Here is a 72,089-nt window from a genome sequence, read left to right on the forward strand (position 1 = left end):
AGGGCAGGAAAGAGCACAAAGAACAAATAGAACTCTATTAACTGAATTCATGTTTTAATAGTGAAGGATAAGGATTAAGAAAGCACTTACCGTATTTTTCTGTGTATAATGCACACTGTTTAATCCAAATTTGTGAGGGAAAAATAAGGATGCTTATTATACATGGGTAGTGCTAATTCCATATCTATATAATTTTTTTAAATTATTTTATTTATGCTTATGAGTTAAAAGTGTAACTCGAGAAATCAGCAGCGATATCAAGAATACTATAATCAGTTTTATTGAATTTATGACGAACTTGCAATGACAAAGAATTCTTGGCCTTCTATGATGCATAAATATCGTAAATTTGTTACTGGTACATAAAATTTCTTCTACCTTGTATCTGTTCTTGTGTTTTGTTATTTGTTACATAAAATTTCTTGTACCACAATATGTTAAAAAATAAGTGCTAAAATTCCTTTGCAATACTAAAAACAAGTGCCTAAATGTAAACAAATAAAAATATGAATTAAAAAATTCAAACAAAAGATTTTTTTCCCTGAAAGTTTAGGCCAAAAATGTGGGCATGCATTATACATGGCAAAATACGGTATTTTGCCCACATGGTCTGTGGTCTTAATTAACATATATAATGTAGAATGAACCCCACTTGAATCCCAGACTCATTTTTAAAAATTCAAGATTCTAATTGTGTGACTGACTCCAGCTTTTCCTCGCAGTTATTTTATTTGGTAAATTCATTCTTTTTCCTGGCCTCTAAATAGTATCTATGAGCAGGCTCTCCTATGCACGTGTGCAAGACCTCTTACATTTTGTGACAAAATGCTAATTGAATTTATTATAACACGCACCCACTCAAAGTGAAAAAAGGGGATGCAGTAAAAAAAAAAAAAAAAAAACTGGGATCCACAAACAATTTTGTACTTTTTCACAAATAAGTCCTAAGATTTAAGAGTGAACCAAGTTTCGCTGCAAATAATATGTTTATCCAAGCTCAGCTAAACATGTAGCCTACTAGTATCCATCTATGAGAAGAATAAAAACAAAAAGAAGCTAAAATTACACATATTAGAATTGATCCCAAGTTAGTCTAAATATGAAATATATGTGCAAACTTGATAGGTTTAAAAAAAAAATGGGGTCCTTATTTCAGGGATTTTTGTTTGTTTGTTTTAATCTATACTATGTGAGCTCTTGGAGAATATAGATTTGCTGTCCTTTCTTTATAATATGCAAACTGATGTTTTTATTCTGGGGATTTCTCATGAGTTAACAGCCACACTGTCACATATGGTTGCCTTTCCACCTAGTACTATATAGGGTTAAGTGCCTATTGATTTCTGTAACTGGGGTTTATTTTGTTTTGTTTTGTTTTTAGGTCAAATGTATTTTATGTGAAAGGTCAAAGTGTGGTAGTGCAGCTGCAGTCTGGGCAACCCCAGCAGGAGGAAGGTAACAACAAACTTTGTCTATGGAACCAACCATAAACAAAAACTACAATTCGCTTTTGCTGCTTTTCTGCAGAATCTGTATTTGCATTTTAAATTACATTTTGGTATACTCATTTTCATCTTTTCTTTTGGCTTTTAAAGCTGGAACAGAGACTCCTGACAAAAAACCACTATCTAAGATTGGCATTTATTAGGAGAGAAAAAACACATCCACATGATTTTTTTCTAAAATATTCCTTTGAGATTAGTTATTTCAGAAAGTCATGTTGACAGGCAGATGGAGAGAAAGATACAAGATGGTTTCCGAGATTCTAGGAAATCTCAAAGCCTGGATTTCCATTTCAATACTTCAATTCCTTGCGAGTCAGCGAGTTTCTCTAACTCACTGTATTAAAATGTGTAATATAGTGTATTAACTTTGATCTCCTGATACATGCTGACAATTACATAGTTTACCATGCCAATAAGTTTACTGAAATCAAATCAAATCAAACTTCTTGTCTCCTAAACCCCTGTAGAGATGCTCTTTCTATAAATTGATTAAGGCTCCCATGTTCCCTCTCTCCCTGCTTAGCCTAAATACTGGTCATTAGTAACAGCTTCCTCTGTGTGTGATCACTGAGTATTAGATGTAAAGCAAAACAGAAATTCACAGGAATTGAATTGTGAGCTTATTCTCACTTCTTTGAAAGGGACCAATGCCTCCTCATTAAATGATTAACACGTTTGACATTCTCGTGGACTCTTTCGTCAACGACTTTATCGATGGGTAAACCAAAAAAACAACATAAAAAAAAACAACCTTACTTTTCATTTTATTACTAAAGGACAGATGCTGAAAAACTGAAGACTGAGCCAGCTGCCAAGGGGGAATAGAAAAAGAGTACAAATCGAACTGCCAGCTTTCTAAAGGGGATACTAACATGGAAATGTACTACTATGATTGACTCAAGTGAACTTAAAGGTACTGATATTGTGGGATGTTTCTAAGTCTCTACAATCCTAGAGAATTATAATTTTCTATATCTTATTGGTATATCTCATTGGTTTATGTCTGAGTACATCCTGCTCTGCATTTTCCTAGCACTCAGTAGTTTCTTGTCCTGCAATAATGAAACCCCTTATGCTTGAAGCACTATTACATACATTCATTAAAAAAATATATTAAATATAAAAGGCACTAGGGGCACCTTTGTGAAAAACACTGATAAGACCCCCAGTCTCAAGTTTATATTCTAGTTAGCAAGAGATTCAGTAAGTAGGAAATAAATGAACAAAATCATTTCGGATATTACAAGTGCTACGATAAATAAAGAGTGATAATGAGAATGATGTCGGGAGGTAAAGCTAATTTAAATTGAGCAATCTGGAAGGCTGAACGGAAGCTGTGAGACATGAGCTCCATGACAGGAAAGAGACGATGATGAAAAGATTTGGGGTTAGAGTTCAAGCAGACAGTATATATAGCAAGTGCCAAGGTGCTGGCATGGGAAAAAGCTTGACATTCAGAGAAGCTGCTGTGGCCGTTGGGCAGTAAGGAAGAGGTAAAATGGAAGGGGATGAACTCCGAGATAGAGACAAGAACCACACTTTTAGGTCATTAGGAGCTGTGGAGTTATCCATTTCTGTGAAATTAACCCCCAAAACTTAATGGCTTAAAAAAAAAAAAAAAAAAAAGGTTGTATTTTTCTCACACTTTGGAGGTTAGAAATATGGAAACTTCTTCCAGGAAATTTACCTCTGGTCCATTTCCTGAGGTAGGTAAAGTTGGCGCCCCCACTTCCCAAGGGATTTCTTCATTCAATGTCTGGTGCCTCAATGCTCCCTGGCCTTTTTTTTTCTCTACATGGACATTCTAGGGGTTTTCCAACTGGCCTGTTCTTCTCACAAGGTGGCATCATAGTTATCTCATGGTATTTAAGCCTTTTTACATGAAGACCAGCTTCACCCAGACCAAGCCTTGACTAAACCTTTAAGCCTCCTGATAGCCTTTCTTGGAAGTCTCACAGCAGAGTGTCTGCCATTTTTGTTAATCAAACAAGGTAATGAGATCAGCCCAGATTCGAAGGGAGGAGAATCAGACCTCTCCTTTCTAAGGGAAGTGTCAAAGAATTTGTGGGCATAGTAAGTATTCTGCATTTTATTCTGAGTAGAATGGGAAGCCACTGGAGACTTTAAAATATGGAAATGACATGATTTTATTTTTGTTTTTTTAAAGATCATTTTGGTTGCAAGATAGAGAATACACTGCATGTGGACAAAAGAGAAAGGAGGAAGGCCAGTAGAAGCTATTACAGTTGTCTAGATGGTGCATAAAGGAATGGTCGCAGAGGACAAGGAAAAGAGTGAGTAAATATGGCGGACACTGTGAAGGGGTTGAAATTGGATAGGTCGGGGGAGAATAAAAAAGAATCAAGAAGATCCTAAAGATTTCACTGAGGAGCTGGCTTGATGATGGTACTATTTACTATGACAGGAAGAACAAGGTAAAACTGTTTACATGTCTCAAACAATTGTCGCAATAGCTCTTTGAGCCAGCTATGTGGTAGACCTTATAATTCCCAATCTATTATAGGGGTGAGAACAATGGGATTCATAAGGAGAAAAAGAAAAAAGAAATAAAGGAAAGGGGGAGAAGGGAAGGGAATATAGAGAGATTTTCCTAAAACAATTAACTAGATAAGGGGAGAATAGGTCTAGAATTAGTCCAGATATCTAGTCAACCCATATTCCCATTATATAACATAGTTGTCAATAGTATTAACAAGTTTTAAATTATTTACTTATCTTAAAACTACTCAAAGAATAGTTCCCTCTGGGTAAAAGAGAAGCCCTTAGTAATTACAGAATTTAAACAGTAGGATGAATTAAATATTTTCAAGGGTCCCTACATTTAATGTATCTTGATGTTTTTTGTCTGTTATACATCACCTACTACATATAAATTTTTTTCTTAAGTTGAACTGAGAGTCAAAGTGAATAGAGGAAAAGTATAATCTAGTAGAAAGGTTCTGGAGGCTTCATGTATTGTTTCTGACTTCAATATTAAATAAACGTATGAAAATTTCTTAAATTCTGTGCTTCAATTTCCTCCTCATCAAAATATCATTACTTTTAATTATGATTCAATAAAGATGTAATGAGGAAAGTTTTACACACTTCAAAACATGTATATAGTTTATTTTTATTGTGAATTCTTCCCAAAGCAGCATTAAAATTTTAACATATCAGTCTATTACTAAATTAAAAAAATCCAAAATAACCCAAGACATTATGACTCCTTTTGAGTAGAATCTTTTTAGTGCCATTCTTCTAAGCCACATTAATCAGCTTGCAGTACTTAACAGACTTTTGCCAAATCAGGAGTCATGTATGAAAACCCACAACATGGTTAAGAAAACAAGCATTATATAAGAATCTTAGCCACCAAGACAGCCTGAGACCTTTCTTACCACAGCATAACTATTAGTCAGATATTGATATTAATTTTTGCTCCAAAAGATGCATTAGAGCTGATGGTCCAGCTTGGTCTTATTTTTTGGGAAAGACAGTATAATGCTGATTACATTACTAATAAGACTTCCTCAGCCATCATGCAGCCTATGCATACTAGTTTCCGATAACTCTCCCAAAGGTTGTTACAGTGCTTCATGATGATACCATAATGTAAGAGTTACCCAGGAAAATATTAATACCAATTCATTTTCTAGTCACGTGACATTTACCATTTTGAATTTTGCCACATAAATGCAGAATAACTTATCTTTCATTCATTTCTTCTCTTAAATTCTTTAGGTGATATCACTTCATTCCTAGAGTGTGCTTTTTTTCAATGCTGACTATGCCTCTGCCTCCCAGACACCAACACCACTGGGGAAACAAGCGAGGGGACTGTGGGCAAAGTGATATAGTGTCCCATTTATATAAAGGATGTGTCTGTCTCTCACCCAGCATGGCTTTGCACCAGCCTGAAAGAGCATGATGTCACGTCATCATCTGGAGGTAAGTGAGGACATGAGTCGGGGGTGAACAGCCTTTACTATGAGTATTCTGATAAATGCAACTTTAGGTCTCATTTCTGCAATTAAGATGAACTAATCCCCCAATAAAATACCTTGGTGAAAGCCTATGGGACACTTAAATAAGCTAAACATAAAGGAGAGGATGAAATGCAGTCTTTCATTTCTGGTTTCATATTGTCATCAAAACTGTCTAGTATTACTTTTCCAGAGACATATCTAATATGGTAGTGATGAATTACAATGAAACAATTTACATTCCTCTATCTGGAGTGCATACAATCTGAGTTCTGTCGTTTTGTTTTTCCCACCACCACACAAACTTCCACTTCAATGAAAACCAGTGATCTGGTTGTACCTTCCAGATTGCGTGACTCATTCATGATGGTGACGGCAGCTGCTGACGTTCTGGGTCAAGATGAACTGTTTATCTGTAAATCTATTATGATAAGGTTGTCTGCCAGGATTGCATATAGTATAATTATGAAAGGTGTCTGGAAAGATGTCAGAAGGAGTCTGAGAGTTTCAAGGAAGCTGGTTGTTTTCACTCAGTTCCTAACACCCATCCTGTACTATGTGAGGACGAATACTGTATATTGAAATGCATCTGTTGTACAACTGCTGAGTTCAGAGTACTCTAGCAAGGGGTGTGTAATTACACAGATGGTGTGCTTCTCGACCAAAATCACTTGCTGTTCAACGCCACATTCACAGAGAACATGTAAATACTTGGCACAGTTGTGAGAGTTTTCGGAGGTGTTACATTCATTTAGAGAGTTACAGCTTTGGTGGTGACAGCTTCCCATTTGGGGCTAACAGGATTAATTTTTTCTTTCTTATTTTTACCCTTGACATTCCAAAAATTGCCACAATTTCCTGAGCTAACTTGAGCTGGAAAAGAGTTGTGTGTTTTTTTTATTTTCCTTATTACCCCCTTATTTAAAGAGTGTTACTATACCAACAAGAATGCAAGGCAGAGGGACAAAGTGCCCAGGAGAATACTGTCGTCGTGTGCCACCATGTGGTTTTCAGGTCGATATATGTGTACCTCCCCGCACTTCCATAAATACCACCAGCAGCCAATGGTATTTTGATTTTCTTTCACTCCAAACTTACTATAAAAAGCATTACGTTTTTAAATGTATATTTTCTATGAACATTCACTTGTTCACCCACCTCCTTATTATTAATTATTAAATACATTATTAGTTATTAAATACATTAACTGAGGGCTTGCTAAGTATAAAATATACCATAGGTCCCTCTCTAGAATCTGAGCCTCCCTGTCAAAGTAAGAAAATTGGGGAGGGGACTCGGCTGTGAAGAAAAGACAAGGGATGAAGCTTATCTGAAGAACGGAGAGAAGATAAGAAAGACAACAATAAGTGGCATTGGTGTCTATTGATGACTGGGAGAATTGACTGACAGTCAGGATAAGGTGTGACAAGACATAGGTCAAGTTTAGGATATTCTCCACAGACAGCATGGATCTGAGCATACAATTTATGTGGCCTGTCACCCTTATTGTAGATAAAGTCATGGCTGTTTAAAGGAGCAACACAGGGCTAGACACTAGGGAAGGTTAAAAGGACACAGTAGCTCCCCAAAAGGAATGCACAGCCCAGACAAGCATGCATACCAATTAACATAACATACCATTATAATACATAAACAACCAATAATACCGCCATAATACATAAATAACCAAAGACTGGTAGAAGCAACAGAGCAATGGAAATGTAGAAGCGTTTAAGTATGTAGCTCCATGAGTGGGTCACTTCAGGTCATGGAGGAAATAGCATTTATATTGGTCTTACAGAATGAGGAGATGAGCGACTGCCAGAGGAAACGGGGGTAAGAGAGAAGAGCACAAAGTTTCAAATGCTCATCGCTCCTCATTCTGTCACACATAGAATAGTGGCTGGTACAGAACAGCTACTCAACAACATTTACTAAGTGAATGAGTGACTATAAAAGAAGGTTGGATGAAACTTAGTAACCTATGACTCAAATTTCAAGTACTACTTCATACCTGCAGCATCATTCTACAGACTCCATTAAAATGGAAAAAGTAGGAGGCCTTAGCCTGGGCCTCAGAGGAGATGAAGCTTCCACATTGTCAGCAAACTTCAGTCAGGACCCAGAGCAAGAGCGCCTCACTGCTGCTGTTCTCCCAAGGCACTATATTTAGTATAAGTTTAGTGGTTTATTATATAGATTTAGTAGTAGTATTCAAGGTATTTTATATTTAATGGTGGAGTTCTTAACATTAAACACGACATATATTACAGTCTTTAAAAAACATTTTTACATAAAAATAAAATGTGGAAAAGCATAAAAAAATAAAATGGAAAGTGTATAGAAGGACAATTTATAAAACAAACAAAAAACAATCATATGGGAAAGAAAATTGATAAGAGGAAAGTTTAGAAAGCCAAAGGAAAAACAAGGAGAGGAAATAGTGTCAGCCAGGAAAGCAGTTGCCTTAAAATAAAATTAGTTTTTGGGTTTTGCCAGTGCCATTTAAAATTTTTTCTGTTCATATATTTTACATATAACAGAAAAATAAAGCAACAGAAAACACATTCTTCATTCTAACATCTAGAGAGAATAAATTACCCAGGCACAAGCATTACTGACCCCTTGTACATATTCTAAGACATAAAATAAGACATGGGCTAACACTCTTGTGTAATATGCTCTTTTTCTCCTAATGAATATAATGTGGAGAAGGAACTTACCAAAAAGTAAAAAAAAGTATTCAAAATAATTCTCATCTGATTTAGCATAATTTTGGGAAATAGCTAAGAAAATGAAAACTTCTAGAAGTAACTTCTAGTAGTTAGTTCTCCTAGCATATTTTTAAAGACATATTTGTTATTCAATTAACAGTGACTTAAAGCAGAGAGAGAGAGAGAGAGAGAGAGAGGAATGAGAGAGAGAGGACCCCTTACTTAACTCTTAATGGAGGCTGGAGGCAGGAGCCTAGGCAGCAGCTCATAAAGACTCCTTGTCTCTGCTCCCATTACCCACCCACACATAGTGGGTTGTTCTTCAAGGCCCCAAGATGGCTGTCCTAGCTCATTTTCATGTTTACATTGTGTCAGGAAAACATGAGGGATATGAGGCACTAGCTTTATCTGTCCCTTTGATCAGAAAAGAAAAGATTTCCCAAACGTCCCACCCTATTTCACCCAGCAGGCATCCCTGCTTTTATTTGATCAGAATTGGATCATGGGTCTGGGAAATTTGAGAATACAGTTATGAAGACTGACTTTAATCAATGATATGTCATTGCTTGGAGCTGAACACATGGTGGTACCAAACAAATTTAGGGTTCTGTTAGCAAGGAAGGAAAGGACAAAGAAAATAAGGCAACCGACCGGCCCACTATATATAGTAATAAGAATCATGAACTGGTTCAAGAAACTCACCTAACAACTTCACAGGTGTATATCACATACTTCCCACCCTTTCGGGAAGGGTTCACGTCCACCTATAGAAACAATTTGCTTATCTACTAAAATGCACACAGGTCTTTTTGCTCCCTGCCACTTTAGTACATCTGTGCACCTCACACACAGAAGGCAGTACCACACAGCTCTGTTTTCGGTCACAGTATCTCTATTTACTGTTCTGTATGGTGCTTGTAGGGCTTATTTTGCTCTACAGTAGGCAGCCTGTTAGCTGAATATGGCCTGTTGCTTATTTTTGTAGTTTTATTAGAATGCAGATATACTCATTCATTTGCATGTCAACTGTTTTCACACTGATTGGGACAGAGACCATTGGAACTTCACTGCCAAAAATGTTTACTATCTCTCCCTTTATAGAGATAAGTTTGTCAATCCCTGGTCTACAACTCTATGCATTTTTCAGTGGCAAGATCACACCCTGTATTTCTCTTGTATCTACATGAGAACAACCCTACAAACATATGGGATGCTCAACAAATACCTTCCGACTGATGGAAATAAAAATCAAAGGATTGATAGCTGAACACTAATATGGTAAATCTCTGGCACAGTGACACGTAGTTGTTGCTTTTTCAATGTTTGTTGAATCAATACAGAAATTAACTAAGAAATTGACTAATCAAGGTAAAACACCCTAGGACTTATGGTGGGCTCTAGACCCGGACATCCTGTATTCAAATGCTGTGTATCCTCAGCAACAAAATCAACCTCTCTGTGCCTCAGTTTCTTCAGCATAAAATAGAAATAACAGTATTTAAAGACCTGCAAAGTGCTTAAAACAATACCTGGCACATAGTAAGCTCTTAAAAAAATATGTATCAGTAATGTTGTGAAGGAGAGTCCTTTAAAATATAGGGTACTGTTTTACTTTTCCTTTCTCTATGGCATATCTTTGAATCCATTCTGTAAAAAGATATTGACAGGATGAGGAACCATTTCCACCTTTTCCTGGTGACACTATACCAAGTCTGAACCAAAAGGCGATTTGAAACAGATGCTGCAGGAATGTCCAAGGAACTAATTGCTAGTAGCAGGGTCAGAGAACAAACTAGCACACACAGATGGGGTGTGTGGGGGGGCCGAGGGGGACAGAAAGTCACAAGCATGTCAACACAACATGATTGAACCCTGCTTCCACTGATGGGAAGTGCCAGTGCCACAGGCATGAGGTGAAAGACAGGAGAGCGCTTTCATTGAACTGTCAGCTAATGAAGTGGTGAGAAATTAGCAGGCCCTGTGATTTACACGCTAATTCTCCCTAATGCCACCTGGGGACTTCCTGCAGGCAGAGGCGCAGAGAAGTGGAAAACGGTGTCGCCCAGCCAGCAGCCAGCCTGCACAGCTATTCTCTCCTTGCCAAGCAACACGGCAGCCCAGCTTGTTCCCATTCACTATTCAGCAAGTGGTTGGCAGCCTTCCCTCTTAGCATGGGCAAGCCTCAGCTATAAGAGCAAAATGAAGAGAATACAAGGAATGTTTAAAGCCTTCCACATTCTCGCATTTTCTGTATGCAATCTCTCTCTCTCTCTCAAAGTTGACTCAGCAGGCAACCCTCTACCTTTTCCACAACCCTGCTATCTCCCTTTCAACACGAGAATAAGTCAGTGGAAATGGTCGCCGTAATCGGTGCTCTCTGTGAAACAAAACTCAGAAATAAGACTGGTGAGACATAGCATCCAGGAGCGGTTATCACTGAATTCATCATTATCATGTAAAAGAGTTTTGTTTTGTTCCTTGTAAAGCTTAACATGCATTCCTCTGACAGAAAGGCAGCATTGCCCACTAGCCTGCTCCCTAGGTTCTCTTGTTATGAAAGAAGTAACAGTTCTCACCCCAAACACATGCCAGGGGAAAGCAGGAAAGCAGTGTCTTAGTCTGCTGGCATCTTTCAGGCAAGAGGCCAAGTCAGCACTGAGGAAACAGTGTATGATTGTGTAGGGAACTGCCTCCCGTATTATAACGCTATATTTCCATGGACATCCTCTGGACTGTCCAATGAATAATGCTGCATTTCAGCTACCCCTGCTAAGCTAGGGCTGATTTTAAGACCATTACGAAGGGAAAGAATGTTACAGTCTTCTCCGTTTCTCTAGGGTCACAGTGTAATTGTGTGGCGGGAGGAACGGGGCCCTAGAGATGGCGTGACAGTCACTTCTCATTACCTCCCACTTGGTTCATTACATCTGTAGACAGCGATTGCCCATGTGTGGATACTTCCATTACCCAGAAGGATGTAATGTGCTGTAGACCTCGAACGGCTTTCAAAGGGGGAGAAGTCTGTGTATTCCAGGCACATACGTATCTGGCTTCCAGGGCCCATGCCAAAGGAATGGAAAGTGACATAAGGAATAGATTCCCAGCGCTCAATACAGGAGACCCGCCCCATGTGTACTTACACCCAGTAACATATGTATACGTGTGCATCCCACTAACACATAATGCATCACACAAAGGACAAAACCCTTACTTACTCATCTACCAAATTTGACTTTAACAAGCTTTAATGAGACCCACTCATTCAGATATACTGTATATAGGCTGTTCTGGATACCCTCTCTAAACGGACATTCCTCCTACTCTCTCTCTCTCTCTCTCTCTCTCTGATTCTCTCTCTCTCTCTCTCTGTCTCTCTCTCACACACACACACACACACACACACACAATACAAAGGACCTTTTTCATTTTCAAAGGTGAGTCCTGAGAACCATGAAATCCTGATATACTATTTCATACTTTTTCTCAGTGGTATAAAAAGCCCCAATTAGTTTATAAACTCAGAGGAGATAACAAGAGAGAAAACAGAATTGTAGAGAATTACAGATTGTTAGAATCAGAAATGAATCTTAGATATTATCAATAACAGAAATTTTGAGGCTTTTTTTTTTAAGGAAAACTTCTCCCCAAAAGTTAATAAGAGGTACCTAAAAAGAGATACCGATGATGAAATAAAGCTGGGATGCTACATACTATATCCTACTATTGGGAATTCACAATCATGTGAGCTATTAAAGCTTCTGACAATTCCTGTTATATATTTTTAAAAATCTATTTAACTCAGTGTTACCTTAATTTATTAGTTCAAGTAACATTTAAAAACAAACTGCCATCTTATCAACATCCTGTGGAACAATTATACTACATTAGGGGAGATCCTGTTCTGCTGTAGTCCCATCATTTTCCATAGATTTTCTATATATTAGTAATTCTCAAATTTTAGTATGCTTTGCAATCACTAGGGATCCAATCTTCAGAAATTATTCAGTAAACTGGATAAGGCTTAGGAACCTTAACACCTAACAAGTGATCCTAAGGCAGAGGGCTTCATACCCACTTTGGGGAATACCAATTCACACATATTCTCTTTGTCTGAATTCCTCAGGGATTGAACTACACATTGTTAACAAGAGAACTTGACAGTGAATAGGTTGAATGCCTGTAGCTTTGACTCTGAGAGTTGGCCATGTTCATCATGAATTGCAAGAGCTTTTTTAATACGAAAATGAATGTTGGCCTCTGTAAATGCACCAGGACTGATGATCCATGTTTACCTTTACACCTGACTGTAATGGTAGTCTTTTCACTCTCTGAATCACTCCCTCACTTGCTTCACTAATCCAGCTTTATTAATGTATTCATTCACCAATTATTTAGAAAGCATCCTGTGGGTGTTTTCCCACAGGATGCAAGAGGGAGATAGATAACAAAAAACTAAATGTAATAAATAAGGAAACAACAAAGAAAATTAGACTTAGAAGGTGATAAGTGTTATAAAAGAAACAGATGGCTAAGGGAGATCACGGTATGGGTAGGCAGGGGCTGGGGAAAGGGCTGTGACTTTTTAAAGGGCAGTGGGAATATGACTTACTAAAAAGTGACATTTAGGCAAAGTCTTACAGGAAGCAAGGGAAGTGGTCTCTTCTTTATGTAGAGCCAGAGTCCACGCATAAAGAATAGCCAGGGCAAATGGTAGTGGCCTCATGTGGAGAAGGCGTGAAGGGTGTGTGTGGGAGAGGATGGGGAAGGGAGACTAGGAAATGCAGTGGGAGGTAGCAAAGACCAGATCACCTAGGTCCGGGCTCGGACATTTAGTCTGAGGGAAATGAGAAGCCATTGCAGCACTGTGAGCAAAGAAGTGCAATTATCCGACTTACGTTTCTAAAGGCTCTGAATTTATTTGACAGAATTTATTCACCATTGACTGCGTATCTACTGATACACCAGGCATTGTGCTTAGAGCCCAGTATGCAAAGATGAACCGACACCCCTTGTCCTATAAGCGCTCACAGACCCCGGGCCTCTGGAATAGTTTGGTGCTTGTAGGTGTATATGTAAAATCTATTGCCCTTGGCCCTTGCACCACCAGCCCTCTGGCTCAGTGTTTACTTCATGATCTCAGCATCCACATGTGCCCTGTCCTGGGTTAGAGCTGGAAGACCTCAGTCAGATCAGTCAAGGGATTCAGGTGCTCAGTCTAGCCCTGAACACACTGTGTGGCCTTTGCAAGACATTAATCCCCCCTTTTCTTGGCTTTTCCATCTGTTTATACAATTTTCTGCAGAAGTATATTTGTGAGGTCTGATGAGATAACCAGCACCGAGAGCTGTAGAGTATAATGGAAAACTGACAAGTTTAATGTTCTCTCCAATTATCATACTTTGAAATAAATAGAGAGTCGAGTACATGCTCCAGCTAGTTCATTCTGGCAGCACTGCTTCAGCTGAAGACGGTCTACAAGTTGGCAGGCCAGAAGCGAAGAGGAACTTATCTTAGTTCCTGCAGATAAAACCTGCTAGTTATCAACAACTGAAATTCCGAGAGAAGGTCTTCTGGGGAAGAGCCATTTTGCAGCAACAATCTCTGTTTTTACTTGCTTGCCTTCTGCTAACTTCTTTCTGATGAGGAAGGATGTGAAAAATCCCGTTTAATTTCAGCCTCAAATATAATTCTAAACGATCAGACTTGGCTTGCTCACTTCACCTGTCAGTCATCAATACACACTAAAGAGATGAAACTTCCATTTTGAGGAAACGGAAAATAAAACGATAGACCTCAAGGAAAGTCCTTCAGGAAACCAGAATTATTATTATCATGGCTGTGTTTGCCTTCAGTGTGCATATGCAGACTTGATGACTAACAACACTATTGTTACCAAATCCTTATGATGTAACCTCACCGAAATCAGGGAAATACAGGGATTTGGCAGGCCACTGGGTAAAGAGAAATGTAATAAAATGCCATTTCAGACTGCAGTCTGTGCTGAGCTAAGCTATTCCAGATGTTTTTCTTTTGTCTTCATTTAATGGTTTCTCTAAATACAATATCTTAGCATCACTCAAGGCAGCAAAATTTATAACATACTAATTAATAGCAAGATGCTTTGCTAAGCAATTCTGTCTATGAGAATGTAATTATATTTTTAGAGCTTTAATGTTTTGTTTTTTATTTTTTTACCTTTCTTCTGTCAGATTTCACTAGTGGAGGAAGGGAGTATTAGGAACACATAAAATCTTATATGGCTTAGCATGATTAATTTTACTTAAACAATAAGAAATAAGCTATGCTACTTACCCTTAACCATATTGATTTTATATTGATTTTATCAATTATGAGCTTAAAACAAAGCCAAGTTGTACAGAGAGGAAGAAGTACAACTCAGAAAGGAGAAGTATAGGTGTAAAGCTGCTTCTCACCATTACTGATGACTTATTCTTTAAAATTAAAAGGAAAATTAGGTCTTTTTCCCTGTTCAGAAATTCTTGAACTTCATATTATCAGCAAAACATGTTGTTGCACCTGCTCTTCCAACCCCCAGCCCAGATCAGCCCAACTGAAACTTTCTCAGCTCCTGCTTCTAAGCAGCTGAGCATGGGTAAGGAAAAAATCCCCTAACTCAGTCGACTGGCACTATGACAAATTTATGTTCTCCAACATCTGCTGGGGCTTCAGTGGTACTGGCTGTCTTTTTACTTCTCCCCAGTCAGGTCAGTTTCAGTTTCTCCTCATAGCTGTTCCAAACGATCAACATGCTTGACGATCCCCTCATCCTAAGTGGATGTCCTTGTTTGTATATCACAGAAAATACAGAGGTCTTCTCCTTCCCCTGCACCTGCAGCCTCAACCTGGGGAACACCCACCTTTCCCCTCCCTTTTTCCCGCCAGAGAAGAATTATCCCTTGCTACCCTCTAGGTTACCACTTCTGGAGAATAATGAACACCATCTTCTCATACATCTTCTGGGATCTCATTATAACAGCCATTTCCCCTCACACCTCTGTGTCTTTAATCCAGTGCCCTCTGCTGTCTGGCTTCTACCCTTTGCTCTCTGCCCTCTGCTCTCTGGCTTCTACACACATATGCATGCGCACTTAATTCTTTAATCATTTGAGTCTCTCACTCATGCTGCAAATTACCTTGTATAGCAATTATCTATTTACATGACAGTTTTCAACTGGTCTGGCGGTTTTTAATCATTGCTGTGTCACAGATTCCTTTGAGAATATGATTAAAGCAATGGACCTTTTCCCTAGAGACATGGAAAAGGTGTACCCACACATACTCACTCACTCACAGGTTGCACATACAATTCCAGATTGTTCACTGAACCCCATAGGAGTTATCACTGCCCTCCTGAATACTTCCACTTTAACTCCTCTTCCAGGCTCGTGGGATAATTACACTTCCTTACTGACTTTAGATTAGTCAGTGCTTTGGCCAATGAAATGCGAGTGGAAGTGATGTGTGTGGAAGCTTTAAGAGCCTGTACTCTACGTGCCATGCTTTCTCTTTTTCCTCTGCCACCAGAACAGCTGGGTTCCAGAGAGAGACTGCTCCATCAGCACGGTCCTGGCGTGAGGAGGACGCAGAGCACAGCGCCTAGCCAGTCTGCAATGGACATAGTGAGTGAGAAATAAATCTAGTTGTGTAGAGGGGCTAAGACTGGGGATGATTGGTTAGTGTAGCATAAACTAGGCTATCCTGCTCAACAGCAGAGTACGCTCTATTAGATAGGAAATAATCTAAGTCAGAAAGGTCCTTTCTAGGGGAGCTTAAGCTACCCCCTTCCTGTCCCTAAACAACAAGTTCCTTTCGCCTCAGATTTCTACACTTTCAACTCTACCTACAAGACTCTTTCCCTTCTTCTTCCCACGATTCTTCATCCTTCAGAACAGTTTATATGTTACCTCCTCAGAGGGATCCTTTTTGGCCTTGTTCCCACCCCACTCAGGCCCCCATTACTGTCATTCACATCACCCATTTCTGTAGCCCACAGAGCGTGTCACAGCCCATAATGATCTTGTTTATTTTTCGTCTCTTAAGCTCTGAATTTACCATATCTGTATGCTTGCTATCAACAATTGATTCATTTTGAGTCAATTGATTCAACAATTGATTCATAAATAACTAACGTCATGCTGCTTTAGCCCCATATGAATTTAAGGGAATACCTCAAAATAAGGAGTGTTCTCATTTGTTTAATATAATGATAAAAATAGAACCATGAACATTATGAGCAAGTCACACTATTTAAACCGTTCTAAACTGTGTTAATGGAAGAGAAAGCTCTAAGTAAAACTGCGGGGCAAGAGTTCCAACGTTTCGGTGTGCATCAAGAACAAACCACTGCACGTTGGTAGTCACCCAGGAACCATTTAGAGGTCAGCTTGACAATTTGGGTTCTTTTCAGATAGTTGTGGCCAATAGCACTAACAACCTTTGATCCCAACCCAGTAAACAGTAGTTTTTGTAATTCACTGGCATACGTTTCTTGTTTTTTCATTTTGCTTGCCTTCTTTTCTCTTTTACTCAGTATATGCACCAAGCATTCATACTTCACAATGACAGTAAGAATTAGTCCTTAAGTTCCAGAAAGTATGGGGTGGTTAAGTCTTTGTTATGAATCCAGGAATATAGGTATAATACCTTGTCATGAAACAATTAGTTCATATTTGTTCAAAGAATAAATGAATAAATTGCCAAATATTTGTTTAATTTGCCTTTATTATATATATGGTACATTATACAAGGTCTGACAATTAAGTTTGCAAACTTGCCACCATGCACTTACATTGGCAGTACTGTACAAACAGCTCGGTAAGGTTTCATAACGTTGGTGTATCAGTGTCTCACAGCTGTGTTCATGTCGACGTGTGGCAGTGTCTTGCTGAGTGGCGTTCATTATTGTTGTATGTTTTTGTGTGACATCACAAGAATGTTTGAGCTTGAATTAGAGCAATGAACAAACATTAAATTTTTTGCTAATCTTGGCCATAGTGGAAGTGAAATCAGGGACATGTCAGTCCAAGTTTAGGGGGATAATGCTATGAAGAAAACGGCAGTGTACAAATGGATTAATCATTTTTCTGAGGGGAGAGAACACAGCACTGATGAAGAGAAGTCAGGGCGGCCAATAACAAGCAGAACTGATGAAAACGTTGCAAAAACTCATCCGATTGTGCATCAAAATCATCGGCTGACTGTGGGAAGTATAACAGACCAAGTAAACATTGATAGAGAAACAGTTAGGAAAATCTTAACTGAAAATCCTGACATGAGAAAGGTGTGTGCAAAAATGGTCCTGAAGGAGCTCACCAATGAACAAAAAGCAAAGGCGAGTCGAAGTTTGCCAAGACCTTTTGGAGAGGCAAGATGAAGTTTTGGGCCACGTTATCACTAGTGATGAAACATGGGTGTATCAATATGACCCTGAAACAAAGCATCAAAGTGCACAATGGAAGTCAGCCAATTCTCCACGATCAAAAACGTTCTGTCAGTCCAAATCAAGACAAAACAATGTTGCTAAACTTTTTTGATATCAGAAGGATTATTCATTATGAATTTGTACCAACTGGACAAACAGTTAACCAAGTTTACTATTTGGAAGTGCTGAAAAGGCTACATGAAAAAGTTAGACAACCTGAACTTTTCGCCAACAATTCATGGCTCTTGCGTCACAAAAATGCACCACCTCACTCGGGAGTTTTTCATTGGTAAACAAATAACTATATTGGAATACCCTCCCTACTCACCTGATCTGGCCCCCAATGACTTCTTTCTTTACCCGAAGATAAAGGAAATATTGAAAGGAAGATATTTTGATGACATTCAGGACATCAAGGGTAATACGACAACAGCTCTGATGGCCATTCCAGAAAAAGAGTTCCAAAACTGAAGAATGTCAATGCATAGCTTCCCAAGGGGAGTACTTTGAAGGTGACCGTAGTGATATTCAGCAATGAGGTATGTAGCACTTTTCCTAGGATGAGTTCGCAAACTTAACTGTCACAGGTCATATATTCCATAAAAGACAACTATTCTAATTTTAAAAACCAAAGTTTTAGACTTATTGTTTCACCTGCATGCAAAACTAACATGTTTATTGTTTTAAAATTTCAGAAATGTGTGACTTAAAATCAATATGTAATTTTTCTAATGTCATTGTCTTTAAAAAATGTGTTAAACAGTCTTGATATTTGAAAAGAGATTCAGAAGTTGCAATGCTATCATTCCAACATACAATAGATTCTGAAAAATATTCACCTCTTCAGATATTCAATTTCATAAGCAGAAAGTTTGGGGATCTTCTGAACTAGTTGTTAGAATAAGATAAATTTTAGTCTTGATGAAAACAACCAAACAAAATGCTTTAAAATTGCCAAGAAGCTTAGTTTGGAAACAAAAATAAGCTTAGTTTAGGTTTTTTTTCATAAACTGTTTTTTGTTTGTTTGTTCGTTTTCTTTAAATTTCTTATGTAGCAGTGTGCATTGCAAAATAGTATCCCTTAAAATGTTGAGCATATCCACAACCCTATCTTTCATGCAAAGTGTAATTGGTAGGTAATAGCGACATTTTTTTACTTCGATTTTTACAAAAATCCCCATGTGCAAATTAAAAATATCATGGATTTTTCAGGTTGGGTTGGGCTGTTTCTTCTTTCTTTTTAAATTGTTTTCTCTCAATTTACTAATTTTTAAGAAATCATTATCTGCCACTGTTTCAAGAGAATATGGGTAACCACATGGGACTTCATGTCTTTATAATGGGACATGCTTTAAACACGTGTGTGAAAACATTTGCACATATATAAAGAGATATATTTTTTTTATCTTTTTGCACAAAGGCAAGTCATTTCTTAATTTGTCACCACTACAACACAGCCTTCAAAAAAAATGACAAATGCTTCTTTTCTGTTTTACTGGGGCACTTCATCCAAATGCATAAATTCCATAGAAATTGTTGCTATAGAAATGCAAAGGGGATAAATAGTAATGAATTATGCTAGCAAAAACTGCAACTGAAATAGGGCAGTATCAAGGTTTATGTTTAATAATGCTGAAATGCTGACTACATTTATTTTTGACTTTATGTATACTCCAAATTGAATGTTCTGAGTCCCAAACTGGAAGGTTCTTTACTACAAAATATAACACATCTTAATGAAAATATTTTAGCAGGCGTTCCACATTAGAAAATCAGTACATGCCAAAAAAATTTTCCTTTGTACAAAAATAGTAAAATTTAACGAATAATGGATTCAAGTGATGCCAACTGCTTTGTTTTATTTCATGCAAAATTTCTTTATATGAAATAAAAGAAAGTGGGATTTCCTACACAAGATTTGCAGACATCTTGGCTCTCAAGAATAAATGCTTCTTCGAGTTGATTCATGTCTTGTTTATTTTACTAAGGAGCTTATTTTGAAATAGTGCTCGATGACAGAATTTAGAGTTTTTCATGATGTTTATTAAAGAAAAAAAATTCATGAGTTAAATCTCCTAAAAAACATTTGGCTTCTTTAGGTATTATACTTTAAATACCGAATTATTAACAAGGCATCTGGTAAATGTGAAGATAGCTATTAAACTCTTGTAGCCTTTGATCTTGCTAATTAAGTTTTATAAGACGTTAGAGAGAAAACAGTTTTCAGTCATCTTACTTAGACATTAGAGTTTTAGAAAAAAGTTATCTTTGCAGCTTGATACACCCTGTATTCCTTTTTTTCCTTTTTTTTAAAATTAAATTGATTGGGGTAACAATGGTTAGTAAAATTACATAGATTTCAAATGTGCATTTCTATAATACAGCATCTATATCATCAGGGTAAAGGGGGTCAAATACACCCTGTGTTCTAAAACCAAAATTACCCTACTTAAAAAAAAATGTAACCCTGATACACTCATTCATATTATAAAATTTAACTCCTAGTTGCCAATAAAATCAATACAGTCAGTTTAAGAAAAAGTGGGGAAGGAAGGAATAAGGGGGTGGCATCCTCTCTCTGAAAATATTTTAGATAATTAGTAACCTCTCTACACCTTTCTCTCTGGAAATGTTACTCTTTATGATTTATATAAGACTTCTAATTTATCCTGCTTTAGCAACACTATAACCGAAATTATTTCAGGTGTAGTTTGGAATTGTGGAGTAGCATGGGGTGTTGTTTCAGATAGGCAAGATTTCAAAGCCAAGTGCTCACATTTACTGTGGACCTTGGTGAAGATTTAACACCTTCAGTCTCCTTTTTCATCCATAAAATCATAAGGCACTTGTCTTACAATGATCTGAATTTTACATCAATGTTCCATTGAAATTATCTTCATGAAGGTCACCAATATGTTCTTAATTTAAAAATCTAGTAGACATTTAGCTCTTATCATATTCGATCTCTTTGCAATACTTGACTAATCATGCTTGACTAATCAATACTTGACTTTGCAATACTTGACTAATTATGAAGAATTTCATAATTCTTCAAACTGTTTTCTTACTTGGTTTCTGTGGCCTACCCTTTTCTGCCATTTTTCTTATTTTCTGATTGTTCATTATCACTCTCTCTTTTGCAGATTCTAGTCTCTCTGCTATTAAAGGAACTCTGTGCTCTTCTCCCTCCAAATTGTCTTCCCAACAAATTCCATCCACCGCTGCTCCTTCCCATGGCTTCATCCCCCACCTATATACCCTGACAACTGCTCTCTATGTGCCACCTTTCCAGACCCCTGGCTCCAGCATGTAGTCCCCACATTGCTACTGCATTTGGACAACCTCACTGAATTGCTCTATTAGTACCATTCAAACCTTCCACCCCTTTGACCAAGACAGAAATCTAGAGCTCATCCCAGACTCCTTGCTCTCCCATCCCCCCAGTCAATGAAAGCTTATTGAGTCTTCCTTCCTCTACACTGTCTCTTCTTATTCTTTCTGCCACTGCTTTAGTCCAATTCCTTATGTTTAGATCAATGAAATAGCTCCTACATTATTCAGAGTAGTTGAAATGTTGTAACAGAACATTTGTAATAAATGTAGTAACAAAACTCTCAGTGGTTCAGCACAATAAATATATTTTCCTTGCTCCTGTCACAATCCAGTACAAGTTTTGGGCAGGATATGCTCCATTCAGGTAACCAGGCTCCTTCCATGTAGTGGCCACACCACCTCCTAGTGGACTGGAGTCCTCCACCACTCCATTGTGACTAGCAAGCCGGTGAGAGAAGAGAGAGGGTGGAGTTTGGGATATTATTTTGGCTTGGTTTATATACAATGGGAGCAGGGACAGAATAAATGTAATTAAAACTTCCATTCAAAAAGGGGAATGATGGCCGACAAATGGTGTTCACTAGTTCACTGCAATTCTGAAATCCTGCTTGGCGAGTTTTATGAAGTCCCCTACTCTGAGAGCGATTTATTTGATTAAACTTTAATTCTGCTCTCTGGGAATAATTCTGTTGTCCCTTTCCTTGGCCCTTGGCTTTTAGGTGTTCTTACTGTCTATTTATTGTCTTTGGGCACAGCTGAAGTGAATGTTACCAAAAGTTTGCCATTCAAAAGGTGATTTTACAGATCAAATAGTCACAAGTATATTTAGTCTGATATTTTGGAATTCTTGACAATACAAGTTCTTCAAAAACTTGGTAGGCTTCTGTTGTTGTATTTGCTTCCATCTATAATTCTCAGGTCTTTTCTCTCTCTCCCTCCTTCCTCCCCCTTTCTCTCCTTAACTGCAGCTTAAAGGCTGCATTTATTGGATTATTGTTTCTTATTGAAAGGCCACTGATCTTTGCCATAAAACTAAATCATGTTGTCCAACTAAGAAATTTTGCTGGCCCTTTGAGGCTCCATGCGGATTCTGGAAGCCGTTGACTATCCAACCATTTTTCACCCCAAGTCTTTGGCCTCCCCCTATTGTTTTTTATCCAGCTTGAAAACTGGCCAGTTCTTTCTGAGTGCATCTGTTTTTTGAAACACCTTAGCAAAGGAAGCCAATAATAGCTATTACATGCTAACATTCTAATTCTTTTAAAACACTTCCCCCAAAGCAGTGGTTCTCAATGTATGGTCAGCAAAACCCTGGGAACCCCAAAGACCCTTTTAGTGGATCCAAAGGGTCAAAAATACTTTCATAATAATATGAAGAGGTTATTTGCCTTTTTCCCTGTGCTGGAACTTGCAACAATGCTACAAAAACCATACTGGGTAAAACTATTGGCGTTTTAGCACACATCAAGGCAATGTTACTGAACCATGTAATTGTATTGTATCATTGGACATTGTTTCATATTTGCTGCCACGTACTTGTTGTTTGTTTGTTTGTTTTTAAGTCAGTTTGGCTTAAGAATGCCCTTGATGAAACAGTAAATATTATTTACTTTATTAAATCTCAACCCTTGAGTACACATCTTTTAAATATTCGGTGAGACCAAAAGAAAAGAACACATAAAGCACTTCTGCATACCAATATACAATGGCTGCCTGGAGGAAAAGCAATATGCGATTGTCTGAGTTGCAAACTCAACTCATCTCTCTTTTATGGAACGCCGTTTTTATTTGAGAGAACAAGTGATAAACAAAATATGATTATTCAGACTTTGGTATTTGGCAGTCATTTTTTTTTGAAAATAAATGAAGTGAGACTGTCACTTGAAGGAAAGCAACCTGACAGTATTTTTTGCCAATGATAAAATGTGAGCTTTCAAGTGAAATTTAGAATTATGGAAAATTTGCATCCACCACCATGAGCTTGACAGTTTCTGAATTCTTAAAGACTGTTCTGAAGAGTTCAGTGGTGATATTAACAAATATGATTTTTGAAAAATATTATATAATAAAAAGTGTGCTAACAGTATAACTCAATGAAACACTTTTCAAAGTAAACAATATAAGATATTACACGATCACGCTTAGGTAAAAGATCACTTTATAGTGAAAGTAAACCAATGGATTTTAATGTAATGGTATGTGAAAACTTCACTGATATGGTTTCAGATTCCACTCTGCAATCAACTTTTTAAAAAAATTATCACTTGTTGAGTTGTTATGTAGTAGCAAAGAATATCCACAATTCTCTGAAAAGGCTATTCAACTATTCCTTCAAAAGAAGATTGGTCTTCTAACAAGAAATACCTACACATCTGTGTGAGGCCAGATTTTCTTCATGTACTACAATATATCACAACAGAATGAATGAAGAAGCAAATGAGAATCAAGATATCTTCCATTAGGATAGACAGCAAAGAATTTTGCAAAAATGTGAAACAATGTCACTCTTTTTACTAAATTGTTTTGGAAATACAATTATCATAAAATATGTCAGTTATGTTAACATAATGCATTTATGATTATTTTCAGTTCATTAATATTTTTAACTTAGTTTAATTTTAATGGGGTCATTCCTACTCAGTATAACCCATAAACAAAAGCTTTTTGTGACCCTCGGGAGTTTTTAAAAGGCTAAAAGGAGCCCTGAGAAGAAAAAGCTTTTGAATCACTGTCCTAGAGAAGGGATCAGCTAACTATGGACCACAGATAATATCCAGCTGCTTGCCTGTTTTGTAAATCAAGTTTCATTGGAACACAGCCACATCCATTTGCTTACAAATTGTCATGGCTGCTTTCATGCTATAATAGCAGAATCAAATATTTGCAACACTAATGGTATTGCTCCCAAAGCCCAAAATACTTACTATTTGTCCCTTTACAGAAAAGGGGTGATGACCTCTGCCCTAAAACGTTGGTTCTCAAGCCTGGGTGTACATTATAATTACCCGGAAAACTGTGTTAAAATAATATTAATGTCCTTCCTCTCCTCCAAAACATTCAAAGAGCAATTAAGTCAAAATTTCTGGGAGTGGGAACTGAGCATGAACAGTTTTTAAAATTCTGCAACTGATTCTAATATGTAGCCAGGGTTAAGAATCACTGTTCCAAAGCTGTAAGAACTTGGGCATAACTCCTGCCTTCCATGTTAACCCAGCAACAGCTTATTCGAGATGTTTCCCATTCATAACATGGGTCACTACATTTCAAGCCCCTAATGTTGGGGTCCTCACTGCCTACTGGATAAACACTAAATCAATGCCACATTTATTTTGTTATTTCAACAGCACCGCACTGCTACTTAGGTACAAATTTCAATATTAATCGGGATAGGCTATCTCCTGCAACAAACACTTCTCAAATTTCAGAAGCTAACACAATAAAGGTTTATTTCTTATGCAAATCATGGTGCAATGAACTGTTATCGGGGGTCTTTGCTCCACAAAGGAACCCAGCTGCTTCTAGTTAGAGACTGTACCTTCCCTCAGGGTCTCAGAGTACACTGTTAGATCCCTCCACATCAAGCCAGCAGGTAAGGAAAAAAAGATCATGAAAGATGGAGTGGAAGGTGTTTTCTGGGCCAAGACTGGAGACGGCATACAGAAATCCTGTTGGCCAGAACTTAGTCATATTGGTCACAACTAAGTGTAAAGGTACAAAATGTAGCCTACTATTCTGTCTAAAAGGAAGAGCAAAAACGGATTAGTGAACTAGATTTATCCCTGTCACAATCACCTTCCTTACTAGTCTCATATCGAGCACTGTGAAGTACCACCATGCCCCTTGTGGTAACTGAATAAGGGCCTGCTATTCCCCAGAACCTGTGAATATATTATCTTACATGGCAAAAGGGACTTTCACAGATGTGATTAAGGCTAGGGACCCTGACAGGGGGAGATTATCTTGGAATAACCAAGTGGGAGCAATATAATCACATGAGCCCTAAAAAACAGACAACCTCTCTGGACACCGTCGGCCTCCAGAAGCTGGGAAGAACAAGGAAAATTGATTCTCCTCGAATGCCTCTGGAAGGGAAGAAAGCCCTGCCAACACCTTGGTTTTAATCCAGTGAGAATCACGCTGACTGGACTTTTGACACAAAGAACTGTTAAGACAATAAATCTGGGTAGTTTTTCTCCACTAAGTTTGTGGTAATTCATTATAGCAGCAACAGAAAATGAATACACCCTTCTCTTCTGTGTTCTCACTGCTGTCCATGATGTTCCCCAAATTTAAATATTTGCTTGCTCCTTTTCTCAAAAGTCTTTAATGGCTCCTCATTCGTTCACTTAATGAATCCACATTAAGCGACTACAGTGTGTCAGCACTCTCCCTGTCACAGGATTGCTGCATTGAGTGAGGCAGACATGCTTTCCGCTCCAATGAAGCTTAGGGTACAGTGACTATAGGACACAGTCTAAACTCTTCAGCATGTCATTCAACGCCTGCCTGAACTAACTCTGAACAACCCACGAACATCATCTCTTGACATTTTCTCTGCTGGAAGAAGAAAAAGTCTTACACACCTCAAGAGGCCGAATACAATGTACTCATTAAACTTCTTCTAAAATTCCATACTCATCCATGGCCCTTTTTAGGAACATCTCTGGCCACCGTATGAAACTGTTCTGCTCTCCTTACTCTTTGTTCACCCGGAAAATGCCTACTTTTCCCTTCAAAAGAAGAATATCTCAAATACCATTCCAGAAAAATAAGGTCACTCCTTGTAAACTTCTTCCCTCTATTTCTTATTGCAGAGTTTTGACATCCAATTTGGCACTTATTTCACTGAATTGTAACTGCCCCTTTTCCTGCCCTCCTTATGGATTCTAACAGATTCAGAGAGAGGTTCCTAGTACATTTACTTTTAAATAAAGGCTGGGAGTTCTTTCATTCATTCTTTCTCTTCAAATAAGTTCATCAAAACACGTACTTCACCAGAATTTAATTCTGCAGGAATATGGACAGCACCCTAAAAACCTCCAAACTGGAAAAACAAACAAGCTTCTAAACCTCTTTTGCAATATCTTTCCCAGCATGGATCTCCTACCATGTTTCCCCCAAAATAAGACTTAATCAGAAAATAAGCCCTAGCATGATTTTTCAGGATGACATCTCCTGAACATACGCCCTAATGTGTCTTTTGGAGCAAAAATTAATATAAGACTCGGTCTTATTTTCAGGGAAACATGGTGTCTATTTCGAAGAGCATCCTTCCTAGAGAAACACGAGATGGAGAGAAACTCTGAGAATCATACATGATGACAATCAGACTGAATGTGGCTATTACAAAACTAAGATTCTGCTTGTTCTTCTTTTAGTATATTTCTGCAATTTATTAAAAATGTGTGAAGGTGTATAGTGCCTACAATTTCAACAAATACCTGCAACAAATAACACGCCAGTAGATTACGTTTATATGAATAATTTCATTTGAAAGGATTTAGTCCATCTGCCTATAATAACTGGAGGGGAATAAGCAGTCTTTTTATAAACATTTTGAGTGTAGAACATTAAACATGTCGTGGAACTATTCCGGTGCAATTTATTGTTAAGGTTTTCTAGAAAAAGAGAGACACTGGTCTGTTTTATGCATTGACATATTTTCCTAGTACAGTCAACCACTCCATGCAAGAATCACATTCTATTTAATTGAGTGGACAAGCACCTCCCTCATCAATTATTAAATTTCCCTGCATCTGGATATTTTGTGCTCACCACAGTGAACATTAATATATTTTACTCAGTGATATATCTATAATGTATGAATTGTAATCTGCTAAATAATTTATTGTTTAAGGATAATATTTTGATAAATTCTTATTGTCACTATTGCAGAGCCATTCTGCAGTCAAATTTTAATACATTTTCAACCACTTCTTGAACAACAACTATGTTGCATCCACTATGTGTAAGGTGAAGGGAGAGATAAGAAAAGAAACACCTGTAGAATAATTACAAGTCAGTGAATAGAGTAAAAATTTATTCTGACCATAGGGCCATAATTTCAATATATAAATCCAGCTGTCACTACATGAAGTTTTCCTGAACATTTTCACTTATCGTATCTTAACAACTCTCATCCAGAACCTAGCAGACATTGGATTCCTGCTGGCCCCCTGGGTGAGTTTTTCTGCACACTGAATAATAGTAATTACCTATTGTCTTCATCCACATCTCCCAACACATTATCAGTTTTGTCGTGGGCATTGATTCTGTACCAAGGAGTCTAACCTACTAACCACAGGGTACACAGGAACTGAGGAATTGTCTATCCCCCAAGAGGTCAGAAGTGCTGTCTACCTCTAAGTCAATAAGCATTAAAAACCAACCAATGCATTAAGTCTAACACATCACAATGGCTATAGGGACTTTTTTTTTTTTTTTTTGAGCACAGAAATTGCAATGCTGAAGTCACAATTATCCAGCAATTAGGTTTACAGCTGTTGTTACCCTTGCAATAATCAAGTCTACAAAAATGGGCCCACCCTTCTTTCTGCTGAATTTAATCAGGAAGATTTCTAAAGCTTTCATTTTTATGCAGGTTTCTGAAACCAAGGAAACAATTGCATCTGGATGAAGTAATAATGACCAACCTTATGAAGCAGAAAGAACAATAATTTATCCATTTAACATAAGCCTAATTTAAAAAAAAAAAGGGTATTGCCATTCTTTATTTCCAAATGCAATATATTCTGAGTCACCATAATAAAATGGGCTGCCAGAAGAGTGTATAGTTTAGTATATAATGAATGTGAATACCTAATGTTTTAGGAGTGCTTTCAGCTACAGGTAAACACCCTAACTAGAGTGGATTTTTTTTTTTGATTAGGGAATATTTTTGGTTCCCACAGTGAGAAATCAGAGTGAGCAGTACTGGACTGGTTCAGCAAATCAGCCATGTCAAAGACTCTAAGATTTCCTTGACCTTTCCTTCATAATTACAAAAAAAGGCTTCTGCAGCTTCTACAATTTTACCCCTCTCTACTGGGAAGAAGGATGAGATAGTGAGAAGGGTGGTACCAATATCTGGAAATAAATGTTTTGTCAGGAAGATCCCAGAAGATGCTTGTTTGTGTCTCACAGGCCAGAATTTTGTCCCAAAGTCCCTGCTGGCCTAAAGAGAGAGGAAAGGAAAAGCAGCTTCTGACACTGAGAAACTGCCCTCACACGTAGAGCTAGGCCTCTGACGCCGTCAGACCTAGCACAGCACTCCCAGTAGGCCTTGGTGTTCTGCTGCCCATAAACAACCTTCCAAATCCCCACCAGTGTCCATGATGAAGTGAGAAAAAGAAGGCAACTCATGATCTCCTCTAAGCACGGAGACAAGGTACTATGCAAACCAGTATCCTGGTTAATAGGGAGACCTGCTACTCTTTTCCCAATGATAGCTTTGGACTCACTTTATTTTTTCCACCTCATGCATAAGGTTTTTGAAATATCCAATCATAGAATTATCCCCAATTCCCGATAATACCCAATCCAGAGCAAAGCCACTCCGTTAAACCCTCCTTCAAAATCCCGAGTCCAGATCCTATAACAATCTTTTCAGACACCTGCAACGGAAATGTCCCACATCTTCCATGTGTGTGGACTCCTTCTTTGTAACCAGTAACAAATCCAACTTTTTCCATCACAGGTGTGTGCCTGATGGTCTTTAGCTGGGAAGTACTGACACAGGAGATGGGGTCAACCAAACAATGGTATATGTCACATCTCTGTTTCATTCTAGTCAATTTTTAATTAAAATGAAGTCCCTTAATATGTCATGTTTCAAAATCCTTAACTAAAAAAGAAGCCAGCGTCTACAGAACAGAACATCGGATGAATAATCAAGGGATAATTGCTGTAACTAACTAGTTAAGTGACCCCAGTAAGTCATCAAAGGACAGAAAAGGGACCGACTGCACAAGAGTCTAGTGACCCAGTTAATATTAACTGTGTTTGAGAGATGACAAAATGAAAGCTCCAAGAGATTGAGTACACTTTCTTATTTACATTTGATAAGTAACAGAAGCAGGATTTGAACCCAGGTCCTAACTCTAAAGTCTAAAGTTTCCCATTACCCCAAGTTGTCTCACCAAGGTTTAACATCTTCCTCTGTGTGAACTGACTAGATTGTTGGACTAGAGTTTTAAAGGCCCGTTTCTTGGATGATGATTCATAATTTTCACATTTACTCTTTTTAAATCCTACCTGATCTCTAGATGAAAGGTGCAGGAATAAGGTGAGGTAATGTATGTTTATGGAGTTCGGGATTTGAGCAAGTCCTTTGCTAAATAGCATGAATCATGAATTTGACCTACCATTTGAACTTCCAAGTTGAATTAATTTTCAGTTCCTTCTAATTAAAACATATGACAACTGCACTTAAGGAATGGTAGTTGTTATAGCAGCCCAAACTAAGATGGATATAAATGCATTTCTTAAAGACTCAAATATATCCAGTAATTATCTCTGACTGATGGGATTATGGGTGGTTTTATTTTCTTTTTATTTATCCACATTTTCCAGATGTTCTACCGGGAACATATGTAATTTTATAATAATTTGAAAAATGTATAAAGTGAAGTTTTGAAACAAATACTAATATACCTCAATAAAAATACACTGTTCAGTATTTCAGGTGCTAAATTCACTTGTCCTTTAAAATAAATAAATAAATAAATACATAAATAACCTAGACAAAAGACAAGCTCTCTCCATGCCATGAACTAGCTCAGAGATGCCAATCTCAGGGCCACTCTAATTCTAAGAACCATGAATACCCTTATTCTAAGAGGTTTGTTTTTCAAATAATTGTTTTTATTTTCTTCTCTGCTTTCAAATTTGGAAATATAGCTTAAAATAAGTACTTTATGTGTAAACTTAAACCTAAATTTTTCAAAAGAAACATTATGAAAATAAGGGTTATCTTGTAAATTTTTTCATTGTGCTATTATCCAAATGGACTTCTGAAAGTGAAAAAAAGCAACTTGTTTACTTAGTATATTTGCTTTAACATGTTGCATTTCTATTTAATTTTTAAGCCAATGCAATGCTGCAAACCAACAATTGTGCCATGACATTTGGAAAGAAATGGTAACACCGGAGTTTGTTTTCAGTTCTGCTTTTTCCTTTGGGCATTTTATTTTTAAAACAGGAAGGGCTTTTAAAAATCATCAAAAAGTGTGGGCCTTATTTAACTGCTACATTAATGGTATAAATTTAAACCCTGTTGAAATGAGAAGTTAAATAATTAATTTGCCCACATAGAAAACATTACAACAGCTACCTTGTATTAGTTATCTATCGTTATTTAGGTTAGTAAACACTAGCTTATTTCATCTTCATAGCCATACTTCAAAGAAGGTATGATTAACCCTGTTGTACAGATGAAGAAATTGAGACTCAGAAAGTTTAAATAATTTGAAAAATTTGAAAGTTTAAATATTTTGTGCAAAATCACACAGTCAAAAAGAAGAAAATCAGGATTTGAATACAGGTCTCTTTGACTTTGGGGCTTATGTTCTGTTCACTATGTACAATGAAGTCATAACTTTGGAACTGGATTCTATAATGAGGCTATTTTTCTCATTTGTTGCATATTGAGCACCTTAGAAAATGTATCTCCTCACAACCATAGAATGGACTACTATGCAGTCATTCAAACTCATGATTCTGAAAAACCTTTAATGACTTGAGAACTACCCATAGTACAAAGTTTTGCATATGACCAATGAGTTTGACTAGGTATTAGTCCCATCTTCCTCCCCAGCTTGGGATACAAATAACATGACTCTGCAAGTACAACTCCAAGTCCCCTGGTCTATTTTGGAATTCTTCTCCCAGTCTGTCCGATTGTTCTCATGGTGCTTATTCTGCCCGAAGGATCACTTTGTATGCTCTCATCTTGCCCCTAGATCTAACACAAAATGTCCCCACTTAGGCTGGACATCTCCATAATGACAATTCTCCTGATGCTTGTTGTTCCAGGACCTCTTCTGTATTGATAGTTCATCTCTAATGCTGGAGATTTGGTAGCCATGCCTGATGCAACCTGAAGGTGCCTCTTGAATGGGTCCCACACTTGGTGTCCCTGGCATCCTTGCTCACCAGTATGGAAAGCAGTGAGCAAAGGCAGCCCGCAGAGATGGGCTTGAACTGAGATACCTGCTCTGATCTTTGCCATAACTTCCAACTCAGACTTTGGCCCAGGAAAAGGAGTTACTAACTATGAGAAAGGATACCCTAGATCAAACCTGGCTTCAACTCCAAAAGTTGCAACTGGATTCACTCACACACCCACTTCCATTCCAAAATAATAGGGTTCCAAAAGGCTCTAAGTCAAGCTCCTGGTAGTCCAGAACCAATCTTCCCTTGATACATTTTCTTATCCACTAGTTTAACTCAGTCATACCCTCTCGATGTATTCTTTATCAGCCTTTCTTTGCACTTTATTGACATCTGAACTTTGTCAGCCTCATTCTAGGCCATCCTATAAGCTTTAACAACATTTAAACCAAAAAAGAAAAATATCTTAAAGGCACTGGTTTCCTCACAGGAAGTCCCTCTGTTCCTATGTAAATTCTGTGTAAAAAGGCTGCTCAACTTTCCTCCGACGAATCTAAGCTCCATGTACCAACAGATGTGCCAGTGTCTCTGTCTTGGATGCCTGAATCCAAGGCACTTGTATAAAAATGTCCTGTTAACAAAGTCATATATATTTTTAAATGTACATAGAAAATAGACTAAAAGGAAATAATTACACTTAAATAGTGCCACGAAGGCTGTAGTACACATCACAACTCTAAGATAAATCAGTCTCACGGACTCCATGGAGAGGAGCACACCCTGTTGTCTCACTCAGCGTCTCTGACAGTGGTTATCCCTCAATGGGATGGATGATATTGGGCGATTTTTATTTGCCTAGGTAGAGAGATGCCACCATAATGATTCCACTTATGTTTTGCTTTTTAATTCCCTTGTGAAACAAATACCAGCGAGTCACCCACGGAGGATGAGTCAACTGAGGAATTCACATATACTTTGAAGGCTGAGAAGGAAAGACGTCTGACAGCTAAGCAGACTTCCCAGGATTGAAAAAACGGATGTGGATGTAGGCCATACTGGGCAGGCAGCATACCAATCTTATCCCAGGATTTTGGCGGGGCTAGAGTCCTTCCAAAAAAAAAAGTTGATACGGAGGAGTCAAGTCACTGGGCACTAAGAACTGTAAGTTTTTAACTCCAAGCAGAGGCAACCTGGATTGAAATTAACACTCAAATACCTCATAGGGCATGCCAGGTTAAAGGCAGTGAGAGCAAGACTCTCCTGCAGAGTCAAAGAGTGGTGGCCATCCAAAGAGAGACCATCAGTTTTAAGAGCCACAGGGGTATGGCAGGAGATAATGGCAGCAAGAATAGCCACGGATGGAGTCAACACCAGAGCTCTTCCTGCTTGGGTCTGGAAATCTAATGGACTCCTAGGAGAGGAAGAACCCCAAGGGAGAGACAGTAGGTCAACATATGGATGTTTGATCCTCTTTCAATTTAACTTGGAGAAATAAGAGGTTTGAAACTATGTGCAGTCATTGCTTCATCATGCCTTTCTTTATCTTAGGAGTTATCTGCAATGGGTGTACATTGCTATTTTAAAAATTAATATTACTAGGTTAAAATTATTAATATGACCAATTATATAATCAGATATATATACACATATATATATATATATATATACACACACACACACACACACACAAACTTATATATGTTAGTTTTGTAACTAAAGAATGTGCTATTGGTTTTAAGAAACACATTAATACTTTCAGGCCACACATATATCATATAGAAAGTATTATTTCAATGTGCTAGAAGAGATGGGATGATACTAGAACATACAGAGAGAAGACAGGCAAAACCCCTCAAGACAAAGGTTGCTTGAGGGTATATTGGCCCTGCTAATGCTGCACATCCCTCATCTCCTACAGGAAAGTTTTAGGCAGGGAGAATGTAAATACTTTCTGTTTATTAAATGACTGGTCCCATTTAAAGTGTTTCTGGAGATTTCTTCCTGAAAATATTAATAATAACAACAATGACCTCCTTCCTCTTTCCTTGGGTTACTTTGAAGAGACCTCTCATTTACATTTGTGCCAAAGAGAAGTTCTTCTTCTTTTTAATGAAGAAAAAAATTTTTGTCCACTTTATACTATATATCCTCTTATCTACGTTTGTCATGCCAGAATCTAGATGACACCTGTATGGGTTTTAAATTTCTCTTTACTGTTGCCCTTGCAGAGATTCTATATTTTACTCCACTCAAAATATTTATTGCCAAAGACTCTTATTACTCTTATGTAAAACACTTAATGGGAAATTTAAACACACACATATGTGCAAAGTTTGCACTTAGACTGTGTTTCAAATTTTACTTTGATTTCTGTAAAGTCATCCAATGATTTACTTTAACCTCTTTTATGCACAAGACATTCTGGTAACAAAATATATGAATTACTCCAGAGAAAGAAAACATAATGTGATGATGGTCAAAGAAAAATCTTAATTCTGGAACAAATCATGTTATTAAAATTTACCACTTATAATTTAATTGTGTTGGTTAAAACCTTCTATTTATAAACTAAGACACTAGGAGGAAATAGGGAGGAACAGTATAGCCTTTATTATTATAATGCCTATTTTTAAGAACTGTAGTAAACTGCTAGTCAGGTGCTGAAGCCCAGTGGCTAAATCAATCAATCAATCAAAAAAAAAATCCAAATATTTCAGGTAGACTAAAATCAGAATTACCTGAAGGACTGAAGGACCCTCATTCCTTTTTTGAGTTAAAACTCTCCTACCTCATGTAATCATCCACTCCCATTGTGTGGTAGAAAACAATAAAGCTGAAATTTAAAGTCAAAATTAATATATTACAACAGATTTGAGAGTGAAGCATTGGAACTAGTCAGACAACTTTCTGTGACGGGAACACACAACTATGAAAAATTAAACTTCCTATAATTTTATAAATTACAGCAGGGATACCTGTAATTACCCACATAAATTATGACAAAATAATTTGCCCTTAAGGTGTTGGATTACATTTGAAGGGAGGCTGCCTTGTTTGCTATACTTAAGAAAGAAGGCATGTTGATACACAGAAGAATAATAGCTAATGCATTTTGGATAGCACTGAGAAAAAAGATTTTAAAGAAACCTGATAAACAGGACATAGCTGTTTTCTATAAGGAGATTCAATAAGCCCAACAAAACAAGTTACGTGTGATAGCCAAAACTACCCCTACACACACACACACACACACACACACACACACAAACCCACCATCCTTTTCCACTAGCTCCTCCAATACAACATTAGCTGGCACACTGTGATCTAGAGTGAACCAGATCTGATGTTTATTTCCCTTTTTGGATATGGCTCCCACTGTAAATGAAGCCTGGCTCCCTTAAGACAGGAGAAAGTTCTACAGGAACTAGAAGCTACAGAATGCCTGCTCCCAGAGAACTGGCAGAGCCTCCAAATGTTAATCCCATCATAAAAAGCAAACATCATTTCTGTCCTGATAAATTAGACACATAAGATAAAGGAAATGGCATGCATTATTCCTGTAACCAGTCATCTAAAATAAATGGGCTCATTTATACATAGCTTTGCTATTTAAGAGATATTTGAAGGCACACAAGCTTAAAGTATAAGTTAGAACATGTCATATCAAGCAACTTAGAGAATCCCATAACTGGTGTGATTTTTTTTTCCCCCTGAGTGCATAGTTCCCATTCATTATTCCAGGTGGAGGGGCCATCAGTGTCCCTGTAGCCCATTGTAAAATCTTAATGTAAGATTCTTCTATCTATAAGCACAAGTTGTTTCTCTTTCTTTGCTTTACACAATACATGGACTCCAGAGAGCAATGTTCCTCTAACACATTATTTCTAAGAGGGCTCTTCCCACCACCCTTCCCACAGAGTAAGCTCTAATTCTTTTCCAGGATTTTGACGTTTACCTACTTGAATACAAAGGTGATTTGAAAATTTTCACTGTATTTGTTATTTAATCCTAATGGGCCAACACCCTTCATAAACAATCCAGTGCTGTTCAAAACAGAAGTCGGTTATTCATCCTAGCTAAAAATATGGTGATATCTTTTTAATAGGAATTATCGTTGAATGGAGCTATTCTCTGGCTAGACCCATTAAAACCAGTCACAAGATAAAGAACACATGTAAATGATCTTTCGTAGACAAAATATTCTTAATTGCCTAGATTACATTCTGTAATTCAGTTAAATATTTTCTGAAACTACATGTTAGTAAAACAATGTTGTATTGTTTCACTGTCACCTAGTAACTTAAAAGAATGTAGTATTGGAAAGTTTACTGAGTCAAAAGTGGGAAGACCTGATTGCTATTTCTAATTCTACAGCAATGTTCAGTTCTCCCTTTTGTCAAATATTGTATAATTCTAGGGGCTTAAGCAGGTCCTTAAAATGTCTCACCCAAAATGGAATGCAAGCTATCAAGGAAGGAAAGAAGGAAGGAAGGAAGGAAGGAAGGAAGGAAGGAAGGAAGGAAGGAAGGAAGGAAGGAAGGAAAGAAGGAAAGAAGGAAGGAAGGAAGGAAGGAATGGGAAAGAAGGAAGGGAGGAAGGAAGGGCAGAGGGAGGAAAGAACCACCCACTTGGGTCCTGCAACACCAAAGGAAAACCCCGTGATTTTATCCTCCATGTGGATCTCTAACCACCCAACTGTAGCCATCATTATTCACAGAAACTCTTCTGTGTTTAAACCTTTAAACAACCCACTAAATATTGAAGTAGGCAACCGGCAAATTGCTTTACCACAGAAAAATGCCTAAGTATAATTGTAAAGAAAAATCTCAAAGGAAGAAATGAAGTTATCATATGTGCAATTTTGGTATGCTGAGGTTTTGAGGTGACATACAGAATTCATCTAGAGCTATAATCCTTATAGGTAGATCTTTGTACTATTGCTCCAAAAAATGTACATTCCAGACCTATGCTGCATTAACTAGACTCCATCTACGGCAGTTCCTAGTTTCCAGTGCATATAGCAGAACAACACTCCGTGAGACGGTCACATAACCTATGTGAGAATGGCAATGCGGGAATCCTGAAAAAATGCATTTAGATGGCATTTCAGGTCCGTTAAATATCACCAGATGTTTTTAATTACAATGTCACCAGTACTTATATCTCTGTTTATCTGTCATTGCCTCAAGCCTTGGTTTCTGCTGATTAAATCTGTCTTAGTAACAGTTTCATAATATTGCTTCTAGATATGTAATAGCCATAGAGACTCTATTTTCTGCTTAACATGTCCTAAAGAATCCCCCACATTTTCATATTTTCCCCTAGGAAAGGAACATGGTATATGAGAAACAAATTAAGGCATAATGGTCTCTCCCTCCTCCTCTATCCTGAATAAGTCTCTGAATCTTCTCTATATAATCCTATATCCTTTCATCTTTAAATAAGGAAACCACTACCGTGTTTCCCCCAAAATAAAACCTAGCTGGACAATCACCTCTAATGCATCTTTTGGAGCAAAAATTAATATGAGACCTGGTCTTATTTTACTATAAGACCTAGTCTTATCTAATCTAATCTAATATAATATAATATAATACCGGGTCTTATATTAATTTTTGCTCCAAAAGATGCATTAGAGCTGATTGTCCGGCTAGGTCTTATTTTCAGGGAAACATGGTATTTGATTTTCGCTTTTAAAAATGATACCAATATCGGTCACATGTCTTACAAAGATCTAGAACTTACTGCAAACTCATTAAAATCAACAATAACAAAAAGGAAACAAACCTCCAAAAGGTCAGAGCTTTAGCTAATTTACATATTCACTAAAAATTAGCACCATGTGATACTGAAAATGTTGGATACAACCTCACCATCAAATCTGTAATTCCAGTACCGCACACATACACATACCATAAACTTACATATTCGCCACATAGGAAAAAACCCGGTTAAACTCACAAAGAGATTTTCTTTGTAACACTTGCCTTAAAATGATTTTTTTCCCCAAAATATTATAAATCATGGTAATTTAGATCACCCAGTAGCTGCCATATTTGATTAAAAATGATTAGTATTTTAAAGGTAAGTTAAATATATTTTAAGAGAGAGTTAATATAATGAACACTTTAAGAATAACATGGCAACACATAAGCAAATTCTGTATATACAGGTGGTATTCCAAAAATATCCATTGTTATTTCTTGTGTCATAATTAGACCTGAGGCACTCAGTATGTATGTGTTGACTGAGTATTTGCAAATCCTCTTAAAGGCAGGCCATCCATGGGTTGGAGGACAAACAGCTTTCAGTCACTTGGCACTACCAGGTTGTGGAGACACTTGCATCTCTCACCCTCAAATCTTCACTGAATTCTGAAGTTATATAGGCTGCTCCAGGACAAATCTGGATTTTGGTGAATAAATAATAGGTCCATCTTTTCTTATATTTTCCTGGTTATTTTGCTAAATAGGTTGCAAAACTTTCCTTCTGTAAGGCCTACTGGGCAAGTATTTTTTCTAGGACATAAAACTGGAATACCAAGAAAAATTTCATGATTGCAATACAACCTAAAACTCTTGAAGTTTTCCATGGTTTATTACAATCAAGTACCCAATCTGCTAATTAGGGACTCATATTAAATACTGCATCATTGTATTTAATATGAGTCCCTAAATAACAGACTGGGAATATATATATTTATATATTTATATATTTATATATATTTATATATTTCCATTTGAAAACTCCAAATATACATTTCCAAATATACATATAAATATATATAAACATTTCCAAATATATATATATATTTCCATTTGAAAACTCAATAACTTACAAAACTTTCTGAATTATCTCATCATTCCAAATGACTATGAAGACTCTCCAAAATGTATCTCTTTTATTTTTTTCCCTCTAACTCTCTTTTCCCAGATGTTTTCAATCAGCCTAGAAAACAATTGCATAAGCCTGTCAGGTAAAGTCTCATACATTTCCAAAAGGGTAGACATTATTTATTAAATCCTTCAACTCCAAATGGAGACATCAGAAAGCTATCTAGACAATTAATGGTATTGTTGCATATACTTTTTAATAAAAAATTCTATATGTTAAAAACTTCTATATATGAAATAGACTTATGAAGTTGATAAAATATAGCATAAATTATTCCAATTCTTATCTTACATTAGTCTTATTCCAAGCTCTCCTAGTGCCTGCATAATATAATTCAAGGTAAAAATGACTGTTCAATTTTGGGAACATAGTATCTTTTTCTATTAAACTCAGTCCAGACATAGGCAATTTTAAAGAATGGGGTTACTTTTTATTTTTTATCTAAGACTCAGGTTGTATCAATGTTGACATAGATTATAGAAACCAAAGAGATAGCCATGTCTGTTTTTAAACAGTTACACGAATCTTTTGTGTATTATTCTTTGTACGCCCTTTGCCTGGTGAATACTCTGGAAAGATTTACATATGGCCCTAACTATACATCGATAAGAACAGAAAATGCTCAGTTTTGATATCATGATCTAAGATAACACACCTTGAAAATTGCAGCATTCATTTTTTTTTATATATCTGTTAAATCTCACAGTTAAAGTGGCTGATTCATTTTATTACATTAAAAATGAACATATTTCAGAAGTGTGTGAAAGTTCAAATATCCTACAGGTGTATGTGAGGCATTTCATTCAGATGCTTTAATTATCAGATTTTTATGTCACTTCTTCTATTGTGAATTTAGTCAACAGAAACATACAATCGTAAACACTTGCAATCAGATACTATTAAATGCTACTTATTGTACAACAAAAAAATAACTACATCTTTGTTGATAAAACCTAAACTCCTAAACTTGCCTTTTTGAAAGGCCTCAAAGATTTTGCCACCAACTTCATCTTCCTCCTTCTCTGTGGATTACTGTGAGTTGCCCACCAGCGGCCAGTTTGCCCTTTTCTGCGATCAGAACTCCAGTATATAGCCCATCCCCAGGGGGTGAATTATAAGCATCCTAAGGCAATAGTCATAATGCCATTCCCTTTGCCAGATAGCCATTTTTCCACCCACCTTTGCAACTAGGAGTGACAGTATTTCCTGATAAAAGAACAGATGTGGCTGGAACCTCCTCTTCCCTCTTATTCCGATATGGATATGAAACTGGTTTAATATGTTTGTGGCAGCCATATTAAAAACCAAAGGGCCTTAGGAGAAGAGGAAAAAGCCAAAAAATTAAAGAGGACAGAATGGAAAGCTAGAAAGCATATATCCTTGAGCACTGGAGCAATGGAAACAAAGCCAATAATTGCCTATCTCCTTACTGCTTGCTATAAGAGAAAACACTAACCGCTATTTATTTAAGCCACATTTTCTGTTACTTGCAACCAAAAGCAGCCTATCTGATAACTTCTGCTTCACGCCTGCAGTGCATTCCCACTGGACCATTTCCCTTTGCCCCAAACATCACACATTTTCCTACCTTCAGACCTTTTCTCCACTTTGCATTGCATACAGCAAATGTTTAATAAATATTATAAAATGAATGATGTGAACCAGTTGACTACACTTTAAGTTTAAATAAATGGTCCATGACCAGATCAATCCATCCAAAATTATTCACTGACTATGATGTGTAAGACGTGGTACTACCATTAATTTAAATTTTGAGCTTCCATTTCATCAGAACCATTCTATCCACTTCACATAATTTCTTGTGTTTTGCTTTTATAAAGAAACAAACCAAAGGCCTCAATACTAGTTTGATATACAGGGTGCTTGTCTAGAGGACAGAACCAGCTCCCCTGCTGTGTGTCTAGCTCACTGCTGGTACTCAATGAATATTAAATTATAATAATACTGGTATGGGTATCATTCAGGTTCTCCAACATTGTTACAAATTTTTACTCTGTTTGTGAAGTGTGTGAGATCCTATAATAAACATGTTTTATGGAAGTGAATGCCCATTACATGCAGTTTGTCAGTCAGCTTAGCCAGGTCACATTAGGAACACATTAGTCTCAGATAAAGATGTATTTTAAAATCTTCTGTTAGTGTGATTCAACTGCAGGAGTATAAGGTTTCTAATTTACTATAATAAATTATATCTCAAAAACATTTGTTATCAGACTGCAACTATTCTCAATTCTAGAAAAAAAAAGGAACCATTCTTTCTTACGGGAAAACCAAAATAGGGCAAAAATTATTCTTAAAATAAAAAAGTAAACTTAAGTCATACCTCTACTTAAAAGTATACCTGGGAGATTTTGTTTTAATCATTTTTTAACTTACTGCATTTAGAGGAGCCATATAACTATTAAAGAAAAAGAAATTTCAAATTCATTCACAGAACTATTACTTCACAGGGTGCTGTCAAAAATCCTGAGATGGTCCCACTAGTATATGTTGTATCTCAAAACTTGCAAAGAAGTCTGCTTCATGCAATTTTGCTTGAAATTGCTATAGCTCATCAACCTAGGAATTATTAAAGCATGATAATCCCCACTGACTTTTTATCTGCTTGTTCCTTCACTCTGTTTCTGAAACTCTATCAAACACATTGTCCTTGCTTACTTAACTCTGTCTTCAGAATCAGCCTATCATCTGAAGACAAGAGAGGAACTCCCTGAATAACTCTTTTTTAAAAGTGTGAAGTTCTTTAGGATAGAATAGTCTTCATTTAAAACCACCACTATTTTATTCCTGGGCATTTATCCCAGAGAAATGCAACCTTATGTTCACACAGAAACCTCTATACTGATGTTTCTAACAGCTTGTGTCTAAAATCCAAAAACTGGCAACAACCCAGTAGTCCATCCTTCAACAGGTTGATGGATAGACAGTCTGCAGTGCATCCATACCATGGAATACTACTCAACAATAAAAAGAACAATACTGATACACACAACGACTTAGATCAATCTCCGGAGAACTATGCTGAGTGAAAAAAAACAATCCCAATTACAAACTTACGATGCCATTTATAACATTCTTGTAATCACAAAATTATAGAAACAGAGAACAGATTAGTGGTTGGCAGGGTTAAAGGTCGGGAAAGAACAGAGAGGAAGTGGGTGTGGCTATAAAAAGGGCAACAAGAGGGACGCTTGTGGTGATGAAAACATGCCATAGTTTGACTATACGTATATCAATATCCCAGTTGTGATATTGTACTACAGTTTGCAAGATTTCCAACTGGGGGAAATTGGGTAAAGGAATCTTTACATAGTGTTTCTTACAACTGTATGTGAATCTACAATTATCTCAACATGAAAAGTTTAATGTTTACCCAGCATCCATTCCATCTCCTTTTGACAACTCTCAGATGTTTCTTGGAACCACCTCTCCCTATTTTCAGTCCATGTGGTCCAGGTGGTATAATCCAACATTGGGCTTCATGGCTGGATATGTAATTTAGATCTGCTCAGTCTAGTCCATTTCCTTCACTTTAGTTCAGGAATGGCTATGTGATTCAAATTGGTACACTGATACTCAGCTGAACTGTGGAGGAAAAGAAGCTCTCTTTACGGAGATTGCTTAATTTTATGAAATGAAAACCTTGAACCATCAGGGCCGCATTAAGCCAACCAGAGAATGGAGCCAGTGCAGAGGAAAGTAGGGCCAAAAGATGGAGACCTGAGTTCTAATAAAATCTGTGCCCCTGAATCCACCCATCCTGAAGCGAGTGTACCCTCTGGACTTTCCAGTTATATGAACCAATAAACACCATTTTTGCTTAGATTTATTTTTAAAGGTTAATTTAAAAAGAACTTTAGCAAAGGTTAGTATGACATTCAATATATAACACAAGTATTTCTGTAAGCAATTTAGTAAAGTTTGAAATACTTTGTACCATAACAAAATCATTATTCTACCAGTGAGAATTCTGATTTGTACATTTTATCTCTTAAGTTTAATGCTAGTTATCTTCCCCTTCTGATCTTGGTCTCCCACTAATTTTCTTGAACAACCGAAGTGTTTTCTGTTGTATGCTGCAGTTTTTGTATTTTGCCCACTTTTCCACTGGGGTGTACATTCTTAGTAATTTGTAAGAGATCTTTGCATATTAAGGACAGTAGGACTCAGTCTATCATGTATGTGGAAAATACTTTTTCCTACTGCTCATCTGTCTTTCAGTTTCACTTGGAATGTTTATTTCATACAGACGTATTTAATTCTTTATACCTAAATTTATCAGTCTCATTCTTTTATTATTGTCAGCTTTTGTGTCACACTTTAAAAAGGCCTTCTCCAACCCCAATATTATGTTTAAAATCTGCCCATATTTTCTTGTTACATTTATAATTTATTTTTTTTAACAAGTATAGTGTCAAAAGCACTATAGGAATGACATTTTTTTTCCCCAAAAAAGTTACATGTTGGAGAAACACTTATTTACTAATGCATGTTTTTCTCACTGATTCAAGATTGTAACTTTCACAAGTGCTAAATCCCTATACATGTTTGGGTCTGAGGATGGACACTGGAGTTTGTTTCTTAACATCTATATCTTAGCCCATACCACATTGTTTTAGTTTCAGCAATTTTATGATATATTTTAACATCTGGTTAGGCAATGTTCCTTCTTAATATTTTTCTTTTTCAGAATTATTTCATCTGTCCTCCCATGTTTATTCTTCAAAGTGAAATTTAGAATCATTTTGTCAAGTTCCTTACCATCCTCCCCACAACAAATTGTGACTTTTATTGATAATACACTGTGTATAGAGTAAATTTAAATCAAATGTTTAAAAACATTAAGTCTACTTTTTCTAAGGTATGTCTGTCCATTTATTCAAATCTTTTGTAATGTTCTCAAATTTTTTTTTGCCATACTATTATGTAGAATGTTGTAATTTTATTCATATAGGTCCTGCACATTTCTTAACACTTTTCTAAATATTAATATCATTTAGTTGTAAAGGTAAATGGAATGTTTTCCCTTATATTTTCTCTGTAAGAAAAGCTACTGATTTTGTTTTGTAGCAAACCACCTTAATGGATATTCTTATTTGCTTAAAAAAAAAAAGACTCTTTCATAAATCTGCAAGGTATACCGTTTTTTCGGTATATTCCAAAAAGTTCAGTTGACTTAAATCAGTTCAAGAAACAGTTGGGTGATTAGTATAATTTAAAAAGAAAAAAGTGACTGTTGGTTTAAAATACATACACACACCCCTACACACATATCTACATACAAATTGTCTATTTTGGGTCATGCTTTCTTCTAGAATTTAAATATTAGCAAAAGCAAAAAATTCAGTAGCTTTATAAAGCACTCACAGAGTGCTGCCTTTGCACTGCCATTTTGTTTCTCCACTGAGAATACATATCCTTTAGAGTGATTGCTCCCAGAAACCACTCATTTTCAGGGATTCTCAAAAATTAGATATTGCAATATAAAAATCAGAAAAGGAAGAACATCTCATCTGATGCTTCTGTTACATTTTTTTTTAACCAGGTTCACAACATTCACAACATATGATTAACAATGCACATAAACTTGGCTCTGTGATTTTGTGTTTAGATAATGATTGAAATCCATTAAACTATCCTTTTGTGGTTGATGATCTGTCAGCTGAACATCCAACAGTTTCTTTTTATAGAAATATGATTTGATCTGCAATGTCCTGGAACATGTTTTTCCAGCTATTTGGCTTCGAGCTTATGCTAATTACCAAGCATTATCTCACAACTTCTGTAGCACACACAAACATTAAATTCACCTCCCTTTAGAAGCTTTCTCTGATGATGAACCAATGGAATTTCTACAGCATTCACTGCAGGTACTACTTAAGTGATAGCTTTCTTTTTTTTAACCCTTTTGTGGTACTAAATTTTATTTTCCATGTGTCTTATCTCTCCACACCACTGAAAAGTTCCTTGGGAGAAAAGGAATTAATATTTGAGCTTCTACTAACTGTCAGGCTGGTCTAATTGTTTTAAATATATTTTCTCATGTTAAATATTGGTCTTATTGACTGTTATATCTCCTAAGACACCTATTCCAACACCCAGTAAATAATAGATGCTTGTTACTTATATGACTGAGCAGTCATTATAGTGTTTCTCTCTTAAATAATTTCCATTTTAGTAAAACAATAGTTTTCTTATTGTCCTTAACATTACTTTAAGTTGCCAGTATTAACAATAAAAGTTCATTGTTAATCAAGAAATATAAGGAATTTGGGGTTTTAGTTTTAACTACAAAGAGTCAGTTTGTTTTTATTCGTGTTATATTTTCTCAAAGAAAAAACCTGAACTATAGCAGAGCCTTGCTGAAAGTTACAGAACATTCATTTTTCCTTTTTTAACAGCTCCTTTGACCAATAATTACTTAATAACATTAGTTAACTCCTCCTTTTTCACTGATTCTGCTAGACGTAGTTTGTATCTGAATCCTAAAAGTATAGATCAAACTCTTTCATCTGTACTTGAAACGAGCCTAATAATAGCAACAATTTACTGAGTGATTATAATGTGTCAGATACCGAGCCAGTGTCCTACAGGTGTGATCTCCTTTAATTATTATGACAACCCATGAGGTTGATGGTATTATTCTTCTCATTTTAATGACAAGAAAGCTAAGGCTTAGAAGAGTGAAGTGAGATAGAAAGCAAAGTCTGAACTCTTACCCATTTACACACAAAAGAATCTAAGAATTGAGTTCCCATTCACGGCAGGAGTGAATGATCTCCCCTTCTAGTGAATTCCAGAAAAAATCAGGGGATGTCCACGGGACGGGTTCCTACAATGACTTGATACAGAAGCTAGGCTTGTGAGCTCTCACTGGAAGCACTTTCAAAAACACTGTCTCACTGAAACCCCACATCTACCCTATTACATCACTGTTGTTCCCATTTAGAGACGGAAATGACTCAGTCACCTAGCTAGGAAAAGGCAGAGAGGGATTCACACCCAGGTTTTGTAGATCCAAGTCCAACACTCCCACCCACCGTTTAACTCAGGTTCACACACACGGGGGCAGAAATGGTAAAACCTGTCCCTCACACTATCGCACCCATTCTGTCCTAAAGGTTCAAATCATCCTCAGTGCAGACACTGTGGCTGTTTCAAATATGCATCAACCAAAGTAACTGCTAATCTCTATCTTTATGTGAAAAAAAAACAAAACCTCTTATCAGTGTATTTCCTTTTATATTCTATTTTCCTTCTTCCTGGATATCAGCAAAATGCCAACAGAAGTTAAAATGTTTACATTTCTGTAAATAACTTTTAGTCCATTTGATGCGCTGTTCAGTTTGACCTACATTTTATGAAATTAATTAGTTGCTTGAATATGATAAATTGTTTCAGCTCACTTATTCTGTATGATCCAAACATGCCACTTGCCATGGACTATTGTTTAAAGCTCTCCAGTTGCTTTCTAAACAACCCTACATACTCCACAAGGCCTTACTTGTCCTGCGCCGTCTTCCTAGAACAGAGACAGCTATGCTCCCCTCTGTGCCTCCATCTCAATTTGGGTTGGTGGTCTACATAAGTATGAAGTCATTAAACCTCACCATAAGGGTAGGTGTTCTGAGTTTTCTTTGATTCTGCAAGTGTCTACTTGGCATCCAGTGATCATAGGGCCAATTATATTTTTTTTCTGTATTTTTAATGCTTTCGCATTTGGGGGCTTCACATACTTGGGGAGAAAGACCCCTCTCCTAGGGCTAGCTGATTCTTAGAGCTAGTAAAAGGCTCAGCCAGGAACACGTCTCTCATACACAAACCAACCAATCCCGGCTGTAGCCCCAACTACCTCCTTATCTAACTCTCACACACCAAACCAGTATTTCCCCTGCTCTGTGTCACCCCAGGGCCTGATACCAGGCAACAAGAAATCACCTCTAAGTTACCTTTTGTGAACTTCAAATACTTTATATGAAAATTATGAATTGACTTCAACCAAATTTATTTCCTGCATCCCTTGAAATAATTATTTTTTATTTTACTTAATCACATCATGATTAACTTGTGATATTTACCAAATGTTTAAGGAAGGATAATAAAAATAATCCATATGCATACAATAACAGTTGTTACTTCTTTGGATTGTTATGAATAAAGGCATTTAAAAATGTAAAAAAAAAAAAAAAAAAAAAGAAAAAAGAAATCACCTCTATAGCCTGAAGCCCATGGGTATTATTCCAACGGGTATTAAACCCAGGAGTATTAATCCATCCTAAACTGTTTGCCCTGCCCTTCCCTACCTTTCCTATGGAATCCGCAATAAAGGCTCTGGCCTAGACTTGCCCCTGTCCCTCTTGTCTCTGACCAAGACCTGGTCTTCCCCAATGGCCCTGTGTAATATTTGTGGCCCCCTCTCTGGGACATGTGAGCAAATACATGTTTTCCTTCCAAGCCTCCCTCCTTTGGCTATACTAACTTTACCAGGTCACATGTAACATGTACATTCTTGGAACAGAAGGTACAATTTTTAACCTCATTTTAGAGATGATGAAACTGAGGCACAGAATGTTTCGATGATTTGCCCAAGATAACATGATGAGCCAAGATTCTAATCTGGGCAGTCAGGCACCAGAGAGCAATCAATCAGGGCTCTGTCTTCTTCTTGGATCTCCTCTCCCCTTCTACGGCTCTTGCAATAGCCTCTCACTGGATGGTTTTTCTTTGCATTCACTTGATGTGATACAAGGCCACTTGTATATTTTTACAACGTTCTCAAAAAGGACTAGCCATAGATTTAGTACTTGAATTGGCAGTCTGCTCTGTTTTGGTATTACAAGTCCTAGTTTTATTTAAAATTTTACTCAGTTTTCTTATTTTCAGTCATTCGATTTCTAGATACTGTTCTATTCCATTATCTTCTGGCCACAAATATCCCTCAGTATCCTTGGCCATCTCGGACGCAAATTTAGTCCCATTGTTTCTGATACACAGAGAGAAAGGAAGACAGAGTTAAGAAGATTCTCTATGAGCTATATTCACAAAGACATGTAAATTGGCATTTGGGAGGATAAAAGCTGCTCTTTTTTCTGGGCTACATCACATGTAAGTCACTTTTACATCAGTATTTCTACCACCACCATCGTCAAAGCTCCCAGGATTTCTGTTACACTCAAGTAAGCTCGTCTAACACGATCTGGTTTAAAACCAGATATTATAGGGCCAAGCTTTGGTAAAGAAGAGGGCAAAAGGAATTCTCAGTGTATTAGGTTAGTTTCCCCCAGAGAACAGATCTCAGACCTGTAAGTGTAACCCTTTAACCTCTATGAGGAAACCTTCTATTAACTCATTCTCCCAAGAATCCTTTGGAAAACCAGAATACTTATATGGAATTCTTAGACAATTTATGTGTTTGCCCTGGATGAAGACCAAGAGTGGGGAAAAAAGGTTTCAGGCTAATGAATGTACATTTGTTTTGCCTTGTGTAGATTCAGCCTTAGTGTTAATAAGAAAAGGTGTATTTCTAATAAATATCTGCCACCACAAGTAGAAAGGTAAGCGAGCCTGTTATGGAAAACTGCCAATGCCCGAATCTCTTGTTTCCAAGAAGGGGCTTCTAGAGTAGCACTTCCTTCAGCTTCCCCACATGCCCCTCTGTGTTTTCCAAATGAGGAGGAAAGACACAGATGATTAAGGCGATTAGAACAGGAACTGTGTAAGTGTGTCTCAGTCCTAGTACACTCATTCTTTCAGATCTAGAGAGGATGAAGGGCTTTCAATTTGGGCAACAGAGAACAGTTCAGGTCCAGATTAAAAATATTTGCGGGGTAAGGGGGCTCCCAAAGAAGGATAGACTAACAAAATCTTTATGGGACTTTGTATTCCAAACCAGCAGCTCCAGTTACTTAAATCACCTTCTCCCCACAACCCCAAACCCCTTCATTGTCGCTGGCCTTCTCCCCCATCCTAATCTCCATGTGGTACATACACATAGATCAGGGCCCAGGCTTTCTTCCTGGAGCTCCATCCCCCTCAGGTGTCAGCTTCTGGAGTGCAGCAGGGATGAGCATATGCTTAGAGGAAAACCATCAGAAACAATCAAATTTTCCAGTACTAAGGTGCCATCTAAGCTCCAAACACAAATCCAGTCTTAATAATTGATCATTTGATCCTGATCTATCTGGATCTGTGTATTTCTCCATTACTTCCAAACCCAGAGGATTTATGGGGTAGAAGAAACAATCCCCCAAGCTCTTTAAACCTCAACAGAGGCTCATCAAAGGTAATCTAGAAAGCTATAAACTGCTTCTTTTAACACTTACCTTGTACTAAAGAAAAAGAAAAAAAGACTAAAACCTCAGCAAAATCGAGTTTCCCTTACATCAGAAATTCATTTCCTGATAATATCAGGTACACTTTTATGTCTTCATTCTGACTTTTACTTCATTGTTGAATCAAAGAATCTCAGAAATTAAAATAATTGTATGGACTACTGAGTATCTTGCCCAAGGTCGCAAAGCTAGTTGTGGACAGAGCTAAACACAGAATAATCTTCTCATTCCCCGTTGGGCTCTGTTTCCATTATCCTAGACTCCTTTCTAGTGTTCCTTTGGTGAGCTGTTTCTATGTGCTTCTTCGTTCCTTCTTTAACATATGTTTTGTGATGGCAAGAAGATAATGTATTAAGCATAAAACATCAGAACTTGAAGCAGAATTAGAGAATACAAATACCAGGCCCTCTTTTCACTTTGCTGATGAGGCAATGGAGGGCCAGAGAGATGGAACAACTCAGCTGAACTACACCTCTTCTGAGTCTTACCACAGTCTCTTTCCTGCACAGAAACACCCGTGCTAACCATCGAAAGCCAAAACTTCAGTGTTATTTCTTTCTGCTTGGTCAGTAGCAAAGAAAATAGTAGATATTTAACCTCCTAAATAAAAGAATTGATGGCACATTATTATAATTGTCACAGAACTCTCTACAGAGATCATTTTATTGATTGATTTAAATTAGTTTCCCCTAAAACTTACTGTGTACCTTTTTGGTAATAAGATTTCCCATCCTAGTAGAGACAACAGTTAGAATACCAACCCCATTTCTGAGGTGGAAAAAAATTCAATGATGAATGCTGATGAAAACCATTAGTTGTGCAAAACCATATTAAGTTGTTTCATTAATAAGACAGGGAATGTTTAATGAGCCATGTCTCAACAATAAATAACAATGATAATAAAGGGAAATTTACTGTTTCTCTGCTCCACTGAATATTTGTCACACATCCCAGAGCACTGGAAACTAAATTGGAAATACTTAATTGTTAGTGTATAACTAAAAAGGTAGAAAATGTTTAAAAGAGGTCAAATTACATTTTGGTCATAATTTGTAAAAAATAGATTCATCTCTAATGCAAATATACGAACTGAATAGTGTCACATTTATTATGCATGCATTTGTTGTCTCTGCTGAATCATAATGTGAACCTTGAGTCTCCTAAAAGGTTGTGACATTTTGGGAGGTATTGTCTCAAGGACTGTGGTTTATAATTTTCACAGAAAATGCTGAGATAAAGGAAGTGCTGAACTGCCTAAGAAGTGCCACAGTGTGTGTATCCCAAGCTTGGAGGCCCCCTCCTTAAAGGACAGGCCAAAAGCACTGACAGTCCACAGGGAGGCCACCACAGAGGAACATGAGTCAGTTCTCAAGGAACAAATCTCAGCTGGGACCAATCAACGCTTCTTCTCCACTAACATGTGAGCTGTCCACCTAGACTGGGAGCTCCTTCTGAGTAGAGACGGCATGTCATACACCATTATATACCAGCACAACCTGGATAAAACTGTCACTTGCCAGCTGCACTTCGGAAACATCCTATCTCTTCCCCTCTAACCTTGCCCTTTTTCTTAGCAGCTTCCCTGAAATCTCTCCATTCTACCTCTTCTACTTTGTAGCTCTTCCAAATGTTGCTCTCAATATAAGCTCTGGAAGGGAAAGGACTGTTCCTGTCTTGTTCTTCATGGTACCCACAGTATCCAACATTAAGAAAGTCTGTAGCATCATCCATGGTTGGTTCTGGGTCTATTTGAGCACTTTTAGAGAAGAAATATTTGAGATGGCCCCATTCCATCCATCTTATAACAATTCTGATTGATGAAGTCTTCCTCAGGAAACTCATATGTATGGGTATTTTATGGGTGGGCTGGGGGTGAAGGTAGAATTCTGCTTCCTAGAAGCATGTTTTCTCCATGTCATAAGAGTTGAGCAAAAAATGTGCCTCACCATTTCTCTTCCCTTCGGAACTACACAAGAATAATTATAAGCCTTGTCTTCAATTTTCAGTGAATTGAAGATAAATAACATGTCCTCAACTCAGTACAGTTCAGATTAAATATGGCTAATTCTCATTGCCTCTCACATTAACTTCTACCCTCCAGCCTTCCCTTTTCCTTTAATATATACCTCCAAAACTTGAGTAAAACTTTCTTACTTACTAATAACACTGGCAGGTTTCTCAACCACTGCAATCATCAGTCTTTTCAGCTATAAAATGGGAATAATGCTACTTAACTCAGACTTGAGATTTAAAATACAGTGAACAGTAAATAACATACAATAAATTATAGTTAATACATAAATTCAGTACACAAAAATATGCAAATGAAGTGTTTTGATTCCCAGTGAAATTTTTTTAAATGTCTCTAATAGACCAGCCACCAGTTACCATTCTGGAGAGAATATGATTATTAGAGGAAGACTGAAAAACTGACAAATAGTTTGAATCAATGCTAACCTATCTTAAAGAAAAATGAAATATCCACGGATATTAAATAACGATATTTCTAAATGAGAAACAAATAATTAAGAAAATATCAATGTGTAGACCCTTTGAAAAGATTCTTGAAAGAAGCTAGCATGGTTGAATAAAGTCCTGTCTGACTATTCTGATCTCTGACAAAGTGAAAGATTAGGTAAAATTAGTGATGACATGCCTTTACATTTTGACCATGGGGAATACTTATCCACAAACTAGAAGGTAAAATTTGCCTATTAAATAAAAATTATAGGGATAAAAGCCTGATTGGAAAGCTGTACCAACCGTGTGGTTGATTCTTTCTTAACTGGGAAACATATAATCATGTTCCACAAACGTGAGTCATGTGGGAATCAGACCTGGGCATAATAAAATTACACTATTGTATCCATGTGAGACTTGCATATGCATTTCCTGAACTATATCTGATTCCACATTCCCTTTTGCAAACTTACATTTTACACACAAGAATGAGAAACTGGAGAAAACAAGACTACACCTATCTTATCTATACACAGAGGATCCAAGTTAAAATTATATGGCACCTATTTTGCTTAGCATAATAATCTCAAGATCTACCCATGTTGTCACAAATGGCACTATTTCATCTTTTCTCATGGCAGAATAGTATTCCATTGTGTATATATCACATCTTCTTTATCCAATCATCTATTGAAGGACACTTTGGGTGTTGTAGAAAGAAAAAGTCAAGAACCATATGATTTCACTGACGTGTGGGATATAAAACTGAAAGCAACAAAGGAACAAGACAAACAAATAAAGAAACAAAAACTCATAGACACAGACAATAGTTTAGTGGTTACCAGAGAGTAAGGGGGAAAGGAATGGTACATGAGTGTAAATGGGGTCAAATACATGGTGATGGAAGGAGAACTGACTGGGTGATAAACACAAAATGTGATATATAGATGATGTATTACAGAATTGTACACTTGAAACCTATATATGATGAATGCTGATGAAAACCATTAGTTTTCTAACCATTGTCACCTCAATAAACTCGGATTTAAAAATAATATGGCACCTTTCCAAATTAGAAGGAAAAAACAAGGCTTACGTTTTTCCTAATCATCAAGTCCTCAAAATCCATTGTTTAAAGGGTGCAAAAAACAGTGCAATCAAAATATACAATAGAAAATTATTTTGTATGTTAACAAGTAAATCAAAAGTTAAAATTTCAATCTCTAAAACTAAAGTAACAGTCTGAGCTAGCAAAGATTTACTTTGTAATTGTCTATCCACAGACAGACCTATTGTTGCTCAAGTGGCAAGTTACTGCTGTTGGCCAGAAACATTCTTGCCTTGGGTGTTGCACTTGTACCATGCCGGGGGAGAAAAGGAGAAAACACAGAGCTCCATCAGCAAAGCTCCTGATCTTGTAGCTTTAGAAGGGGAAGCAAATACTCATTGTCAAATCTACAGGAAATATGTTCACCAAAGCAACCTTAGCAAAAAGATAGTACATCATGAATGTTAAGTTAGAAGTTATCCATCCCAACACTGTGCCACATCTTATTTACTTTCTAGACAGAAAAAAAAAAAGTTTCCATTGCTTCTACAAATTGAAGTAAGTGGGAGAACAGATTTGGACTCAAAATAAGAATAAGCTTTCATAACTGAAACAAGATGTATAAAAGAGCTGACTAACTTCTCAACTGCAAAGAGTATGTACATATGAAGTATTATTAATAATCATTCAAGCAGTCCAAAAATGGAAAGTTTTGCCTGAAAAGTTCTGCATGTCCCATCACTAAATGAACTCAAGTAGTTCCCCAAGGGCAGTATCAGAGGGAATCCCTGCGCCAGATGTTTTGATGAGATTTCAAAAGGTCTTTTTCAACACCAGAGAGGGGATCATACTAGAACCTAAATTATTACTCCAAACCTATCGACTGTTTTTATTTTTTAAACCATGGATGCCTGTGGCTTGTTCTAATTGTGCTCTAATTACAAAAAGTTGTTTCTAATGAGAACTTGAAAGCAGATTATTTTTGTTCTTTAAACAACTGTAAAATACTTTATAAATGGGAAAAAGTTAGAATAGTTTTTTAAAAACTCATATAGTAAAAGAGAGGTATATAAGCTTTGCAATGAGGGAGACCAGCATGTATTAGTTGTATTACCTTGGACAGGATGCTTAACTCAGAATCTCAGTTTCATTCGCTGCGTAAATGACGATTACAATCATGTGAACTTGCTGGGAGGACCTCATGGTTTAATGTGCCAAACTCCTATGGTTCAGTGGCTGCTCTATAAATGGTATTCAGTGTTATTGCTGGTGTTTTTATGAATAGAGAATAAAATAAAGATCTTGTGATGTGAACTTGTTTTTATATTGAGGCAGCATTAACAACCTTGAAAAGAAGAATTATAGTCCTGGATTTCTGATAAGATTATCGTTCAGAAGCATTATTCATTAAACAAAATTTTCCTTGGAAATGGATGACATGATACAGAAGGATGAAACCATTTTTTTTTTCTTTCAGCCAGAATGTCAGATAATGTTACTTGTTCTTCAAATGAACTCTTCTGAGTCATGTTCCTGAGAAAAAGATGTGTGGCCTAAGCATCAAAGCAGGAAAAGAACAGCCTGCAGTAAAGAGGTCTGTTAGGAATGGCCATTCTTAGAGCTCTTGCAACTTTCAGGTTCCTGAAGACAAGAATCTATCATGTAGGATCTCATGTCAACACTGAAATCTTAGGAAAAAACAAATGGTAACACATTAAAAATCTCATAGCATAATTCTAATCTGTCAGGTGCACAAGCAGAATGACCACCCAGTGTAGACTTTCGTTAAATTCTAAACTTTCTCTGAGAAAGAAAATGGAGAGTTGCAAACTTTTCCCATATCACACACACACACACACACACACACACACACACACACACACACACCTTGATTTCACTTGAATTTCTTCCTCTTGTTTGATAAAGAGTGAAATCACTAAAAATTGCTGTGAAAAACTGGTTTTACAGTTGACTGATTTAATTCTAGGAGGAGAGGGAAGGATGCTTCAAAAGCACTGTGTTTACCAGGGTAACATCCAGTCAGACACATTCGTGGGGGATGAGAGCATGCAGGAGATCCCTGAGGGAGAAAGTACGGAAAAAAATAATAATAAACATCCTATGATTTAACTACGGGAAAGGCCTCTATTTATGGAGTGGAAGGAGGACGAATAACATTAATTACCACTTGGGGCTTCATCCCTAAAGTACTTAGGACTGGCTTTCCAAGGGCACAGGAAGGGCCCAGACAAGCTACAAGAGCACATGGCACATTCTCTCACCTCCCATACCTGTACCTGGCACACTTTTCACCCCAAAGAAGCTCCTGGTCCCTGGTCTCCATTCAGAGAGCACAGACCAGTGCAGGATGCTGGAAGAGGAAGAATTGCTGGTACCATTAGAAGACAGAGGGATGGAAGGACTAAAGGGCTGTATTTCTCTCTCAATCTGTACTTGTCCAACTTGTAGCCTTCTAAACACAGGGAGCTGCCTGCCTGGATGGCAGTTAAGAGCAACCTGTGCGCCCACCTGGGTCACCCCGGTAGTACTGATCCCAGCGTTCTTTCTCCCTTTACCATTCAAAAGAGCAGCCCATACTGACAGCTGCCACATCCGCATTCATTCTCAGTAGTCAGTAAAACCTGGTATTCACCCATCACCAGTGTCCTGGGTCAAAGCCAGTGGCTTCTGTTTTCATTCTTCATTCTCCTATATCACTCCAGCTGATTTGGCATGGTTGACATTATGGAGAAATTTGAAGTTAAATTAGGATTGAAAGGATGAGTAGAATCTGCCGCACATTATTCGAGGAGGTGACAATAACATAAATCACTCTTTTTATGGATGTCAGCTGTTCATGTGTCACCTTCACAACTCTTCCATATTACATACTTAATAATTTATTTAAATTGACTCTTAAAAACTTTAATATTTACTTTAGTCTCAGTCTCAGAAATAAAAATCTGTCAAATCATGGATTTGAAGTACATATGTATTTTTCTAGTTTACATTAAATTTAAATATATCACTGAACATTATGGAAGTTTATTCATTTACCACCAAAAATCATCAGTGGGAAGCACTGACTTTAGGAACACTGAATTAATCAAATCAGTGTATGCTGTGGAACATAAATGACAGACTTGCCAGAAAAAAAAAAAAGAAGTATTAAATAACGTTAGGTAGAAAGGCTTGGGCCAAATTATGCAGACCTTTGATATGAAAAACAAAAAACAAACTAAAAAAAAAAAAAGGAAAGAAAAGAAAAAAGAAAAAGGAAACCAGAGAGTGGTAAATGGTGGGTAATGAAGTTAAAGCAATACTTAAAAGAAATTCATCTGCTAGACACAAACAGGATACACTAAAGGTTAGAAGACCTAGATTTGAGAAGGCAAGAAGTCTGTTACAAGTAGTAGCCAGGCCAGACTGTGACAGCCTGGACTAACCTGAAGGACTCAAGAAAGGGGGAAGAGGGTAAAGAGCTCAAGTATAGTAGAAAAAACAGGTAAGAACTTGCAGACAGAGAAGAAAACTGAAGGAAGAGAAGACATCAAAGATGACTGGGCGTTTTCCCAGGAGTGATGGCTAACGCCATTGGCAGATGACATGGGGAGTTCGAGATAAGACATCCCAGAGAAAACGCCCAGAAAGCCATTAGTGATATGGTTCAAGAGATGTATGAGGACAGGGCTACAGTGATTTGGGAGTCATCTGCAGACATTTGACAGATAAATTCATGGAATTATATGCAGACCAAGATAAAAAGTAAGAGGAGCCAAGTGTATTTCTATTCAGGAATCCAGAATGAAGGAGCTAAGGAAGAAGTCCTTAATTAGCAGCAACAAAAATCTACTCTAGAGCACATTTCTCAACCTTGGCAGGACATTAGAAAGGGGGTGTAATGGCAGGGGTAATGCTGGTAACGCTCCCGATAGGTGAATGCAGGATAAGATGAGGCCAAAAAGCAACAACAACTGCAGCCATGGATGGGGGTTCATACCACTATATTCTGAATGGCAGCTGGTTGAGACAGAAGAAGCAAACATCTGCCAACACCCCAACAAGGGGTCTTCCTGCACCACAGTCTCATTGGCTGCCAGCCAAGACACAGGAAGTAGGATCCACAATACCCACACCACTGGGCTTGTTAACATAGCCTAGGCAATTATATGCAAAACAATAGTGGCTAATGGCTAACTGGTCACAGCTGATGGCCAACTAGTTACATGAGTGTGTGTGTGTTATATAACCAAGCCGGCACCTTTCCACATGAGGCCGAGAGCCAGGAAACTACTTTCCTGGCCCTTTCCCAACAGAGGGAAATTTAAAAACAAAACTAGGGTCTGGGCTTCAACCCCTAGACCACTTAAATACGCTTCTCTGGGACCATGAAATTAATATTTTTACCAAAATAAGATTCTGAAAAGTATAAAAATTCTAGACAGATAAAAAACTTTTAAACCAGGTCTCTTAACTTGCACTTTGAGAAGCAACCCAATTTTATAGAGCATTTTCTACACAGATAATAAATGAAATAAAGTACGTGAATATATTAATAGTGATTTTATCTGTGTAAGACTTCTGATATTTTATTTTTTTCTGAAATCTCCTTTTTATTTTTTTTGACAATCATTTTCCTTTCATTTTATTCACAACTTTAGTTGTTTCAGTTGGGAAGGTCTTTCAGGGTATCTAGTCTAGACAATCATTTTTAATAAAAAGAAAATATATTCAGCTATGCACTTTGCCAAGTTTGCTTTTTCTCAATTGTTAATGCTTCTAAAATTTCAGGGCCTAGTAAGAAATTTTTTTCTGTATATATATATATTTAATATTTTCTTAATACTTATTTGGATATTATCCATACCTAAAGCTCTCAGAGATGCTCTTATCTTAGGGGATTTGGTATTTACTCACTATTTGAAAGCTTTTAAGATCAAACATAAAAGAAACCAATGAAAAAATTTAAATAATTTCAGATTGTTTTTTGTTTTTGTTTTGTTGGTGGTGTTTTTGATTACTTCACATTGGATAGGAGAGGAATAAACTCTTAAGTGAGGACGCCCATCTTAAATTCAGTTGTGCTCATCAAGGGGAATAACTGCCTTTGTCCCTCCAAGTGTCTTGAGTAATAATACCTGATGCTTGTTTAACATGTTTTCTCAGGTGTGAATTTGAATAGGAAGAATCCATTCAAATTGTATGTACTATATGTATAGATAAGGCTGTGATATTGGAAAATTAACCCCATCATTTAGCCACCTCTTAGAACTTTTTCCACATAGTTAAAAACATTATTTTCTAAAACTCAGTAAATCATGGTGAGGATTTAACAACAACTCTTTTGTGTTTCTGCTAGGAAGTTATAGAAATGTCTTACATGTTCATAGGGCTTACCATGTGGTAAGGTGATGAAACTGAGTCGAAGAAGAGTGAAATAACCTAAGATTATATAACTTGTTTTAAAGAAGAAATAAATAGTCCATTATTAAGTTTTAAGTTACCTGGGAGACAATTCACTAAGAAACCAACATGTAGAAAAGTGTTCTCAATCCTAGAGTATCAGAAATTTTTTTTCTTGGAGATCAAAATTTTTATATCATGAATTTGTTTTCTTCTTCTTCTTCACATTCTTTTAAATATACCCCGTATCCACAACCTCTCATTTATTAGTATTTACAGAACAATTTGTGTGCATCTTCCACAGAAACGCCCTTCAAATATTTGAAAATAGCGATTAGGTCCACTGGTAAGTTCTCTCTTTTGCGCCAAATAGTCCATTCATTTGACCTGTTCCGTCTTCGCCTCCTTCCTGGTTACTCTCCCCTGAACAAGGATTTCTAATGTTTTTTCTGAACTCTATGCTCTGCAAAAGTAACCATGATGTTTCAAATGAAGTTCAATCAAAACTGAGGGGGAGAGAAGCATGTCCTGCTTCACTTTTGATACTATCTCTCTTCGTGCTCATTTCCTATTGGGATTTTTCTTATCCGTTCTAGATTCATTGCTGATGCTTTCCACAAATAACTCCAAGTCTTTCTCGCAGATGCTGAGGCCAAGCCACATGGCCCACTCTCAAATTTATAAATGGATTGTTTCTTTTTACAGGTGCTAGGGAACATTAAAGAACTTTTTAACTCATTGTTAGAGTGACCTAAACATGGCAAAATAAAAACACGTGGAACCAAATGCTACATAGAATTCACTGAAGAAAATATAATACAGTCTAACACTTAAGCCTTAGTGTTATTCCTACATAAAGATTTCAGAAAGTTTATATGATTATTTTCATACCAAAGGGATAATTTCAAATGATTTTTTGGTCTCCAAACAGGATTTCTAAAGTCATCATAGGATAGCCTTCCAAATTTGCAAAACCAAGTCATATTCTCTAGAAATGTGCCCTTCTTTATAAAGGCTCGTTTTCATTTGATTGGGGGAGGGTAATGATATTTTTATCATTTCATCAGGAGGCAAAATTCACACTGCACTTTACATGTAGACAGGGATTTGGCAGGCTGAATGGAAGAATGGAAGCTGCTCCAAGCAAGAGCCAAGCCATCAAGATCTCAAACAGCATTTCAAGCTGTTTAAATGAGTGGGCAGAACAAAGCCTTGTGAGGTTGTGATGGAGGAGCGTTGCTTAATGGAGAGAGTGAGCATGACCAAAGTTGAAAGAGAGACCAAAGATAAAGAAGGAGGGGAAGTAGCAAATTGAGGTGAGAAAAATAATAGACGCCAAAATTATAAAGTTACAGAGTCAAGAATTAGGAAGGGATTGGAAGCAAGAAGAATAGAGGATGATTTACAAAAGAGGTAGAACAAGTCACAGAAAATTACTAGCCTAGAACAGAACCATCAAGGGTACAGTAGTAGTTAAGAACTCTTGTTTTCTTAGAATTTTTAATATGTGGATATTTTCTCATGTTTAATATTGATTTAATATGAAATTAAGAAATACTTTACTTTCAAGAATCCTGGCTAAGTGAGCTGCAGAGGTCATCTATCAAGAAGCAAGCAGGATTTCTCAACCTTGGTAACACGTTAGAATCATCTGGAGAACTTTAAAACAATTTTTTTCATTTGATTTATTTTATAGTTGATTTTTTTTAACTTTGTAAATGAAATAAAACAACACGATAATGCTTTTTTTTTTTTTTTTCAGTTTAAAGCTTCACTCAATAAGGAGTCCTTACTAACCTGTGGAAAATTACCTCTCTAGTTTTTTTTGAACTTTCCTGGAGGATTTGGACTTTAAGACATCTTCCCTCCTTTGCAACTTCCTTATAACTTTCATTTTGAATTTTTATGATGTCATGGTGGAATGCTTCTTCAGTGTTTCTGTACTGAATCAACACTGATTTCCTATTCAAATGATGTCCTAATGGAGAAAGACACACTAATTTCAAGATCTACATGGCTAAACAGTTTCAAGTTCAAGTTTCCCAACACTATCAATAGATTGGGGAAGAAAAGAAAAATGCTGATTAAAATACTGAAATGAAATGACTGGTTTCTAGGAAAAGCATGACTTACAGAGAAAAATAAGATACTTTGCATGAAAATATTCCTGCTAAAAATACAATTTTTCAGGAAAAGCGTACCTTGTTGCCAGGAAAAGTATACCTCTATTGCCAAGTGCCTGATAATGTAGAATTCATATTAAGTGATTTTTCTAAACCACTTAAATTTAAATTAGGTTTTCTATTTGAAATTCTAAGATATAGTTAAAGTTGCATTTAGAACATTCTTACTTTTAAAAGGGACAAAAAATAACCAGGTATTTTATTTTCTTATATCAAAAATATATTTTTTAATTTCTTGCTCCTTTGTATGCTTGTGAAACATTTTCCATCCACGTGTAAAATGGAAGGAATTTATAATGAGTTGATGCTGAATATTTACCTAGAGGTTAAAAATAAATACATTTCAACAATATAGTACAGTGAAAAGGGGAACTGTTACAGAATTTGGGTAAAATAACAGCAAAAGGTTTCAGCCTAATTAACAAATGTGAAACATGTAATTATTTTCTGAATCACTAAGTTTTGCCATTGAACTGTTCATCCTTCTCTTTATACTACATAGATTGGTAGCTCTTGTATCCCCATTGACTTTTCAAAAAAGAACAGGTTTGACTAAGTTAGTTTAGTTGAGTATCTTCTTTTCCTCACCAAGGATGGGCTCCCTCTTCTAATAGGAACTATGATGGCACTTCTCTCAACTCTTGTTCATGTTTTTCTATTTGACCTGGTGATTCCCTACTTCTCTAAACCTAACTGCCCTTCCTTCAAGTATCACATCTTCCATGAGACCTTTCCAACCATCAAGTTTACTTTTCTTCTCCTTCAGTCTTACTGGAATCACAAAACCACAGCCAGTGAGAAAAGAAAGTGGAAAAGAGGCTCCAGTGGAATGTCAGATATATTTGTCCTTTGGTGTTCACCATGGCAATCAGATTTAATGACAACACAAATGTTGTGTGGTAGCCAATACCTTGTTGAGAAGGAGAAGGAAATTCATATTTATTGTGTATTGACTATGTACAGCAACTTCCTACATGTCTTAATTAATCTACACAACTGCCCACTAGATGCCACCCCGTAAAGGATGTCTTTATGTTATACCTTACTAAGCACTCCTTTACAAGCCAGGAGGATTCTGTGATCTGCTGCAGGAAAGAAAGGGTTAGTGTACCCTAAATCATCGCCATGGCAAACTTTCTCAAAATTCAATTGGTCACAATAAGATCGCACTGCATAGTAAAGCAGTTACCTAGAAAAACATACTGTGGCATCAGCATGCCTCAACATCCCGATACTTATTATGAGGCTTTCCCAGTCATTCTATAGAGCTATGGTTTTCTATGTCAAAGTGAATAAAAAACATTGGCTTTTAAATCCTTCTAGACTGAAATAATATCTGCCCTACTCCATAGTGACTCCTATCAAAAATCTGAGAGTTAACAGATACAGAACAGCTAATGGATACGCTAACCATGCATGCTCTAGAACTCTAATTCATGTCCCTGAATCTTACACCCTAGGAAGCAGTATACAACAGTCCCCTCCTCCTTACCTGAAGTTTCAGTTACCCATGGTCAATTGTAGTCCAAAGATATTAAATGGAAAATTCCAGAAATAAATAATTCATAAGTTGTAAATTGTGTGCCATTCTTAGTAGTGTGATGAAATCTCCTGCCATCCTGCTCTGCCCCACCCTGGACATGTATCATCCCTTCATCCACAGTATACACACTCTGTACACTACCTGCCTGATATTCAGAAAAACCTCCAACTATCAAGGATCCTCAACCATTGACATTGCCTCCTTCTGACATCCAACCATCAACATCATCATGGCCCCATGATCCAGGATCACCCAAAGCAGATGATCCTCCTTCTGACATACTGTCAAAAAATTAGTAGTAGTTTAACGCTACGTCGCAATGCCTAAGTCATTTGCCTCACTCCATCTCATCACACAGGCCTTGTATCATCTCGCATCATCACAAGAAGGGTGAGTACAGTACAATAAGATATTTTAAGAGAGAGAGAGAGAGACCACATAACTTGTATTACAGTATATTGTTATAATTGTTCTATTTGGTTATTGTTATTAATCTCATAGTTTACCTAATTTATAAATTAAATTTTATCATAAATATGTATGTATAGGAAAAAACATACAGGGTTTGGTACTATCCACATTTTCAGGCATCCACTGGGAGTCTTGGAACATATCCCCCATGGATGAGAGGGGACTGCTATACACAGTCCTTAGAGCTTTAACATTAAATTTGCGTCTTGTTTGGTCCTCAACTTCTCACAAACATCCCTAAGAAATCATCTTTGAAATCCATTGACACAATAGCTATAACATGCTAAGGTTGATAGCTATATTACCCAGGGCTCCAGTCAAAAAAAGTTCCTTGCGATTTAAGGCTGGGAAACATTTCTTCTGAGGAAGCAATTTCTTCTTCCCTTGTTTTCCCCTTTCTATTTTGAAAATATGGCAACTCTGAGACAAGTCTGAAGCTGTATTAAAGAAACCATAATAGCATTCATTTTGCAGAGAGATTTTTTCCTTGGTCCTAATTGTATATTTATATTTAGCTAGTTGTTTAAAGTTATCTGTAGCTGTCTCTTGCCCAAGGGCAACCTCCACTCTGGCTGAGGAGTAGACTACTTCTCAATAAACTGCTTCTCTTTAAAAGATAAAATAAAATTACCGTAATTACAAGTTCCTTTATATCCTATTTAGGACAGAATCAGGATACATATAAATTTAATAAATAAATGCTAAGCACTTACGACATTTATGTAACTAAAGTAATTATTTATTCCCAACAATTCAATGAAAGTAAGCATTCTAAAATACAAACCTATATCACTCCCTGACTAAAACTTCTGAATAAAATCAAGTTCCTAAGTATAATTGGCCACTGGGTTCTTAAAAGTGCGCACACTTTCTTTCTCTTTTCCCTGCCCTTTACAGAAAGTTCTGGCAGGCCTGTTTCAGATCTTTTAAGATGTAGAATCAGGAGGTGAGTTAGACAAAGAACGGACCAGAGAAGGAGAAGACTCAGAGACATTAAGTAAACTTATAAAGAGATACAAGAAAAGGCGGGGTGGGGCGGTGGGATGCGGGGCGGGAAGAGACAGATGAGTTCTGGATGCCAAGAAAACACTAGAGAATGACAGATGCATGAGGCAGTCCTGAGGTGTTAGAAAATAATAGAACTAGAAAATAAGATTTAGAGTGGGGGGAAATGAGGATTCATAATGCTCTTTGAGAAATGCAAGTAAAGATCAGAACTACTTACTGACTTATTGTGACTGGATTCAATTTCATATAGACTGCTCCATAAAGGAAATGGGTGTTTGGGACCCTGGGTTCTATTTGGAGTATGCAAGTAAAATGCACAAATCTTTTTCTTTTGTTTTAAATATTTTTGTTTGGCCACTGTGACTTCTCCACACTCACTCTGGCTCTCTGAGTTGCCTGTGGTTCACAGAACCCATCATGTTTTTTCTTACAGCTGAATCTTTGCACGTGTCAAACATTGCCTGCCTACAGTGCTCACCATCGCCCCCCTCTCTTACCCCAGACGACCTCCTACAGTTTCTTCAAAGTCAGCTGAAATAGTCACCCACAGAAAATCTTCCTTCCCACCTTTCCTACAGTCTCAGGTCTGATAGATGCATATCTGGGTAACAGAGAAAACACACGTCTGCTTTATCAATCTCTTTGCTTATGCTTCTCCCACCACACTGAGCTCCGTGAGGGCAGGATGGTGAACAGCAAGAAAATAAACATGTCCAAAGTGAAACTGGGAGAAGAGAAATGCATGGCATCACGAACTCACAGTGGTTATAAAACTAAACCTCTTTTCATAACATTTAGTGAAATATGTTCCAGCAGAAAATGATCATGAAGGAGAAGTTATCTGGTTTACAGTGAAATGACTGGGATTTATGCTACCAATAAAGTTTTGAATAAGTGGGGTGTATATGAAATTACCAAAAATCTATTCTCTTACTTCCTAAGCAAATTCCTAAAGATAGGAAGGAGAGGAAAAGCAGAAACAATTTTGATTAAATAACTATCTAAAATTATGTAACTGATCTAAAATATATCATAAACAGACTTTCAGAAAAGAGAGTGGTATGGTAGTAGCAGATATCCAAAGCACTTCCTAGAAATTGAGCCAAACCACAAGGAAAAACTGAATAGGAAAATTTTGCGTCAGAGTTCACATTGGTCAAATTTCAAAGGCAGATACTGAATCTACTCTAGTTAACTTAGGCAGAAAAAAATTTTTTTATGTGATTTTAGATGGCTATCAGAATCATTAGAAAACTGAATAAACAAACTCCAAGTTAACTTTTTGGAAATGACTGGGAACGACACTACAGAAAAAAGCTATGAAGAAAATGGCAGCTCTATAATCAGGCATCTACCTGCAAAACTTAGAAGCTGCCACCCCATAATCAGGAAGCCACCACAAAATTGGATACTCCGAAATGGCATTTGCCTGCAAAAGCCAGAAGAGCCTGCACCTCACTTCTCTCCTCCAAAATTTCATGCAAGTGCCTCTGAATGCTAAACCTAAATCACATTTAGAACTCCAGCTGAGAAAGAGGCTAGGAAATGTAGTGCTTAGATTTTCAGCTTTTGCATACAGAAAGGCACACTAGAAAGAGGTGGAAACAGATATTGAACACCAGCCCAGCAGATCATCCACAAGCATGTGAGTGCCTCCTCAATAAAACATGATAAAAGCTGCACAGATTTTTTGCTGGATGTAATGAAGAGGAAACTAGCTTGGAGGAATCATCAGGAATATACTCACAATTCCCCTTCCCCAAGAGTAGTAATGAGACATGGAAAACAACTAAGGAAATCCTAGGGGAAAAGACATAAGTACCTCTAAAGTAAAGGGAGGAGGGTTAGAAGTAAGGTTGGCACTACTCAGCTTGCTCTCACTACTGTAGCAGACTTTTTCCAACTAGAAGTACACTCTCCTGAAGTATAAGAGCACTTCATATTTCTACCAACAAGGTAGGGCTGGCACTAATAGCATTATATGCCAGAGTAAAAGAGTATGGCCCTAGGACAGCAGTTTCAAATAACCAAACTGTAGACACCATGTTCTCCTGTGGATATATTTACGAGGTTAGACAATTAAGTTCTCGAATTCATCCCAGAAAAAGTGCTCTATACCTCACTGCTGAATATCACTACAGTCACCTTCGAAGTACTCCCCTTGGGAAACTATGCATCGACACCAGCACCTAGTCCACCCTTCAAAGTAATTTTGGAACTCTTTTTCTGGAATGGCCATCAAAGCTATCATCGTATTACCCTTGATGTTCTGAATATCATCAAAATGTCTTCCTTTCAATATTTCCTTTATCTTCAGGTGAAGAAAGAAGCCATTGGAGACCAGATCAGGTGAGTAGGGAAGGTTTTCCAATACAGTTATTTGTTTACTGGCTAAAAATCCCCTCATAGACAGTGCCGTGTGAGCTGGTACATTGTCGTGATGCAAGAGCCATGAATTGTTGGCAAAAAGTTCCGGTTATCTAACTTTTTCTCGCAGCCTTTTCAGCACTTCCCAATAGTAAACTTGGTTAACTGCTTGTCCAGTTGGTGCAAATTCATAATGAATAATCCCTCTGATATCAAAACAGGTTAACAACATCATTGCAACAAGTTCACGAACTTAATTGTCACACCTTCATAGCTTCCTTCCCACTCCCTCAGACTGATACATGACTGATAATTTAACTAAATTCATTCAGATGAGTTCCTTAAAGAAGAGTCCAATCATAGTCATGTAAATACTCACTATATTGGGGAAACGGGACACTAGGACAGATCTGTTCAGTAATGAACACATAACGAGAAGCATACAAAATGGCAAAAGGAAATCAGCTAGCATCTGCATTATCTTCAGGGAAATTAAAGAAAATTAATGAGACAAGAGATAGGGACAGAGTACAGAAGACTAGATATAAAAAGAACACCAACATTAAGAGGAAAAAAAAATAATGGTATAGTAGCATTTTAAATGGCATTAGAAGCAACAAAGATCAAACTTACCTACAGAAAATATACTCAAAGAATCTTTCAGAATTGTATAAAAAAGGTAACAATCAATGAAGTAGATAAATATACAAAAAAAAAAAAAAGACCAGATATCTAATATAGTAGTAATGAGTACTCATTTAATCAGTATTTTTGGACATCTTTTTGCCTGGTGTAAAACAAAATACACTAGTATGTACAAAGGTATTAGACGAAAACTTTACTAAACTCAGAAAAAATTCAAGCATATAAATAGGGCTCACAATATACTAAGAAAAATAATTTAAAATACCCCCAAACTGTGTTACATTAAGGTGAAATACTGGGGGAGGGAGATAAGAAAAATGAGGCTGGTCCTGGGCATTTCTGTGAGCATATTAGATGACAAGAAACAATGGGACAATTTGTATGAAAATTTCAAAGGAAAAATTGTGAGCCCAAAATTCTATACTAAAATGACCTTGCTTGCATGTAAAGGCAAAAACATTCTCAGATATATTTTCTTTCAATTTTTGTTCACCACTCTTGCAATCTCCCTGAAAAAAAAAAAGGTACTTAAATATTTCAGTCAACCAACCAACACAGCAAGATACAAATTTCAAAACCAAGTAAGTTGTGATCCAAAAGACTATCAGTCAGGAGGCAAGTCACAGAATACTTATCCAAAATTAGCTCTAAAAATGGATCTTTTGTAGCTTCATATAGTAAGTCCAGGCAGGGGTACATGATCTTCGATTTGCTTCAGTGGACTGGTGCAACAATTTCCTTAAAGACCAAGGCATTTTGCATCCAACCATTACTTGCTCTGAGCAGGATGGCTTTCAGCCTCAAAATTTCCACTTCCTGAATACGTAGTTGCTACCAGGACACACATAATGCCTCACACACTCATGAGAGACAAGAGGGGAAAAAAAGAGAGCTTTCTAATATACACATCTCTTTTAAATTAAACATTCTCCTTTAGGAGTCCCCCAACAATATCTGCTTATATCCAGTTGGTCAGAACTAGGCCATATGGCTGTCTCTAATTGGAAGGCAGAAGCTAGGAAAGCATTTGTCACTTTCAGGCTGTATCATTCAGAGATGGTCTCAGAGTAGGAAAGAGGGGAAGTGAATGACTGTAGACCAAGAGTATAGAGTCCACCATCATGTAAGCATAGTTAGTTATTCTAAAATTCCGCTAAAGATTTGTTTGTTAGTTCTTGGAAAAAAAATTTTTTTTTTTTCGTAAAAATGTCTTACATCCAGACAAAACTCAGAATATACCAACAAAAATCAAACAGGGGCTTTGCAGTGGGAAGAAGCGTGTGGAGGTCATAGGAAGTGCTAACCTTACGAATAAAACAGTCCCTCCCTCCTCCTCTCTTTTCTTTGTTGATAGGGAGATCGTTATACACCAAAATATGCAATGCTTGCCCTTGGAAATGGTTAAGGGACAGGAACAATGACCTAAAAATATACCAAGAACCATCCTGTTAGTTCAGTATTTCTCTGACTCCCTACCCTCACTCCTTTCTCAGAAAGCACCAAAACTGAATTAACACTGCTTTAACAAATTCAGACATTGACCTCACTCTTTTTGCCAGTGTTATTCACAAATACCACAAGCAAGTGAGGAAGTTAAGCCTAGGCCTCACCCATCCACTTTGCCAACTCCAGGAAGAGAAAGAATCAGGAAGAACAGTTGAACGAGAACAGAGCCTACCCAGCAAAACCTCCAATATGGGGAGACAGGGAGGGGATTCACTGACAAAAGGAAACAAACATGGGAGTAGTACAAAAAGGCCTTATTTACAGGTTCTAAACCAGAGGAAGAGGGAAGCTCTGTGAATTGGAATGAACGTTCCAGCTTCAATTACAGATTGTGTCCCTTGGGGAAAACAAGGAGATAGTCAGCTGAACCTATACAAAAGTGCCCCAGGAAGGTGAAGGAGGGGACCCATTCAAGCTAAGTTGTCTTTCCATTCTCACCTATGGAAAACTTCTGTTACTCACTCCCCACTCCAACTCCCTACTTGATGGATGGTATTGAAGACTCTTAAATCCATGTTCCTAACTCAGCTCTCTAGGTCCTTCATCCTGTCCCTCTCTCCTCCCCTGCATCCCCACAAGGGTCCCCTTTCCACCGTGGAACATCAATTATCTCCTCTAAATTTCAATCAAGAAAGGAGTTAACAAAAGAAGGGAAGAGGTGTAAAGAGTGGAGTTGTGGAGAGACCCCATGAATTTTGTCCATTGTGTCTCAGTCTTTGCCCAATATGAAATATTTCATCCTAGTTTTTGAGGAGAAGAAGACTTCATACTCCTTTTGTTCAAGTCTCCCTCCTTCTCTCAATTCTCTCTCTTCACTCCCAACAGATATTCTTCATGACTCATACTCCCCTGAAAACCAATACATTCAATCCTTAATGCCCAAAACTATGTCAGGAGAAGTCTTATTCTTTATTGAGTTCCAGAACAATTAAAAGAAGAGCACTTTCTCCAATATTGAAACATAAATAAAAGCTAACCTTTTACATCTCGTATTTCCACAAGGCACCACAATCCACAGCTATGGTCACCTGAGCTTTTGGGGGAGGGGAAAGTGGTATGGAGTAGGAAAGAAAAAGGAAAGTTGGGTGTGCCTCCAATGATGATCCATCAAACCTGTAGTTTTGGAGAACCCAAGCAGAAGCCTTGTAGAAAGTGGACCGTTTCCCAGCTGGCTCCTAGTAAACAGGATAAGTTTCTGGATAGAAACCCTCTCCCTCCTCCTTTCATTGAGCACTTGAAAAACATCTATTTATCCATTAGGAGCCTGACCCAAGGGTTGTTCCTCTCCCTTTCCACCACATGAAAACTCATAATGGGACTGTCCCAAGGGCAGCGCAGGAGTTCAGCCACATCACTGACTACTATGGTCAGCTCCTGCGTGAGTTCCGCGTTTTTCCCTGCAAACTGCTGCCTCCTGCTGCTTTTCGAGGGTTCTCACCACTGATGGAACAACTCTCCCTCTTCTCTACAACATGGAATGGGAATGGTGCAAGAAAAAAAAAAAAGTTCAAAACTCACCCAAGTATTCCACCTCACTCGTTCCAAGCCTTTACGACCTGACCTGCCCACACACTCCCCTCTCCCTCCTTACCTGCTGTTAGCTTTGCCAGTTTTCTTTGTTGTCTGCTTCCCATCTGACTGTTTCAGGTTGTTGAGGATGTCAATCTCTAGGGAAAGAGAAAGGAGGGTCATGGGTACCACAGATGGTAAGGGGCTTTCTCCTGGGAACACTTTCCTCCACCTTCAGATTCTTTTGTGGTGATTCCCTGGTTCCCTGGCATTTGCTCTGGCTGCCACTGCTCCTTCTTCATCTTCAGCTCATAGTCATACTGCACCTTCTGGCTGAATAGCAACTGTTGGAGGTCATCAAGAGGACATGACCACCGGGTGACCTGTAAGCTGAACCTGGGCAATCGGAGGCTCCTCATCCCATCCTTCCCCTGTCCTTACATTCTGTTCACTACTGTTCCCATAGCAGGAGCTGTTTTCAAGGATACAGCCCTGAGAGAGTGATGTGTTGTTCAGACCATCTGGATGATATACGTGACTGAACCCCGTTAAGGCCTCTATGTAAACTTTCAAGATTCTGGTGGGAGAGGGCAGAGATCCACTGTCTTACAGCATGCAAAACAAGCCTCTTAGGTAAGCTCCTTTGCTTGTTAAGCTGCCGCCTCTGATCTGGTATGATCTGCCTCTTCAGTCTCTCCCTGCACTCCATGTACAGGGGCCAGTTTTCAAACCAAGGACAACCGTTTGCAGTCACTTCTGTCGTGGGGTATAAGGGAGCTATTAAACAGGAAAAGCACACACAGGACCCCAGAACCTCCAGCTGGGAGAAATAAGTCAGTCCCTACACAAGTGAAGACTAGAACTTTCCCTGTACAGTCACACAAAACCACAGTCATGGGAGGCATGCCATCCTCCCCTGTCCCCTGAAGCCGAGACCCGATGCTCTACCTCTTGCCCAGCCTTTCCCAGGTCACAGCAGCCCCTTGTTCTATTTCTCAAGTACCTGTTATGGGCCCTGCACGGCAGCCATCTTTTGCTCCCATATCTGCACCTGGATCTGGAGTGGGGCAAGAAATGCAGGCCATTGTACTATGACAGTGTTCTCAGACATTAGTGGCCATCAGCGGTCCCTGAAAGACTTGTTCAGACAGATTAGTTGCAAAGCCACTCCCAGAGTTTCTGATCAAGTAGGTCTGGGGAGAGGGCCAAGAATTTGCATTTCTCACAAGCTCCCAGGTGGTGTGATGTGCTGGTTCAGAGGGCACAGGTTGAGAACCCCTGCTCCAAGCCCTACCCTGAATAATTTTGCCTTCCCACCTTCCTCCTTCCAGATTCTAAGCACCATTCACTGGAAGGAGGTGACTTTAGACACTGTAACTCCTCTCTGTGCCCAATGTCATATTCTAAAGCTTCAGGGAGTGATAAGACAGTTGCTCACCACCCTTAGAGGCCATTTTGTGGAGTCGTTGAGAATGCACAGGGTCTAAAGATAGAGCTGGATTCAAGTCCTGCTTCTGCCCTTTCGGAGCTATGACCTCAGTAAGTTATTAACTTAACAGCCTCTGCCTGCCCAGTGCTCTACACAGAGCCCGCATGGGGCATCAGCGTAATCATCATCACTTACTATCACAGGAAAAAATCTTTTCAGACAATGTCTGCTTCCCTCCGTTTTCTCCTCATTTTGTACTTTCATTCAATTTATCTAACACTCCAGAGAACTCATAATTCTGAAAAAAAACCAGGTGTTTCCAATGTTTGGGGTTTTAGAACACTCTCCACCCCAGTGCACCTCCTTAAGCTTCGACAAAGTACCAGAACCCTCCATTCCCTGGAGCCAGGGAGAAGCATCTCACTGGGGTAAACTGGACCAAGTTGAGCCCCAGCAATGGAAAGTGTAGGTGTCTGGAAGTGGGAAAGAAAATAGAGAAATGCTAAGACACAGGGGATGGGAGTCCCATGGGGGTGGGGGGAGGTTAGCACTGAGGTAAAGGGATTATACCCACACAGCAGTAAAGCTATGTGAGCCAGGACAAAGTCAGAGTCAGGGAGATGGAAACTAAGTAATAGGAAAGGTCCCTGGCTGTACCTGGAATCAGAGAGCCTTCCTCATGAGGCTCCATGATGCTTTCTGAAACTAGGAGGAGCAGGGAGGAGCAGGGTGTGGGGACAGAGCCAGGAGTGCAGTTTCCAGGCTCTCGGCCTCACATAGAAAGGTGCTGGCTCAGGTAGTAAATGGCCATCAACTGTGACTGGATGGCCATCAGCTGTGGAGAGTTGGCCATTAGCTGTAACCAGTGAGCCATTGGCCACTAATATAATTGCTGCGGCTACACTAATAGAAAATGGGGGCTAGCAAGAAGATGGGGGCTGAGCCTGCAAGCGCGGATTGCAGTTAGGATGGCGGGTTGTGGACAGTGTGGCTCCTGCTTCCTGTGTCTCCAACCCAGCCGCCAGCGAGAATATAGCGGTATGACTCCCCTACCTATGGCTCTGTGGGTGTTCCTTTTTGGCCTCATCATATCCTGTGTTCTTGTGCAGGGAATGGGAGCTGAGACCCCGTGGGCCACCCTGCATGACAGATGGCACAGGGAGCAGGTCTCCCGCATCACACAGGGTTTCCTCCAGCTTTCTGCAAACCAACACAAGTCAAAGAAGGGCTGGAGCCTTACCCAAGCATTTCTTAACTTCAATTACATTCCCTCCTCTTCTCTCATAATAAGAGTTTTTTAAACCTGAAAACACTTCAGGGATGAAATAGCAAATTTTCTTATTCTACCAATAACGGAAAAGACCCACTCACACACAATAAGTTAGCAAAGCCAGAAATGAACCCAAGTGTTTTAATTCCAAGCTCATTTTTTCCACTACAGTATTTTCTCACTCTCCAATTCACCTTCTGCCATCTCTAATCTATTTGTTTCCCAGCCAGCTAGCCAAGTAAAAGAATGAATTCTTGCCTAGTTTAGCCAGTCTCAAAATGTCCAATTTCCCAGAACAAGTCTTTTTTGAGGCCCACTTGTTTTCTCTTTGGACAGTCTTGGGTTCTTCAAAAAAGAAAGGGAGAAGGAGAGAAAAAAGAAAGAGGAAGAGGAGGAGGAGGAGGAGGAGGAGGAACAGAAGAACAAGAAGAAGAAGAACTAGAAACTGAAGAAAATATGAGGAAAGTAGCAAAGTGGCTACTTCATGTCGTCCTACCTTATGAATTCTGAAGATTTTCAGCATGGAGATCCAGGCTCCCAGAGCCAGCCTCGTTGCTCACGAGCTCTCAGTCTTAGCTCCACATTCGAAATGCTTGGGGAGGTTTTAACATTCCCCATGCCCAGACCAATTAAATCAGTCTCTGAACAGGATACCCAGACAGCAAGATTGTTACGGTTTTCCAGGTGATTCTCATGTGTAGATTCACTGCTCTAACAAGCCGTATGTTAGTTCCCCTCCCAGGCTCTAAGGCCTATTGGCTGGTGGAAAAGCTTTCTGGGTGGGAAGCAGCTGTGTGTGAGAGAGGGTCATTCTTGGGCAGCAAGGTAAAAAGTAAAGTTAAGCAGCCATCCGTTAGAGAACAAAGGCACACTGTACTTTTCAAATAAATCTTCTAATTTTATGGGATCAA

Source organism: Rhinolophus ferrumequinum, chromosome 5 (assembly GCF_004115265.2).
Source record: "Rhinolophus ferrumequinum isolate MPI-CBG mRhiFer1 chromosome 5, mRhiFer1_v1.p, whole genome shotgun sequence".
In the NCBI taxonomy this organism is placed as follows: Eukaryota; Metazoa; Chordata; class Mammalia; order Chiroptera; family Rhinolophidae; genus Rhinolophus; species Rhinolophus ferrumequinum.